This window comes from Aulostomus chinensis, chromosome 14 (assembly GCF_037954235.1).
Source record: "Aulostomus chinensis isolate RoL2024-O1b breed Wild chromosome 14, RoL_Achi_v1.0, whole genome shotgun sequence".
Classification (NCBI taxonomy): domain Eukaryota; kingdom Metazoa; phylum Chordata; class Actinopteri; order Syngnathiformes; family Aulostomidae; genus Aulostomus; species Aulostomus chinensis.
The window spans coordinates 14,396,655-14,468,743 of NC_141333.1; the positions used below are offsets into that span (position 1 = coordinate 14,396,655).

The window sequence follows — 72,089 nt, forward strand, 5'->3', positions numbered from 1 at the left end:
TCAAGGGACATACTGCATTTCTCATATCCTCTCCATCCTTACTGAGCTGGTAGGAATTTAAGCACGCTATGATCAGTATTATAACCACTTCATTACATATCTGGTGTACTCTCATCATTGCTGCTATGAACTGCATGATCTTAATTTAACTGAAGCTCACAATAGCACACAATCTAGGTGCGATGGACGGTGCGGTACGTTGTTATTGATGTTGATTGTCTTTACAAAACGTTTACAGTGCAAATGAGGTTTTTAAAGGTTCTGTAATTCTCTCCTGTTATAGAGCCTCATAAGCCTGAATGGTTGTTTTTTGTTTGTTTTTTTGCTTGAATCCTCTGCATGGCCAACTCTGCCTTGTCAAAGCACATTGAAAATTTAGAAGCAGAATTTCAAAATGTAATGTTTGCCCACGTTTCACATCCAAAACAGAACACTGACCCACACTGTATGCAGCACCTGTACCTGGCTAACTTTGAATGCATCTACCAAACATGTTTTTTTTGTTGATTTTTTTAAAAAAAATTCAGTAATTCTAAGCGTGAGGAATATTTCTGTGTTTTGTCGTGAAACTAGTAACTGTTTCGTTCCTACTTACTTCCAAACTGAAGTAATCTTATAAAAAGTGCTAACTGCGTTGATCTACCCATGTGTCATGCTGTGTGGAGGCTTTGTTGCCGCATTGATATCATTTCATCAAATTTAGACCCTGACAGCAGAGGTTTATTTTTAGGCGTCCACTTTTCCCTCTTGTATTTTTTCAGCTTTTGTCCTTTTAAGGATGCTTGTATCAACTGACAGCTTGTGTGGATTACAGCCTTATTAGACTGTGAGGACACAGCAAGATGTTATGGGGGGTTCAGATCACCCGACACACAGAGAGGGAGAGAGGTAGGAATAGAGGAGCCGCAATACAGAGATGGTCCGAGAGTGTACAAAAGAAGGAAAAGAAAGAGAGAAAGAGGAATCTGAGAGGTGGCAAAAAGAAGGTAGAGTGTGAAATAAACTGAGATGGAAAAAAAAAAACAACAACCTAAAGAGGAGCCTGGCATCTCGCCTGCTTCCCAGCTGATTTCTTCTCCTAAGCCAGCACAATATGGCCAGTGTCTCCCTAGTGTTCACACTCTGTACTGTACCACCGTGCTCAACACCACTCAGGGGCAAAATGGTATTCATTTTCACTGTTTTTTTAATTCAAGTGTGGGTGAGGTTGATTTAGCGTGCCAACTGTGCTGTGGTTAGAGTGGCTTTAGGGAAGCTGGGTATATGCAAAGAGTTTTGCACTAAAACAGAAGCTTTTAGATCTGCTCTGTGTTTGTCCTGTTTTGTCACAACCATCCTAGACAACAGGCCAAAACATGCTGCCGTTGACGGCGTCATTACACAGTAACATATGTGCATGATTATATTGCTCCTTCCTCCAGCTATCCATTTCTTTGCTTTTTGCATCTGTTGGAAAAGGGAATTTAGTTTTTGTGTCCTCATGGTAGAAAGAACCTACCTCATTAAGTAGGTATTGGAATTGGTCAGATTTGACTGAAGGGGGACTGCACAGTGGGTTTATAAACAGAGGAATCAGTCGCACTCTCTCAAAGCCTGGGAGAGGCTAATCACTAAGCAAAACACTACATTTGATGAAGTGTGTCTGAAGGTGTGTATTGGGGGACTGTTGAGATAGACTCAATCCATCCTTAATGAAAATGCTTTGGGCTGCCGAGCTGAGCTGAGCTGAGCTGAGCTGAACTGAACCCTCTTGGGGATCAGTGGTTAGTCAGAGCGAACTGAGAGATAGGCCACCCATCACTAACCACGATCCTCACTAAATCCCCATCAACGCAGTGGTTAATCACTCTAACCCCGCTCTCGAACGCTCTCCACTTCTCTCTCCTGTCTGCCACACACAAAGACACATCAAAATTCATAGCTTGCTGGAGAGGGGAGTCCAGGGATTTATCACTGCCAAGTATCCGCTTTAAAACCCGGCAATAGCCTTCCAGAGTCAAGAGGAAAGAGCACTGGTGAGCCAGTGTTGAATATAGCATATTGATATCTATCAGAACTGTCACAAGTGACTCTTTCTGCCATGTTTTATTACCTGGACACCAAAAAAAAATCACTGGTTAATCATGTTCATTTTGCACAGTAAAATCAAATTAATTCCCCCCTGTAGTAAAGTGGGAAACCTGTTTCTAAATATTCCACTGTGGAAATTTATTGGATTGATTATCCGAGCTATAGTAGACGATCAGGAGTTTACACATTCTTAAACACTCAGATTGAAGCATGTAATTCAAAGCTGTTAATACATCTGATAAGTTAAGTCCCAGAGATTTCGAGAGATTAAAAGTTGACGATGTTTCTGTTCTAGGATGTGGTGTGTTTTCAGCAGGCTGAGAGCCTCCTGTGTGGCTGGTCATCGATTTAAATGTGTTTTCTCACCGTGTCTGCAAGGTCATTAGATCAGTCATTTGATCTCTTCATTTTGAAGTGTTTGCTTTTCCAGACTGAGCTGCCATCTGTACAACAATCACTATCTGGATTTCTCTGTCATTCTCCACTCTGGGCCTTCACTCTGGTTTGTGTGTCTTTGTTTTACTCACTGCCTCTATAAAACGTGCACAACTGAAGATTTAAAGCCACTCGACTGCTTTACTGCATCACACAAAGATTAGATCATACGATGAAAGAAGTCACGTGTTGTCACTTTCATGGATCGGAAATTAAGTGGAGCTCAAACTGAACGAAGGAACAGCAACAGAGTGGAAATGACGGCTGCAAAAAAGAGTGAAAAGTCTCTGCAACTTAAAAAGTCTGTCTGAAAATACTGTGGAGTTTAGGCAGTCCATCACTATATAAAAGAGAGAGAGAGAGAGAGAGAGAGCATTTGCTGCATGGTGCGTTTGAGTGTGAACTTTCTTGTATGAATCTGTATGAGGAGAGAGAGACAGAGAGATGTATATAATTAATGGCAGAGTTTGACCGCCTGAGTCGCAACCTAGCAAGTGCAGATTTGTCTGTGCAGAGCGGAGAAAGTGAAAATAAGGTCAAATCTATTCTTTGGTCTTCGCAGTCAGCAAATCTCAACCCAGTTGAACAGCTTTTAGAGATCTGAAGGAACGTGTTCAACAGCGCTCCACACCACCAGCCTCGATATTGGGGACTCCAATACGAAAACATTTGTGACAATTTATAGAAATATTGCGAGCTGGCTATGATGCAGGCAGTACTATGTTTTAAAAGGTTGAGATGTATATGCTTTATCTGTGGCTGTGGTTATACTTCATTGAGGTTGTTAAATTTTTATTTAAAAAAAAAATTAATTATTTTCAACCAAATATTTTGCAAAGTGTGTTTGCTAATGCTGTCAAAGCAACCTGCACCTAGATTTCAACTGTTTTTTGTTGTTGTTGTTGTTTTTTTAGAAAAGTAAACCAAAAAGTGTTGGTGCTTCTATTAACTAGACTTATTACCTGTAGCTGTTGCGCCCTTAACAAGAGTTAGCCATATATCGGCTAGATGGATGGACTCAGGTCATTGGTACAATAAAGCACAGTATTTAGAGTAATGCAGTACAAATACTTATCTTTCTTACAAGATGCTCAGTTCAACCAGATAGGGTTGTACTTAACTGCCAAAGTATTTTAGAAGTGATATCATTTTGTTATAAATGTAGGGATTACCTTGTCTCCACCTACCTCTGGTGAAAGTGAAGCATTGATTACACAGTAAAGTCAGAGTTAACACAGCGTGTGTGAGATCTTTGTGACGTGCTCTCTCTCTCTCTATCTCTCTCTCTCTCTCTGTCTCTCTCTCTCTCTGTCTCACACACACACACACACACACACACACACACACACACACACACACACACACACAGGGCAAGATTAAATTTAGGTGAGCAGGTGTGAGGAAAGGCTCCGGGGTCACTATCTCGCTCAGGTTGGACCTAGTAATTTAGCTGAACAGGGATTTGCTCCTCCCTGCTAAGACGGGTAATACAAAAGATCTGACTTGAAAGCAGGGAGAGCGAGAGAGAACAGAGGGTATGGACAGTTTAACTAAGATGAAGGAGTTCAGTTTGCCAAAATACCCACTTTGATTAGTCTTTACACTTGCTCTAATTGAGCATGCATGTGTGTCTGTCCCTCACTTGTGGGTACAACAGAGTTAAGTTTGTGCATCTGTGCATATGTGTGTTGGGACGTCGGCGTTTGAGCGTGTATCAGCTTTTTTTCCCCCTTTTTTCATGTTGTAAAACTCTCCCTCCTTCACACTCATTCCTCTCTCAAGACTGAATTTGCTTGTCTTCTCAGCATGAGTGTTTAATCTTTTCAGGCCGTTGAATCAGCCCAATGAATGAGGCCCCAGCTCCTTCTCTCTAGGAGCCCTGGAGATTATTCTAAAGCACTAATCGTTGAGCAAACACAGCAGTGCTCTCCCATTCCTATTCTGCACAGGCCACAGTATAGCACAACTTCTTTCACTTTCCCTCACGTTTTACTCCCTGTGTACATTTTTTGCTTTTGGTTGTACGTAGCCTAGATTACTGCTCCTGAGAAACGGGCCTCTTGACTCCCCCTTCGTAGTTGTGGTTAAATATGAACTAAATGGAGACTGAGAGAGTTTTTCTATTTGTGCTTTTATAGTAAGAGGAGTGACATGTAATTTAGAGAGCATTATTTCCAACATTGTCCTTTGGAACCTTTTATGTTTGTGGGTGTGTTTGTTTTTTAATTAGATTGTCAGAAGGGAGAATCTGCCAGGCTTATACGATGGTGTCAATATCCTTGGATTTGGAGCTTCGTCAATATTGTCTGGCCCTGCCGCTACTAACCTGAACAGGCTGCTGGCATTTGGTGTAAAATAAAGAGTGATTTGTCTGTTTTGTTTTCTCGATATCTTCGACGCCTCCAAGAGAAGTTTTATTTACACCGCTCTCCATTTGATTGTACGTGGTATTTGCCAGTTGCGGCATCGCTTTTGTCTGTAGGAGTCGCGCAGGCTCTGCACCCTTTGGTCCCATGTGTCATTTGTTGGTCACGTCTCACGAGTGATAAGACACGCACGCATGGCCAGATTTCTCACTCCATATCAGATGAGAAAACCCTTTTTGAGTTTTGTGTAAAGAGTGCAATTTTTTACAATTTTGATGTTGGGGTAGGAATTTTTTTTTTTTTTTTTTTTTGGTACAAACTTGATATTTTTTATAATTATTTTTCCCCAACCAATGAATCAGTTCCCGGTGAAAAAATATTCTTAACTTTTCCTCTTTTTCATTCTGCTTGTCTCCACAGAGAAAGCTGTTGGCCATCTACCTCCACAATGATGACAGCGTCCTCAGCAATGTCTTCTGTTCCCAGATGATGTGTGCAGACTCTATTGTCTCCTACTTGAGCCAGAACTTCATCACATGGGCCTGGGACATCACTAAAGAAGCTAACAAAGCCAGGTAAGGCAATGCGAAGGCTGTTTTCAGATATTAATTTAACTGAATGTTGCCGTTATGATGTGAATAAAAAAAATGGCTCATTTCGATACTTTCAAATCTTTTTGCAATAAAAAAAAAAAAAATCTGGTTGAATTTACAGTTGGATTGAAAAAAAAAAAGGTGACATTTTATCTTATTCAACTGAATCCATGCCAGTTTTATTTGGTATTCCTACATAGGATTGACACAATAATGGATAATGTACTTTAATCAAGTACAACAGTCCAACTAAAATACTTCTGTTAGAATTATAATGTTCAATTTCTGTGCCATACATATATTAATTCAGTTCTGCGTTTGAATCTTAAAGGCAACAGCCCCTCCTGACATCCTGCCACCTATTAGAATCATACTTTTTTTTTTTTTTAAATATTGCATTTAGCCTATTGTAAATATTAGGAGAGCAATAACTGAACCTCCCAGCTAAGACTGGAGGTTTAATCCTGATGTTTTATTTATGTGCAGCGAACCATCTGAAGGAGTGCGCTGCTTGCATTAATACTGATGTGTATTTATAAGAGGATATTGTATGTATTTGAGTAGATCAGCAGTTTGACTGTATGCAGAGGTGTTGCACACTAATGGAATATCCTGCCTGGAGCGTCTGGAGCTTCTTGTCCCAGTTTCACTGCGTTTGTAAATCTTCCAGTAAAGGTCAATGTAATTATCATTAGCGCCCTGCCCATCGTTGCTTACTTTTTGTTTTGTTTTGTTTTCAGTTGAAATCTACCAAATGTCCCACTTCACAGTGTTTGGCCATAATTGTGTGTGATGGCGTATTTTGAGACAGTAGACTAAAAATGCTCATGTGGGAGGGTACCACGGCTGACACACAAACAATGTTTTCGAGTCTTTTGGCATTTGTGTGGACTTGTCCGTAATTGCTAGCGTTCACCTCTCGCTCCATTGCTCACACGCTGTATCTCTGTCTTCTGTCTCTTCAACTTCATTCTCTTTTTGAAGCTTGGAGGTTGCATGCTAACAAAAGGCGTGGTGTGTTTGCATGGTGAGGCCCCTGATTGGGCAATCTTGACTAAGCTGTCTGAATAGCGGGTCAGTGGGAGATGAAGGACTCCCTTGAAGTCCAAACATCTCTATCTCAGCATTTATGCTTGTGTGGCTCCAGCAATCTGTGTTCGTAATGGACGGGTCTGTGCAGCACCTGTTAATCACGCAGGATGGATATTCTTCACTGGAGAGCTACGCTGACTTCCATCTCTCAGTTTTTATTCCGGGACTACACTGCAGAAGCTTTGCACGATTCACAAAATCCTCATTTATCTTCTTATTGACGTGATGCAGTCCATCAGTTCATGCTATGTCTGAAACAAGCCACTGAAGTCACTTTTCCTCTGATCGGCCAACTGCCAGTCAGCAGCATCCCTGTTCCTGTGATGGTTGTCCTGTTGGCCGAAGTAGAAAACCGCATATAGAAATCTGTGACGAGCTCACAGGGCTAAATTGTTAGATATTCATCTCATTAAAATCTTTTTGAAAATTCGCCCTATTTACTCTGAATATCTGCCAATACAGCATTACACATAACAGCAAATATCAAAAAACACATACTGGGCAACCTTTAATTACTTTTTCAACTAGATTTTATCTTCATCTTCAGTTGTTTGTCAGCATGATAATGCAAAAACAACTACTTATCCTGAATGCGGAAAAAACCCTTTCAGTTTTGGCTCAGAAACTTCTTAATGGCATAAAACTTGAGTCACTCAGCGGAGGCCTCTTTATATGAATCATTTTAATACAAATGTAGTCCGCAGTGTGTGACACACATGGATACGTAGGGAGCTTTGGGGAGGTGGAGGTGCTCTGGGTTTTCTCTTGACCTCTACACCTGAAGAGAGCCTCAGTTCTCTCCCATTCCCCCTCATCTTTCCGCTACATCTTTTCCTCCTTCCCTCATTTCCCTGCTGAGCTTTCCATATTTTTTTATTTCTATTTTGTCTGTTTTACTACCTCAGGTCTTTCCCTCTCCCCAGATCATCCAGAGTTAAGCCTGCCCTCTGGTAGGAGCCATTTAAGAAAGACTCGCACCCTGACCTCACCCCTCCATTATTTCTTTTAAGGAAATTCCCTCCTTTCTTCGTTTTACCCTCCTTTCTCTCACATTGGCCTCCCTTGCTTTTTGCCCCAACTGAGCCTTATTATTGCGCATTAAAAGGCAGGCAACATCTGGAGCTTTTCATCGCACACAGCTAGTCCCAGCTTTACTGCTAACGCATGCATGCACATGTGCACACTTGCTCACTCACACATACACTGCTTTTCTGCATTCTCACGCTCTCTAGTTGATCCAGAGTGACTGCTGATTGGCATCAATCACCCGGGCTGTTAAAATGGTATCCTGTGTGTGTGTGTGTGTTTGTGTGTGTGTGTATGTGATGAACCTGCTGATATTGGAATGTGCATTTTTCTTAGTTCTCTCTTGCCTGTATTCTCACAGGCCTCGCAGTTAAATGATTAATTATGCATAAATGCATGCCGGTGTAATTGTCACTCATGGGAAATGAATCTGATATATTGTACAAGGGCTGCACTGTCATGGCACATGGCAAATGTTGAAACTAGATCAGTAGATAAACACTGAAATTCAGGGACCATATTATGAGTTCGTGTTACACATTTAGTCCCCGCAACCATTTCTGGACAATGTTTTCATGCTAATTCTAACAGTTGGGAGACAATAAAGGACACTGGATAACAACAGGGAAACTTTTGTAATCTGGTAAATAGTGAAGCTTTCATGCAACTAGTAGCCAATTGCAGATTGCAAAATGTATGCAACATAAGTTCCAAGCAACTTGATAGTTACACAAAGTGAGTAAAAATGATTAGTCTCATGTAACCGATTCAAATTATGTAGCTAGATGGTCATTTCTGATATTTTAGAATAATTAGTATTTTTGTGTCATTACATTGTAGCCTACTATCAATTTAGAAGAGTCATTGTAACTATTGCATCTTTTCTGATTTCAGATTCTCTTCTTTCTAGATAGCTAATATCAATCCTGAGGCGTTATATGATTTTTTTTTCCCTCCTGAACTACCCGGCTACTGTTCCACCGTGTCAGTCCTGGAGAACAGGGCGAGCACTACCTGTGCATTAATGCCATCTGCCCTATGTTGAAGGGGAAGAACAAAACGTGACTTAAAAGGCTAAATATTGGTGGGTAAAGGACTATTTAAGGAGCTTCGTCCAATTCACTTAGTTGAGAACTTTGCAGCAGTTGGTTTTACAGGTTTCATACCAGGAAGCTCATCTACAACCTAGTTTCATCTCGGTTTGAACCAGTTTAGGTTGCATGAATGTTGCGCCATGTAGAGCCAGCCCAACTATAATTACATGTTTGTGTCTCAACCAGTACAACCTTGGACAAAACACATGTTTTGTACACTTGACTTGTCCTCTTGACATCTTCCTCCCTGAAAGCATAACTGGTTCAGACGAAGAGCAAAATGTAATTTTCAAATCAAAACATGTCCAAGTTCACTCTGAAACACAGTGTGTATGACACAGTGAGCGATCATCGCATCCGGTTCTCATACTCGCTCCCGTACAGGTGGCTGTCAGAAACATTCCCTGCAGTGCTACTGTGCTAGCCTGACTCATCAGCTGCTCAGTGAAGCAAATGTCATGTCTAACCAGTCGACTCAAATCTTCACGCACTGCTCTGATGTGAACACATGCAAGGTGACAATCCAGGGAAACATTAACTATTTTAGCTGTCTGGGTGTGCAGTGAGAGCTGGAGATGGGATTCGTGACAAATTGGAAGCTGTCAATCACATTAGTAATCAGAGCAGAGCCTTGAACTCACATTAGTTGCGAGCACCATGCAGGTGTTTCCTCTGCATTTGTTAACCCCTGAAGGTTTTAAAATGCCACAGGTCTGGTAAAGTCTAAGCTACATTCTTTAGCATGTTATGTTATGGCTGGATGTTCTTGAACTATTCACCTCAGCTCCTGGAACAGCTTCACCCCCTCTTGTCCTCGCTAAAGTGTCTAGAATTAGTTGGGGTGCATCAAATATTCTTATTCCAACAGTGGATCATTCAGCACAAGTGTTTCCACATCAGGCCAGTTTTAAGTGTGGATGATTTTTAGTGTTCTGGATAGGTTTATTTTCTGGAAGAAGGAAACCAAGCAGGTTGGCTTGTGCTTCATGGGAGATGTAAGATCGAGTTACCTGCAAGTTAGTGACCATTGTTCTCTGGCCTTTCATTACAGGTTAGAGTTTCCCTCTGAGCTATTCTTATAATCTGCCTGGGTCAAGGTCTGAACAGGCATAAGTGTCAGGATAAAATGATCAGTAGGATTCAGGGTACCCAACTTCTTCATTGCAAAGTGTGGGTCACTCAGAGTTCAGCATCTGCAGAAGTTTTGTTTGCTCCATATTCCCAAAACATCTTTCTGCTGTAGTATTTCCCTTTTCCACTGATCTCTCACTCTGTCATCATTATTTTAGAATGTAGTGGTGTGATTATTGAGCTTCGTTGCACAGTTTTAGAAGTCTGCGAGTAACTCCCTCAGCTTTGTCTTCATGTGCTACACCCCCTCGCTCCTATTCATAGTCTTCCTCTGACCTGCTGTCCCTCCATCCGCTCCATTACTTCTCTCTATTTTACCTGCCAGTTATTAAAGTAGATCTTATTAAAAGGCAGGAGGAAAAAAAAAAAAGCTAATCTATATTTGCATTCGGTCTATAGCAATTCATTAATATTATGACATTTACAGGGAGCTTGGAGGGCCCCGGCTGCCTGCTACCCTTTTCCCTCCTGGAAATGTTAATTTAAAAAGTTCTGTCTTTGTAATGGAATAAGAAATCCTCTTCTGCCCTATCAATTCTGGGTGTCTGGTGAGGAATACTAATTCATCTTCAGTTCCAATTGAGATAGCATGTCATTCTGATGGAATAAGAAAAGGAAGAATTGGTTTTAAAGTCCTTAATACCACCAGTTGTGTGTATTTCTCTTTTCGGCGGCAGTCTGAAAGCTGATGTACACATCTCCTTTTCCATTTGATGTGAATGCGTGCGTGTTTGTGTGTGTCTGTCCATGTGTTGCCAAGGAAATGTGTTTTCAAATTTCGTAGCATAAAAAAGCTAAATTGGAATTTGGTTTGTTCTTGTGTCTTTCAGATTACTCACCATGTGTACGAGACACTTCGGCAGTGTGGTGACACAAACTATACGGACGTACAAGACAGACCAGTTCCCCCTGCTCCTCATAGTCATGGGAAAACGCACTTCCAACGAAGTTCTAAACGTTATTCAAGGTAATAGTAATTTATTGTTATTATTAACCGTAATGCGCATAGATGAATTTATCTGTAACACGTGTCCAAAAAAAAAAAAAAAGTAAAAAGATCTTGTATTTGCTGATTGTAAGTGACTGTCTTGATGTGTAGGCAATACTACAGTGGACGAACTGATGATGAGGTTAATGGGAGCCATGGAAATCTTCACAGCACAACAGCAAGAGGACATCAAAGATGAGGTAACACTGGAACAAGCAACCAGGAAGCCTGCTCCTCCTCTCGAAGATGTTCAGAATGCTGTTGATTTCCATAAACTTGCTCATGCAGGGTTGACCTTTTTCTCCTTTCATATGAAAGAATCTGCCTCGTACCGCTGAGTTCAGTTGCAGGAGCAAATGCTGTATGTTCACATCAAGTAGAGTAATGCTGCTTTTTCCACTTTGTGGAAATTTGCTCAACTCTGCACAATTTTGGTGTCAAGATTTTGGTGTCGAGACGTTAACCCTGGAGCGATCTGATGTACAAGTGGACATTTCTCCCGCAGGTGCCCTGGTCAAAGGACCACCTGCTCACCTGCTTACATACACATTTGCATGAAAACAATGTTGTTTTATTATTATGATTTCTGGAGGTTTTAAAAAGCCCATTTAGCGTCATACGTGACGATAACATACGTACGGTGAATATAGTAGGGCCATTTCAAGACAGTACCATGCAGTGGAAGAAGTGGCCCATGCTGAAGAAGCAGCACACCTGCTCCCATTTACAGAAGTAGCGCCTCTCTTACTTCTTGTGTTGACTGTATAGCCGTTCCTTTATTATTGTTTCATTTGTGCCTTCATTCAAGCTTGTCCCTTTATGGTTGGCCCAGTCCTCTTCTGTCGGTTTCCCTGTTTAAGGGATAAATAGCAACCTGCTTGGGCAGATCAGAGGGCATTGTTAAGCCGGCTTACTTCAGCTGAATAACACATAGACAATACTCAACCATTCACCTTGTTCCCATGAAGTTCTAGTTTACTGCTACAGTCTTTGGTCGTACACACAGGAATTTGTCCCCAATTCATTCCAGTATGTGGATCACACTGTGCTGCAGCGTGTCTGTCAACGGCTTCTTTTACTCCAGTAGAACAAAAACATGGAGGGAAACACTTGATCGAAGACAGTGAGGGAAGAGTGGCTTCCCTTTCATGTTGGAGACTACAGAGCCCGGGACAGTGTCTTTCACTTGACCTCTCACGTCTTTGTCCCCGCTATCAGAGTTGACTGTCTTTCATGTGCATGTTTATGCAGATAATGAATGACACATTATGTGTTTTTCCCCTGGCAAGTTCCCACACTTTTTTGCGAGCCTCTTCAACATAGCTTTGCTTCTATTTTGACTACTGTATCTATAGATGACAGATGTCACACCACATTTGGAGTGACACAACTGGAGTCTGACTGTGAGCCAAATTGCAAAGTTCTCTAACAGTGCTAATTTGAAAGCCATTCAATCATTTCAGTTATGGGAACCGCAGATAAAGAGCGTTGACACACACATGCATGCGCGCGCACGCACACACACACACACACACACACTCACTTCAGTGACAGCTATTCTTTTAATGTGATCATTATTGCTACAATGCATGGCTTCATTTTAGATTTGTCACTCTTGTCACACTCAAATAATCATTAAAGATGAGCAGTGACAGGAGGAATTCAGAGTATTCACATGTAGCATATTACATTCCATGGATCATAAATTGTTCTACTTGTTCTGCTCACACTCAAAGGATCACAGTTTTCAGACTCTGTGATTGTGGGCCTCCCCTTACACAAACACTTTAAATAAGGTGCCCCAGCCAAGCCAACCTAGCTTAATATTACTGATTTACATAACATACATTTGTGTAAGAACATCTTATACATGACAACAATTTGTCCTGACTCATTTATTAGTTTCTGACCTCTGTGAAAGTAGGAAAAACAGTAAAATCACATACATGAAGGCTGTTTTGCGCGATGTCCTTTCATAACTAATATTCTTTCACCTCCACTCACTGAACCTCCCCTGAAATTGTCTGGAGCCCCCCTGGGGAGGCCCACCTCACACTTTGAAAAACCTCTGGCTTCGAGTGAACAGTGTTAATTTAAAGGAGAAGAGTGAAAGAGAATTGGTTGCAACCTTCTATGACCTGGCAGCTGTGCTACCAAAATATTATCTAGCAAGATTTATGACTGATTTTAACTTGTCCTGTGTGTCGCATTTGTGGGAGCAAACACTGCCATCATCTTTCTTTGTGAATATGTATCGATCTGCAAATGAAATAGTTCTTATTATCCTTGGTTCTTATCACTTTTATAACAGTCATGTTCTCTTTTGGACAGATAAGAAATCCTATTTGCTGTGGTAAAAGTTTAGAGTGAAGTTGTTGTGAAAAGGGTATTAATGTGTGATGATTATCCAGGTGTGTCCTGCCAGAAGGGAATGGCTTGTGAAATTGTCTCATCAGCACAGCGTGGAGTGATTTTGGAAGTGTACTGTTCTAGTTTGATTCTCCATTATTACCAGCAGTAACCACAGGAATTGAGTGGATCCTCTATGTGACAGGACCTATCCCATCTCTGGGGTAAAGAGGGTGAGGGTGATGCTGCTCTGGTCTGACCTTCGCTGTATCGGTTCTCTGTCATCACTAAGCTTCTCTTCTTCCTTCTCCCTATGTTTTTTTTCAGTTTTTCTCCCTTTTTTTCCACCTCGCCAATCGAAGGGCAGACTCAGACACGAACACAGACATCCACTCAGCCCAGACATATCACTCTGACAGTGACTTTATGTCTGTCTGGAAACGGAGCAGCTGGACAGCCACATTGTGACTTTAACCGTCCTGACTGACTTGCCAGTCATACCAAGGCTTGTCTGTGTTTTAGCTTAGTGGTTAATGATCAACTGACTACTCACTGACGGACTGGTGGTCACCATCAGAGGTCACTGTGAGGTCATTTCACTTAAAAACACCACCAAAACTAAGCGGTGTACAGTTTTTGGAGTATACAGATGTGCTGAATAAAATACCGCTTGAAGAACAGCAGTTGTGGAGTTTGAGGTCAGCGTCTTGGTCAAAGGCAATATTAATGGCTGGACTGTTGTTATATAACAAAAGGACATATCCTTTAGTGTGGGAGGGAACTGGATTACCTGGGGAAATGCTCATAAATGTCAAGGGAGCATCTTAGGCTCCTCAACAGACCCACAGCTTGAGGATCAAATCCAAGAGTCTTTTAGATGTGAAGTGACTGTGAGCCACAGTGACATCATTCTCCCCCAAAAACAAATCACAGTGTGTAAAAGTTCCCAGTAAAAGTACTTTGAGGAGAGAGTTGGAATGAACCGATGGCTTATTGTGGTTTTGCTAGGCACATTCGGGTATGCCGGCAGTGCGGCAAGGAAAAAGAAACCCAACTTGAAACACATGAATAAAGTCAGATTTAATTGGTGAATAAAAATGAATACGATCTTTAAAACAAAAAACAATCGCCACATTAGAAAAAGAACAGGAGTACATTTGTTTTACTTGTTTATAGGGCTGTTGAGATTTGCTGCCTCAAACGTGGATGAGACGTAACTGTAACAAGTCTTGTTGGCTTTTATGAGTTTGAAATCTCAACCACCGAGTATGATGGAATATATGCTGCTGTTAAAACATTTGTGAAATTTGTTATTGCTTTTTGTTAGCCACAGGCTGTTTAGATACCACGAAGCATTCCTTCTTTCTCCTTGTACCAGTGATGTTCACATTCACATATGGGTGAGACAGTTTGATGTGCTGCCAGCGACGTTACAGCTCTAACTTAAAGAATGCCGGCAACTGACTTTCATCTTATTTAAACTTTTTCCATCTTAGTTTAAGATACCAGAGATACTTTAATGTTCCCAAAGAGCTGGAGCATCTTCATGTTCTAGTTTATGTCTGTTGATGCTTCAAGGGATTGCTGAGGAGCAACCAGCCCTTTGCGATATTTCGAAATTTCACACACCCACAAATTCCAAGTGTGATAATTAAAACAGCTCTACATCAATGCGGTGTTTGTTCTTGGTGTACCGAAAGACCACGTCACAGATTGTCTTTGCAAACTTGAACTTTTACATTTTTAGTCTAGGCTACATTTCTCTTAAGAAGAAGAGGCCAATGAAAATTACTTGATAGGGATCTATGTATTTTCTCTCAAATATTATGCCCAATAATCTAACCTTGTAACCTTCTAACTGTACCAAACAGCAAGGGGAGATTAGTATCTAGAAGTATAGTAGAGTACTAGAAGATAAGTCAGTTCTAAAAAGGTGTTTGTCCTAGATGTTACTCTGTAAAATAACATCGTCTTTGGGCAGACACATGACAGTGTCATTTTCACGTCGTGTCCTTCAAGCATGTTGTGTCATTCAAATAATCAGTTGCATTTTCAAACATTTCCTGGTTTCCTCTGTAGGAAATGAATGTAGACCATGCTGCACTGTGTGATTTGTTTGCACGATTCAAAGCCAGTCCTTCAGTAGTGGCCATCTTTGATGCTTTTGTCCCTCTCAACCATTCTTTTACAGTTTCTTTTCAATGTCTGTCTATTATGCGGGCCAAAAGCACAAATGTATCCTTTGCATTTTCAGACTGGGTACAACAATACACACTGTCCTTTTGCTTGCCCACTGCTTAGCTGCACAGTGGCCTTTAGATCATCACAATAAGCTTACTTTGCCATATCCGGACTGGCACACAGCGTGGGCCTTCAGAAAAGAAGAACTAATGGCTGTGCGCTGTTCACACAATGGACTCTCGTATTTAGTCCCAGTTTGTGTAAAGCACTTTGTAGCCACAGCAGGTAAAAAGAGAAAAGCGGCCTGTCCCCTTCCCTCTGTACAAACAGGAAGAGAGAAGAGGAGTGAATACAAGAGAAAGGGATGGTGAAACTGAGATGAGGAAAGATAAAAGAGGCCAGGGGTCTGGTAAATGACAGCCTGGTCACAATGAATTCCCCGCCGCTGCTACTCTTTCATACCTGGTGTTTGTACGTTACCACACTTGACATGCAGCATTTTCTTTTGCTTGGTTCTTTCTGGCTTCCCCACCCAGCAATGACTTCAGTGTTTTGTACTTGTGTATCCTTTATGATGATGTCACTTAATGGGCCCCCATGTTCATTCTCCCTCTCTCTACTCAGGATGAGCGTGAGGCGAGAGAGATGGTGAAGAGAGAACAGGACGAGGCCTACCGTCTGTCTCTAGAGGCTGACCGCAAGAAGGTACTTCAAAATAAACTTAATTAACTCACCAGTCTACTTGTACCCCAGGTATGACTACCATTTTTGTCATATTTAATAGTATAGTTATAGTACATGGTTGCATATACGACATTTAGGCCTCCAGCTGTTGAAGGTGCTCATTTGGATTATGAGACCTAAGCAACACGGGAAAAAGTTACCTTTCTTACTAATGAAGCATTGCAAAGTGATAAAATACAGAAAACAAAATTACCATTTAGTACATCATGGGACTTAGTATTCAAATCTGATGCTGCTGTTTAATCAAGTGTGTTTTTCTAGAGAGAAGCCCAGGAGAGAGAAGAGGCTGAGCTGGTTCGCCTGGAACAGATGAGAAAGGAGCAGGAGGAGGAGAAGGAGGTGAGAGAGCAGTCGTAGCCGCCTCATCCTCACATTATGCAAAATACTTGTGTTAATATTCCATCTTAATCAGTTCTGGGCCCGAGCAGTGCTATGTTGTGGTGCCATTGTGCTGTTTTTTTGTTTGTTTTTTTAATCTGTCTTGCTCTCAATTTCATTATCACTCAATGAGATGATGACGCCTGCCAGTCCGTGAAGCGTACGTGCGTGTGTGCGCGCGCGCGTGTGTGAGAGAGAGGGTGAGGCCGAGGATGATCAGGCTAACAGACATTTTTAGAAGAATGAAATATCCTAATTACAGCGAGGCCCATCCCTGTAAATGTCACCTTTCATACACTCAGTTATTGTTCTATTTAGGTGCTATAGCACACAACCTCACATTGAAACCAAAGTGAACAAAGACTCAGAAAGACTCAGGTGATTCATGTACACACTCTTTTGCACAAACACACATAACCTAAGCAAACACACATATTCACTTGAAAACCATTGCTGTGTGTGAAGAGGGGGCTAACACGCAGCAGGCAGACACACTGTCACGCATACAGGGAAAATAATAATTGTGAGGACCAATGTTGTAATACACTCTAGTAATACAGTGTAGTACTGGCTGATTGTTGTTGACTCAGCAGCAGAAAGCCTCGGGGCCCAGAGAGGTATTGGGTGACCCGACTCGCCCAGGTGATTTGTCACTTAAGTTAAACAGAAAACAACAAAAGAGCCCTGGGCTGGCCCGCTTAATTATATCACTGTTGTTCACCTACCAAACTGTGTGCGCACACTAGTGTGTTTTAAACAATAGCCACTATGGCCTCGCTAATATCACCTTTCTTTACCCACGTTTCATGGTTTTCATGGTGCCCCCCATGCTAACATGCTGGCAAACTTCTCCACATCTTTTTAGCGGATAACCTCCCATTAAAAAAAAAAAAAAAAAAAAAAAGGGAAAATCATAGCACACTGTCAATGTAAATGCACTAAGAGCGCGTGTCATGAAAACTTTGCTGATGTGTAAAGTCTGAGACGTTCTTATATTGTATTATTATATTGTTGCTGTCGCCAGTTTTCCTGTTGGCAGCCTTATTGTTCTATGAATTTCTACAGAATCTTACATATCTGATGTCAACCCCTGAATGACGTTAATTTGCTCACATAAAGAAGCAGGAGATCAAGACTTTGTTGTTTGTTGGAGACTGACGCCTTTGCAGACCTACTTATTTTATTTATTATGTATATTCTGATGTATTTTAATTACTACTGCATTGTAATTAGTCTTTATCTTAAAAGTTTTTTTTTCCCTTACTCTATTCTTTTGAGACTTCTGAGGCAGTACTTGTGTTTATTACAGAAACTGCAGGCAAAACAAAAACATCAGTAACCACCAGAGAGCCAACATTGCTAGTGGGAGCGCTTTCTCTGTGATTTTATGCCTTTGTGCAAAGAATAGGGAGATTAAAGTAGGAGCTGATGTACAGAGGGTCTTAGCATATAGTTGTGTGGCTGTCAGCTGCAACCCTCCATCCCACCCCACCCTCCATTTGTTTGCTTTCTGTGGTTAGCAGAGTGAAGCTGGAGAGCCAGATAAACGGATGGATAGATGCTTCTGAATATTTGTATGGAGCAGCCGCGTGTTCTGTGGTTTCTTTAGTGACGCTACCACATTTTATGCTTGTGTCTGTGGTCTACATTTGGATGTCCACAAGTGTGTGTGTGTGTGTGTGTGTGTGTGTGTGTGTGTGTGTGTGTGTGTGCGTGCTAGTGCGTCCCTTGGGGGCCCTTTAACTCAGTCAGCATCAGCTCTTATACCTGAGGGAGCTGACGGCGGAGCGGCACGCGCTCTACCCTGCCCACCCAACACCAGAAGCTGCTAATGAGCTACTGTTGTACACTCTTATGAAATATAATTGCATTATGGTGTGTAAATAAAGCCGGGGCGTGTTGTCACAGCATATGCTCCCTGGCTGGCCAAACAGGAACAACAAGCTAGGGGGGAGGAGGAGAGGGGCAGAAGTAGAAAGAGGAGGGAGGCTCCAGGGAGCAGTTGAAACACCATCTTTAGAACACAGGCGAGCTGATTAGCTTTACTGTGAAATATGACAGTTGAAGAGGGTCTTTTGTGCAAGTAAAGCCACTCTTTTCCTATCTTACTTAACATGAATAAATATCTTAAAAATAGCTTCCCCTTGGCTCTTACGGAAAAGATGCTGAACTGTCTTTGTTGGACTGGTACTATAATTGACAGGCTCAATCCCAGACTTTCTTTCCAGGGCAAGAAAACTCTCATCAAGAAACTTTTTCACAGGCTGAACTGTTACTTTACTGCCTTTTGAGATCCACCAGACTTCAGGGAACAGGGTGAGACACAGGGCAACTAATTTAATCACATTCTCAGGACAAGAAGTTCCGATTAATTACTGTGAGGCAACAGTGCTGCAATCAGACTCTGGGAGCAACTTCTTGGGTTGTCTGTCATACATGTTTGGATAGTGCGATAGTGTGTGTGTCGTCATCTTCATAACAGCCTGTGTTACTGTTGAATCTTTGGTTTAAGTTTACTAGACACACAAAGAGAAAGTGCAGCATTTTTATCATAACCTGACTGGACAACTTATTGTTTATCTTTCACTGGGAAGGACTATGTACTATGATCTTTTAATTGCATAAAAAAACAGGATAAATTAGAAAAATATTCATCAGGAAAGACTTTTATTATTAGGTGTCTGTTAGAATATTTTTCAACCTGACTGTCCTCACACATGACTGTATAATGGGAGAAGGTTTTTGTTGCAGCACCGGGAATGACAGCTGCAACTCAGCAACACCTGTATGTAAACATTCCTGCCTTCAGTCACGTGAATCACTACTGTTTATACTCCACGTTAGCCTGTCATCTGTCCCTCATGAACCAGTTTTCACAGATTTGTGTATATTGAAGAGTACACAAGGGTGTGCAGAAAGCTTTGATGAAGTTGCTAACTTGTACTGTCAGCCTCCTCGCAGTGCAGAACATGTGACAGTGATTTGATCTCCAAGCTTGTGAATAGGAACGTTGCACTGACCGCACAACTGGATTTCTTTCAGGCAATCCGCTTGTCATTGGAGCAAGCCCTACCGCCGGAACCTGACGAGGAGTCAGGACAACAAATCAGCAAACTCCGAATCCGTACACCAAGTGGTGAATTTCTGGAAAGGCGTTTCCTGGGCAGCTGTAAACTGCAAGTCCTCTTTGACTTCGTGGCCTCCAAGGGATACCCCTCCGATGAGTTCAAGCTCCTCACCACCTTCCCGCGTAGAATTGTGAGTAGTTTACTCGCTCTCTCTAACCCAAAAACATGCACGGGAGGGTAAGTGAACAGAGAGGTTGTGAGCATTACAATCATCATCCAGTCTCTTGTCTCCTGTCCCTAACAACAGGTCCCCCCCCCCCAACCAAACACACACACACACACACACACACACACACACACACACACACACACACACACACACATACACACACACATGCACACACACACACACACACATTCACACAAACAAGTGCTAAATTTGTCCTTTCCACAGTTGCGTAGCAGCAGGTTACCAGGTGTTCATGACCAAAGCTAACATCTCTGCTGGAGAAATCCACAGCTGTAATTGGCTTTTTGTGTGTGTGTGTGTGTGTGTGTGTGTGTGTGTGTGTGCGTGCGTGCGTGCGTGCGTGCGTGCGCGTGCGTGCGCCTTGGTTGAGTCACCGGTCACAGCTGTCAGTGGTGTGGCAGTTAAGACAATCTGTTAAGTTATTTTTTTTTTTGATGATTTTTGTCATTATTTAGTCTCAAAGTGTTTACGGGCTGCAGCAGCACCAGCACGTCCTTTTCTTTGTTTGTTTACGCGTACCTGTGATGGAGCAAGTTAAGCCTACTGCTTATCTGTCCACCTGCGCACACTTAATACTGAGTGAATATTAATTAGTGTCTGCCCGTTGTGAATACAGTACTCTAGGACTGTTAGGATACAGTTGTCAGCACTAACAGTAGTAATCTCAATGGCTGTTCTGCTGACGCCCGGCACCCTCATCCAGCTACAACCATCATTAGAGGGCTTGGTCGCCGCACTCTGATAGCAAGCTAATGAGCGCTGTTTTAACTAGCGGTTTAATTAGCCATGCTGCTGGAAACAAAAATGGGATTTCCATTAATCAAGACAGGAGTGCATGTGGAGGGTGGGTGGTGGTTGTATCGAGGTGTGTGCGTGTGCGTGTGTGTGTAGGCTTGCCCAGGCAGTGTGCCATTGTAGTCCGTAGAGACCACTGGGGCACAAACACCTCAAACTAGCACACACATTATCACATAGCTCACACTCTTCATTTCGTCACAATCACACACTTCAATACATGCACAAATATTTTCAAGCAAACACATGCCCCGCTCACAACTTTGTCACTTAAAGGATTCACAGTTGTCTCTTTATAATCAAGAGTAAACATGTGTTTGAGACAGAGATAAAGATGTGTCTGCATCGCAGATGAAATTCCAGCAAAAACAGGATGGGAGGATTAGAGGGGTAGAGAAGCGAGGAGAGGATGGTAAGTGCCGAACTAGTAGAAGGAGAACGGAGAAGGCAGAAGCTCAAACAAAGAGAAGATTTAATCAGAGAAACAGTCTGAAAGAGAAAAGATAGAGAAGACAAGTTGAGAAGATATTAAAGAGGAAAATGGAAGATAATTCCAGAATCCAGAAAGGCGAGAGATTTGGGGAAAGAGAGGAAGGAAGCAGATGAGTGGCGGTGCCAGTCTGAGGCTGTGAACACAGCCCCCCTGTCTAATCCTGCAGCTCTGTGTTGTAATTAAATGAGAGGGAGCGTAGAAAGCCTCCATCCCGTCCAGACGCTCTCACTGTTGCTCTGCCAGGATCAGAGGATAGAGGATAGACCACTATTGCATTTGTAATACTGCACAACTGTTGAAACCTTCTTTCACTTTTCTAGTTTTCACAGCTTTGTGCAGTGTCACTCTTTCTTTTGCTCTTTCCCTCTCCTGTAGCTGAATTTATTTCTTTTCCAGTTATTGAACTGTGGCGCAAATAAATGTTCTTAGGAAAGGCAATTTTATTTGTGAAGCACATTTCATACTACAGCCGTCTCAGAGTGTTATACAGACAAACAATAGAAGCAGCAGTCAGCATAAAATGACGAAAAAATAAGAAGTCTAAAACAATAAAGCAGACAGGATAAGATAATAAAAACAGGCAAATAAAGTTGACATAGTTTTAGACTGTATTATTTTTGGCTAAATTGAAAACAATGTTGACAAGTAGATAAAATGTGCATCAGTAAATGAAGGAACACAGGTTTTAATCCAGTCTGTAAATCAACTCTTGACTCTGTGAGATAAACCATCAGAGCCAGATCAGATGTATTTGATTTCATGCTTTTGCCACCTTCCTGTAGCGTCGCCAATAAGAGCCTATTAGTCTCCCTTTTTTTGGACCCGGTCTCTTCCTCAGCATTTGGTATCATTGGCTTATCTCTTCAGCACTACAGCAGGCCTTACACTGGCATCATTTGTACTAGGCTTAGCCGTGCTCAGGGAACTAACCCTTTCTCCGTTTATGACTGTCAGCGAGTTTGGGGAAGAGGAGGGGTGTTTAGTGTTTCAGTTTTCATCTTTTCATTCAAGAATTCCCTCCTTTTTTCTTTGATACCTAGTGAGCAGAGAGGCCTGAGGTCTTCTTCCTTCAGTTTGTGGTGAACATGTTTAGACTGCCGGTATAATAATCCCGTCTTCCTCCTCTGCAGTCATCTCTTCCTCCGCTCGTAGACACCCAAACACTGTCAAAGCGGTGTATTATTTTCCTCTCTGTGATACTGTACTCTCTTTCACCTTCTCCTAATCCTTCTTCCAGCTCTGTCAATGACATGGCCCAAATCATTCTTAGACAAAACTCGAGATGCAGAAAAAATAAACAGCGGCACCAAAGACGCTGTGGACTCTTACTGAAATAGATTTTACATCTGTTTTACTGATGTGTTTTGTTTTTCTTTTCCTTCTATCTGAAAGGTACAAGAACAAGTATGACAGTTTATTTTCAAAGTAGTTTCATTCAGAGTTGCTTCCTTGGGTCTGTTCTTCTAATATTCTGTCTGCATTATACAAACTTGAACCTCATCACTTAATGTCAAAAGCTTTTGTCTTCTTCTCCTCCTCCCTGCAGTTTCCCCTCCTTCTGTCTCCCTTTTTCCCTCCTCTTTCTCCTGTACCTCCCTACGCTCCCTTTCTTTTGCAATTATACTTTACTTTTCCTCTTTTAACCCTCTTAAATCATTACTTGTTTTTTTTTAAACAAGCGCCACTCTATTTTATTTGCTCTCATTTCACTTGTCCTCCATTTCTCCTCTTCCACATTCTCTGCCCCCCCACTCCCTCCCACCCCCTCCCACCCTGTCCAGTGTGTGCAATGCTTTCCTCCCTTTGAAGTTCCGTATTCTGCTCCGTTCTTTTTTTGTTCACGCTCAGGCGCTACGTGCTGTCAATGCTCCTGGCAGCAGATAATGATCTCCCACTGCTTTTGTAATTGGCCAAATAAACACTTGACAACACTAGTTTAAAACAGACAAGTTATTTGGTTTTAATTAACATAGTAGGGCCTGTAATGGCTCCTTTAAAAAAAAAAAGGCGTTATTTCAGCTGCACGTTTGATTATGTTGGGGAACGAACATCTTGAGGGCCTGTGTTTATTTTTCCTTTATTTCCTTTCACTGCGGAGCATCGCTGTGCGTTGCCTCCTCTGTTATCAGTGTTTTATTCATTTCAATCCTGCGATGTACAATTGTGGTATTTATTTTGAATTTCATGTGAAGTGCTAGAATTGTGGTTTCAACCGCAGTTAAAAGAAAGCTGCTGATTATTTAATTTCATACAATTTTTTTTTATGAAGGAAAGAATGATAGATTATAGAAGACTGCGGAGAATCACCATCTGTCTTTTTATTTGCTTCCAGTTTTTGAATGAGGCTTTTTCCATGCTGAGCTCCAATTCATTATCGCTTTAGTTTTTGCTTCAGGCAAACAGAGTTCATGCTACATGGTTTGTTTTGTTTTTTTATGAAACCCCATTAATACTTTTTTAGTCAGGTGAAATTATTAACCTCAACTTTGAAATTATTTCTCCTTAGTTCACCTGATAGATTCGAGGCAGATGAAAACTATATTGACTCAAGGTTGAAAACAAACTGAAAACCAGAGAGCAAGATTGTGTCTGTGCGATGTATGAATGTATGTATGCATGCCTGTGTAGGCACAGGAGGAGAGAATATGGCTTAGGCTGAGCAGAGGAAAAACAACAGCTTTGTTTATTGACAGATGCCTCCATGCTTATGGTCTGTTAATTGGATAACAATGTAAACAATCACCGATGGCGCCCGTCTCCTGTGTCAGTGTGGCATCTTGTTTCCCTACTTTCTTTTTCAGAGTCAGATGCTGCTCTTCCCCCTGTCGTCTCTCCCTGGTGTACAACAAACTCGCATCCAAATTCACTCAGAACACACGCTTACACACACACACACACACACACACACACACACACACACACACACACACACACACACACATTCTTATATGTAGACACACATCCATACAAGCACACACACACCTGCTCCACCCCAAAGCCTCATTTACTCTTACCTGATGCTGTGGTGTCATAACAGCTTGTCGGGTTCATTAGCATGGCAGCCATTTGTGACTTGCCGCTCCTGAGGTGGGAAAAGAAACGCAGCATCCCTGTTGGTTGAAACCCCCCACCCCCCAACACCACCACGCTGGGATTGAATATATTTGCAGCAAACACATACACCATTTTACTGCTCTTCGTGGCATCTTGCTCCCCACTGTGTTCTGAGGTCGTTGACTAGGTGAGGGGCATAAGGGTTGATTTGGCAGCCCCGGGCTTCTCAAGATCCCACAGAGAAGTCAAGAGTCTAAATGACACGTTGAAATGAGGACAAGGAGAGGAACGACATGGAGTCAAAGAGCGCTGGTGTGCACACGGTGTGACATTTTCAGACTCCCTCTGGAGATGCAAAGGTTGTCTGATGCTGATGTTTCCTCCTCACCTTCCCCTAATTTACCTCACTTCTTCCTTGTTTTTTCGTTCCACGTCTCTCTCTTAGTGTAGTTTTGCTGATGTTGGCACAAATTTAAATGTGGAGTTAGTTTTGATTCTTAACTTAGGCTAAAACCTCTAGAAATATCAATGAGAGACGATCTCAGGATTTTTTTTAATCCTTGAAAACATAAACTGTAATTCTACAAACACACAAAAATATATATTTCACACACATAAACATTCCATTCCTGAAATATGTATGCACGCATGCATAGAGGATTTGACCTTTGACCTTGATCGTCACCTCACTTGTCATGTATCCCATCGAGGGTGAGCGCAGGTGAAGATGTGACTCAGTTCACGGTCATGTTTCATTCCCTACAATAGTCTGCCTCAGACCCATCGCTGGTCTTGTTGTGAGGTCAACCTTTACTGCGCTCTGCTTGCCCTTCGACCCCCTAGAGCAGGTACAGGGAACTGCTTAATTATCCCACTGTGAGGCCCCTAATCAGAGGGCTGACGCAGCAGTCATCAGATAAGCCCTGGACACATCTCATTGTCACACCACCTCGCTGTCACACAGCCTTTTCAGCCCAGGTGTTAGATTGGCCTGATGTAACACAACCCCACCAGTGATTAGCTCACATAAGCTAAGAGGCCCACAGGACCGGTGGGTGTCAGAGAGAGTCAGATTGTCCTGTTTTAAAACATAGGTCAGAGCCCCTTCGCGTCAGCTAACTCGATCAGCTCCGTTGTGGGTGGTACTGTGTTGGTCTTCTGCTGCTAGACAATAGCTGTTGCACCACTATTCAACACACAAAAATGTTTCTCTCCACCATCGGCTACGTTGCTTGACCTCTTTTGTGCTGAAATTAGCAATTTTTAGCCATCCAAAACACACAGAGATCTGCTTTTAATCCCTGCTACTTTCGCTGTCATCTCTTTCAGATGTGCATACACACCAGAGAGCTTTTACAGAACACACACTCTCCTCTTCTCTCTTATAACCTTCATCAGTTTGTTCTGGATTGGAGCCTTTCAAAGAAAACAAACCTGATGGTCCTCTTAGGGACACAAAGCTCTCACTGCTCCGATTACTGCCTAGACTGTTTTTTAAACACAAAGTTAAAATAACACACCACATACACACTCGTATACGTAGTACGAGAGCTGCACTCTTCTCCTGCTTGGATCTCAGGCTGTAAATGACAGGACTGTCACTATGTTGAGCTTCTTTATGTGCCCTGGTTGATGGAAATTGAAACTTAAAGTAGATGGAAGGAAATACACTCACCATTTTTAATCCGAAACATTTAATTTTAGGGATGTACAATGACATCAACACCATTGGTAACGGCAGATATTGGTCATTTCTTAAATGTATCATTATCTGTCCCATCGCCAATATTTATATCAGCACAGCAAATCAAGATTAGTTTCTCCATTTTTACTCATTGTTGTTATTTATAATGAAGCAATTATGAGCGATGGGCTTTTCGGGAAATAAAGACCACCGCTTTTCAGTGTGTATGCAGTATCTTTTAGTGGGACCTGGATTTTTGGACATTTCTAAGTTTAAGAAAAGGTTAAAATCATACAAATCAACAGAGTTTGATGCCATTCTCACATTCTCCCTCTTCCTCCCCCATGCCCCTTCTCGTCTCCCTGCAGATCACCCAGTTGGATCCGGGCTCAACTCTGCTTGAGGCCAAGTTGTTTCCACAGGAGACGCTTTTCCTGGAGGCTAAAGAGTAACAACTTGCCCTCTGAGAGCAGAGTGGACCAAGTTATTGACTGACTGATGAACTGGCTGGACACACACTAGTCACCGAGCATGGGCCCCACTGTTCTGGGCCTGCAAACACACACACACACACACACGCACGCACACGCAAACACACATACACGCACATGACATAAACAAGGACCACCCTCTCAGAATTACATAATCACACTGGCATGCACATCCAGTGACACACAAGTGCAAGTAAGCTTCTCTGCCCTCGGCCTGGTCGTGGTACATGAATGGCAAGTGTACACGTGTTGCACAGAGGAGCATAGACAGTATCACAAGCACAGAGCCAAACACTAACTCACCCCCACCCACCCACACACCCCACCCGCACCCCTGACCCAAACCTATCTTTGGCTCTCCTTCCAACCTCTCACACACACACAAACACACACACACACACACACACACACACACACACACACACACACACACACACACACGCATACACACTTCACAACTTCCGACTGCTGTGTCATGGTTTTCCCTTCACAACACAAACACAACACGGTGATATGACAGCATCGAAAGATTGACTAGACAAACCTTTGTCACAGGGAAAAAAAAAAAACAACAAAATATGGTGTTCTCCCCGTTTCCACATTCAGATCACTGAGGCTGCTTTTTTAGAACATGTTTTTTGTGTTTGGAAAAAAATATATATGCTGAAAAATAAAAGACAGCAAGAAGAGAAGCAGCCCTGCTGATGTCTGGGCTGCCTCATGTCCACATGTACCCCCCCCCCCCCCCCAATCAAATCTACCCTTCCCTTTGCCCCCTCCTCTACCCCTTCACCCCTCCGTCCGCTGTCCACCATGGGGATGGGACAGGATCTATTCTTTTCTTCCCCTGGTTTTAAAATCCACTGCTCCACAAGCCAACGAATTGCTCAGTTTCCTTTTTTTTTTTCTTTTCTCTTGATCCTTTTTAAGTTTGATGCTGTATTAGTTTTAGTTTGATATACATTATATAAAATATATGAATATGAACATCATTTTGTCTCGCCCAAGAATCTGTTGGCGCATGTGTGTTTCTTTTTCAAATGGTTTAAGCGTGTCATGGAAAATGTTGTCACTGGAAAAGGGAAGCAAAAATTTTTGAAGCATCTAAATGGAATCGCTGCCGTGGGAGATGGCGATCGCCAGCGCAGGAGGCGGTCTTATCGACGTTCAACTTCTTATTAAGTTTCTCAATTGGATGGGCGGATGAAACAAGAGGGTCATACATCTCAGATCGATCGCAATCAAGGTAACTTGACCATGGGCCAAATGTGTAGATGCGCATCGTGAAAACTCACTGGTGAAATAGCTGTACAAGTAGAAAGAAGGTGAATTCCATCCTGTGCTGGATCAGAAAGATAAAGATAAAGATGGCTCAAATCTTTATGAACTGGATTAGATTAATCACGAGAATTGAGAACTTTTTGAAACCAACTCTGTTTAAGCTGTTTTGAGTTCGTCTAATCTCATGTGATTTCTACAAGCTTCACCTTAATCCTTGCGGGTGAAATAGACAATTATCTCCTGAGTCTCACTGTCATCCCAACCTGCTGTGTCTCAAAATGTTTTATAAGGTCAACCCCAATCAGGCAGTCTGTCGTTTTAACTGCTCTGATAACCTGTGTTGTCCTTTTGTGATTCTGACTGCGTGTGTGTGTGTGTGTTTGTTTGTGAGTCAGTTTTTCTGCAGCTGTCTTGTTTCTCACGCGAGGAATGAGTCGACCTAATGTGTTCAGCCAGCCACACTTCCCCAGGTTTGGCCAGACAAGACACACACACTGCTGAAGGTTCTGGCAGGGAGGTTGAGGAGGAAACACTGCAGGGCAAGTCCTCTGACTATCCGTCTCTGCTGATCAGAAACAATCACATGTATTTCCTAACCATTTCTGAATAAGAATGCATCACCAGAAGTGTTATGATGCCACCTGCCCTTATTTAAAATTCTAAAAATGCTGTACTTGTTAAATATTCTGTTCAATAAAACCCCAAAACTATTCTCCAGATCAGATTCAGTGGGCCTCTGCAAAGAAGTGAGCCACCACAAGTAAGCCAGATTCCTGTTTTGAATCATCCTTGCAGTTGATTGGTTGATGAAGTCACTGTGTTGTGGCACATTGCAGCCTTTTCAAGGATGATCTCGTCCTGGGAGCCTTGGCTGCGTCAAGGCTGCTGTAAGGAGGTGAAGTGACTAGTATTGCAATGGCAGGAAGGAATCCTACCAGGTAAGATAGTTCAACTGGTTGTAGCTCAGCTATGAACACCATGGGATGGACAAACCTTGATTTTAGAACTGATTTAATGCTCAGGTGACATAAACTGGCCTGAAAAAGTTAGTGAGGAGTCCTTGAATCCAACCAGAACCCCATTTTAGTCTTGAATATTCTACCCAAGGGAAACACTGAACTTTGTGGAAGCGCTGAGGGCAAATCTTTAATGTCTTCTGAGTATTTGTAATACTTGGACACAGGGTACACAGATTTTTGAGCGGTGCATGTGTGAGTGTTGGTGGTACAGACACATGCTGCTCAGGGCGAGGGCGAGGAGCTCAGCGAGCACGAGTTTGTTTACGCAACAGACAGGTGCATCTCTGCTCGTCTGTCAGAGTGTGTCTTCCTCGGGGGAACAGAGTGTACATAGTGCAGCTCCTCTCAAGTGTGAGATTACAGTTTCTATCACGCAGCTTTATGAATTTAATGTGCACGGGCATGTTCCTTCGTAGCGCCGCAGGTGATAATGGCAGTAGATTCGGAAATGCCGATGAGACTTAATGATATTCCTCACATATACCTGACCATACTTGCCACAGGACAGGGGTAAAGAAACATTTGGACGATTCCTCTCTATTTCACAAAACTAGAAGAGCTCAAGTAACGCGTAGACGGTCTTAAAGTCTCTCCGTGCAAAAGCTGCTGTAAGATTTGCCTCCCCAGGCAAAACTGTGGTTTTAAATGCAAGCGATGAAAAGCGTTTATCAACCCCTGAACCGTGACCTTTATGGTCTAAATACACGTTGACATGTGAAGGGACATAAAGGACACATGCTCATGTGTCAACAACAAACCGCCTCCATGGTTGTCGTCTCTCACGGTGATGAGGGGGACTCAAGCGACCGGTGCTGTGGCAAAAAAAGGGTGGTATTCATGACCTCACAGTGACTTCAGCTGGCCATGGGGGAGCTAGCATCTATTCTCTGTCGCATTGCCCCCTTCTCTTCTTCTTTGCCCCCTCAGAGCAGGGTCAAGGTCTTGATTTTTCATAACTGATTGTCACTCAGACTGAAAATCCTTTAAATCCATTCACCCCCCCCCCCCCCCCCCCCATACTGCATGTTTGTTGTGGTCATTTTCTGACTTTTGTCTTCTTCATCCTCCATGTTTGAGTCCTGCTTCAAGGGTAATAGCAGCTCCTCTTTGACACATCAGTCCATTTTTGGCCGGATGTCATAATTAGCGTGTTCCTCTGAGCAGGACCCTTATAAATGGGACACAGCGGGATGAGAGTGTCTGTGTGGTAATGAGCTTACTCGGCTGGCTTTTCCTCACTCAGATTCACTGGTGGCAACATCAGGTTGCTGTCTTGATTCTGTGACGACAAAAGAGGAGCGCGGCCGTGATGTTTAACCAGCTCCACCGGGGTCAAGAATGGAGCTCGCTGGTGAGGGAACAAAATTCCTGACACAAGTGATCTCTCCTCCCTCCTTCTTTTGAAGTGGGACCCGCCGGGATCTCGGAGCACGGCAGCTCCCTGAATCACAGGATCTCTGCTAGTATCCCAGACTGGCCTAACCTGGAGGGTCACCCCGAGTTTACTTTCTCAGAGACGGCGGCCCTGCCCAAAGAAACAGAATCTATGAGGCTTAAACTGTTGGATGGGCACAAAAGGAAGGTCTTTCTCTCTTTCTCTATCTATTTCTATCTCTCTGTCTCTCTCTCTCTCTCTCCATCCCCCCTGTCTGTTCACTGCTGTTTGTCAATGACACAATAGACATGTAAAGACTTCGGTTTTTATGTTAACTCATTGTTTTGTAGCCATGTAACCAATCTGGTTAAAAAATCTGCTTTGAAATAAGTCTTCTTATTTTATACAGGAGTTTAACATGTAGAGTTCCATCACTCTTCACTCATTTATTTGTTCCAATAACTCTGATTCGGCCTATCCAGTGAATGTGAGAGAGCTGGCAAAAAAATAAATAAATAAATAAAATGTGCCACATCAAAAAAACATCCAAAAAGAACACAAAGACAATCATTTGAATAATTGTATTATTCTTTTCAGTAATTAAACATTTCAAGTACATTTTCACCTGGTTTGCTGAGAGATTTTCCATTTTAATTAAGGGAAAATTATATTATAGAAATGTGCAACAACAAATACAACCCTTAACATACCAATGGAAAAAAACAACAACAGCAAAAATATCATATATTTTGAATATTTTAAATGTCTTGTGAAGTTACTGATTATTATAAACACATAGATAGATATATTGATATTTAGATATCTACACATATCGACACATATAACTATCTACATATATTCATCATTAATATACATATATATATATATACATATATATATCGTGTAATTTGATTCCAAATAACGTGACATTTCACTTTCAAATACGAATTTCACTTTTTAATAAAGGATTCAAATGGAAAAAACGTGTTTTTGTTACGTGGAAGTGTTGAGTTAAACGCTGATGAAACGTTTCAGTTCACTAAATCACATGTTATTGCCTTCTCATCAAGTATTCCGCAGACAGACTCGCTAAAAATGAAATGCTGCTAAACGGTTTAATTAGTTTGAGTTTTAATCCGTTTACTGATAACTAATTTACCTCATGACAGAAAACACTATGGTGTTTGTCCTGGAGGTGTCTGGTCTGCTCCCTGTAGTTCCACAGTTAAACATGCGCTCGCTTTTCTTCCAGAATGTTATTCGGTTTCTGATATTTTATTCAAATAATAGAATGAAAATGAAGGAGGCGGAATGACTCAGAGGTAGAGTGGCCGTGTAGCAACCGAAGGGTCGCTGGTTCGATCCCCACTTCCCCTGGTGATCATGTCGAAGTGTCCTTGAGCAAGACACTGAACCCCTAATTTCTCCTGATGGCCCTGCGATGGACTGGTGACCCGTCCAGGGTGAACCCGCCTCTCGACCAATGTCAGCTGGGATAGACTGCAGCCTCCCGCGACCCTTAACAGATAATCGGTTTAGAAAATATGGATAAAATTAATCGAAATATAACGCAGTTGTTATTATTTGAAATATGATGTAGGCCGAAATGTATCTCAAACTGCGGCGCATTAGCAAACCCCCCTTTGAAAATATTGAAACATTTTGTTTAAAGATCCTGATGTCCTGTGGATTTTTAGGTTCCCTCCGGCATGAGGATCCGGGTTCGAACAGGCCGGTGTAAAGTTGTTCATAACTTCTGCTTCATCCGAACCGAACCAATAAACCATCCGAGTGGAGGTTGACATTCCTGGAAATTATATATATAAAAAAGCTAGATCCAAATTTGTCTTCCTACTCTTTACGCATTATTTACATTTATTGAACAAAATCCAGTAATTAAAGATGTGCGAATTTGTTACAGTCGCCTGGGAGATTGATTTCTGTGGTTTGCCCGAATGCAAAGAAAATCACTATTAATATAGAATTATTTTATTCAGATGCATCAACTATTTGCGGTTCTAACAGGTAAGCCAGGAGGTCACATTATAGTTAATAGTTCTCCATTTTAGGCCTCTCTCAAACGAACGTTGTGGTCCTCTTGATGAAATAACCGTGATTACTTCTGCTTATGGATTCATAATAGCGGTCGTCCTCGCAGCTCCACGTCCGATCTGTCTCCTAGAGGCCTAATAAAACCTGAGGTATTCGGATTATCAGCCGGATGGAATAAAGCAATAAATGGGCCAGTGGGGTCCTGAATGGGTGCAGTGGCGTGAATGGGAGTAATAACAGCTTCATATTAATTGTAGGTTTTTTTTCCCTCTCTCTCTCTCTCTCTCTCTCTCTCTCTTTCTCTCTCTCTCTCTCTCTCTCTCTCTCTACATACACACACACACACACACACACACACACACACACACACACACACACACACTGGAACGAAGCGGTGGTGACATCTAGCAGGGCCAAGTCTTTGTACCGAACACTTCAAGTTTCAAAAACAAGGCCAATTGAAGCGGCGGCGCTCAAAGCCGGCGCCATTGTAGGCGAACACATTGAGTTTTGATTGGGGACAATGGTGTTTCTCAAATTTCTAGCAAAAAGAAAGCCATACTCCATCTGTGATCTCAATGAGCGCCTATTCATGAGCTTCCTTCTTTTCTGCGCCATTCGACGGTGGAGAAAAGGAGGCAGATGTGGAGGGATAGAGCAGGAGAGAGTGCATTTTAATTGGCTGCAGTGTGTGTGTGTTTGAGACAGAGAAAGAACACACACACACACACACACACACACACACACACACACACACACACACACTGCAGTTATATGCCACTATAGGCCCTGCAGAAGGGAGAGCCCAATAATCTCGCCGTGTTGATGAATACTTGTAGCCCATTCATTAAACAAAGATAATCCCTGCCAACCTTCCTCGGGGGCACAAAAACGGTTTTATTTCTGTGAGTGTGCGTGTGTGAGAGAGCGAGAGCGAGAGAGAGTGTGTTAGAGCGAGAGAGAGAGAGAGAGGGAGGGAGGGAGATGGCCAACAGCTTTGGCAATGAGCAGCCCTTCAAATCTTTGAAATATTCATAGCCATGGCGGGTTATCCCCCATTTACAAATAAGTGTTATTCTAGCGGCTGAAGAGTCTCTTGCTGCCTCTTCAGCTGGAGTGTTTGCAGCGGGCGGCCTCCTCCAGCCAACCCCGCTGACATTTACCGTCCATGGACGCAAACAAAACTATCACACATTTCCACACCGCAGCTTCTCCTCCTCCACCGAGTCAAGAATCTTTTACTCTTCATTTCATTTCATTTGGAAATAAATACCTGTTTTTTTCTTCTTGATTTGTCAGGCAGCTGTGATGTAATAAGACATGAAGACTTGTTCTAGATTTTGAGGTTTGTTTGTTTTTTAAATCCCCCCCTCAAAAAAAAAAACGTCAAAATTCTGCTTAAACACGTGACGGCATCGGTCGTGATCATTTTGATACACCACCAGACCTCAAATTAGCACCAGCTAATAGCCCAAATATAAAATGTTCAATTGGTTTGGTGGATTAACTTCAGTTACCAAACCAAAGTAAATCAAAATTAAGCCTGGAATCTAATATTCCAACATTGGCCTGGTAAAATTGGAACGTTCCGTTTGTGCCTCAAAAAGTTGATTTTTTTTTTAACCTTGAACGTGACCTGACATTTGAAGACAATAAAAAAAAATCAAGAACAATAAATTAGATTAAAAAGGTGCATACTTTCGATATGAGGCGCCTCATATTTGACACGACAGTAAAAGAGCAAACGTGTAGTAATTAGGCTTTGATTTCAAATCCACGTGTCCTACACGCATTCACGCTTTAATGCCCGTGTGACCTGCACTTATTGGAGCTGCGTTATGAAAAACAACCAAACATCATCTTTCATGTGGCTGATAAATTGAAACCATCTTTTCTAGACATACCAGCTGTCTACATTCCAGCCAACAGTGTGTGTTGTGTCCGGGCCTCGCTGCCTCCGACTCGGCCTTCATAGGAATGCGTCTGTCCTGATCCTGATCCACGTCCCGGCGCTGGTGTGAAGTGGCAGGTTAACAGCCTCTTGTTCCTGAGCCCGGGCCTGCTCGGTGTGCCCGTCAAGCGTGTAAATACCTCTGTGAAAACCCCCGTGCCTTTCTTTTCTCCGCGGCCCCTTGTGTAAGTGCTACTCTAACCTCTGCTGTGTGTGACGGGGCCGGCTGCAGCAGCGGGAGAGCACGGGAGGGGATCCGGGCCCTGCCGGGCTGCAGGCGGGGCAGCGGCGGTGCTAGAGGCCGCTAGAAAGCCGCGCCGGGGGTGCAGGGCAGCGGAAACATGCTGCTACATATGTTGGGTCAAGCATGGCCTTTGTTGTCATCTTAAAAGGGTGTTAAAACCCACTGGTCTGTAGCCTTCCTGAAAGAAATGAAAGCATAGCATCGGGTTTTTTCTTTTCTTTTTTCTTTTTTTTGATGCATAGGCCTAATGAAGTGGTTCAAAGAATGTTGGATCCAAGTGCTCACAGTCACTTTTAATTGCGCGGGGGGCATTTTAATTGGGCTGGAGGAATAATAGTCAACTTAATCCCTATCATGAAGCATATTTCTATTTAAAAAACAACCAAAAAAAAAACACGGACTTAATTCAACAGATCGACTCTGGAAAATTAATGCCGCATGAGACTAAATACCGCGCCACCCTACAATAACACAGCGCTCCTCTGCACGCCGATGTTTTATTTTGAAATCCTCCCTCCAAGCAGCCCGATCAACTCTTCCATCTTCTCCGCAACTATCGCATTACGGGGCGGCCAGTTTTCATCCCACTCATCCATGCGGATAATTACTTTGAATGTCAAAAAGATGTAGTTTTAATATCGTCTCTATTAGCCTGTTGGCTAGGTAATTACGGTGCAGATGACAGCGGCGAGGGAAACAGATGGCAGTTTGCTTACAGTGATTGAGAAAGTAAACAATGAGGCGGGGAGGAGAGAGAGAGAGAGAGAGAGAGAGAGAGAGAGGCACACACAGCAGCCATTCCACCCTCCGTCAGCTTCTTCTTGTTGTTCACTTCTTATCCTCCAAGGATCTGACAATGGTTGACTTAAAAGGAGAGAGAGAGAGAGAGAGAGAGAGAGAGAGAGAGAGAGAGAGAAAACTTCCACATTTGAAAAAAATGACTAAAAAGGAAAAAGCTGCATCAAGTGAACAGGTGAGGCAGCAGGTGGTTCACGCTCGGCGCCCTTCAGGAGCATCTTGGGCTTCTGAGGTGTCTGGAAGCGTCGGTGGTGGTGATGTTGGTCAGGTGATGAGGAGGCAGCCGGGGGCCGCGGCCGAGCCACGACCTCCCTTTGGAAAAATGATTTAGAAAGATAAAAATAAATCCTGCGTGTAAAGTTGTAAATCAGTGACTGGAAAAAAAAAGAGAAAAGGTCCAGGAAAAAAAAAAGTTTATAATTAAACCCTGAAAATAGACATTATTAATATTATTATTATTATTATTATTATTGCTGTTGTTGTTGTTAACGGAACAAAAAAAAACGACAAAGTAAAAGCAGGACACCTTGATTATTTATTTAGATTTTACGTACACGTCCGAAGATATTTCTTGGTAATAACAATTTATGTTTTTTTAATGTATTTTTTTTTTTAAAAAACGGTAGAAATTGTATTTTCTATTTAATCGAGGAAACCATACAGAGCTATCTAGGCAACGATAAACTAAACAGCTGTAAATGAACACAGCCGACAGCGCTATGAACGCAGCACTCACAGTAACAGACTGTTAGGTGGGTTTAAAAATAAATGATACAATGATGAACGTTTCAAAACGGTCCGTGTTTCCTGTGTATTTATTACGCCTCAGACACTAAAAGGGAGCCCCAATAAAATACAGTTTGAGTGTCGGGTCAGAAGAAAAATGAAAAATTATCGTAGAAGTTAGAAACCTAAATCTTCGTCATAGTAGTTCTGTTATTTTTCCAACGCGTTTTATTTTATTTATTTTTTTTGCAGGCAATTCTGACGATGAATAAATGAACGGAGTCAAATGAAAGACGAACAACACGGTGCTGATTCAAGTCCGCGTGACACACAACGAATAAACTCGTTAACAGAAGAAAAAAAAATCTCTTTATAAAAGATGTAGACTGCTGGAGCTGGAGCTGCTTTCCCCCTGGAACATCCCTGAAACAAATATCGCCTGTTCGACAGGATGAAACCATCACTTTCAGGTTGCTCGATCGACTGAATGGATCGTCGGTCTCAGTCGATCAGCTGCTCCTCGCTTTCTCCGTACACAGTAACGTAGTTCAAACTTACCTCGCGTGTTGAGGAGGTTACGCTCGCGCCTCATCTTAATTTTTTTTTTTTTTTTTGGGGGGGGGGGGATTTCAGATCTTAATCTGAGGAATGATCATAAGGAGGCGCGGGTGTCCAAGCCAGACTGATATTCATGTTGCCAAATGTTTGATGTGATTCCTGCTAGAGATCCGACTTCCCCTCCACCGTGCAGCTATAAATAGATCCCCGTCTGGTTGCTACCATAGTGCCAACTCTTTTACCTTCAGGATGGGGCTAAAAATATTCTTTCAAGTATAAAATTAATTTTGCAAATACACGACATCGATTCGAGCTTTCTGGGAACTCCCTTCAGATTCTTAACACTTGATGTTTTTTGTGGGGGGGGGGGGGACTCAGGTGGACACAGTTGAAAAAAAGAAGCAAGCCAATCAGATCGCTCCTTCTCCCTTTGGCCAATGACAGACGCCACATTGTTGTCAAATTTGTCTAATGAAAACGTAGGAGCAACAATAGAGAGGGGAGAGAGGGATCTGTATCTACTGACGATCTCTGGAGGAAGTTAGTGTCTCAGGCTGCAGCGAGTAGCAACCTCGGCTCCTCCTGGACAACCCTCTCTTCATGTCGGGGAGGAATGCTCGCTCCTCTCGGTTCCTGCACTTTTTGGATTTAAATTCGTCTCTGTTTTTGATATATTTCTGATTCTTTTCAGCAGATTCGTCCAACAGATTTTGAAGTTGGGTTGTGTTTTTGTTTTAAGCGTGATAACCTCGTCTGCAGCTTTTTCACCTGTTGCCCTGAGATGGTGAGAAGCGCTGAGCAGATGTGAGCGACTGAACATTAAGATTCACTACAACACATCGTCCACGACTGCGCGGTAATCTTGTTACTAGGTTAGTATCACCAGAGAGGACCACCGGCATGGATCTGAGACCGGAGCTCCCCACAGCTTCCTCTGCCTCCCAGGTCCATCCAGGCGCGGCGGCGGCAGCAGCAGCAGCAGCAGCAGCCTCCATTCCTGTGTCCATGGCCGGTAACCTGCTGCGCGGCCCTCCGCTCCTCTTACGCGCCGCGGATAAGTACCCGCGCACCCCGAAGTGTGCTCGCTGCAGGAACCACGGCGTGGTGTCCGCTCTTAAGGGCCACAAGCGCTACTGCCGCTGGAAGGACTGCATGTGCGCCAAGTGCACCTTGATCGCTGAGAGGCAGCGTGTCATGGCGGCGCAGGTGGCGCTGCGGCGGCAGCAGGCGCAGGAAGAGAACGAAGCCCGGGAACTGCAACTCCTCTACGGCACTGCGGAGGGACTCGCCCTGGCGGCCGCTAACGGCATCATCCCCCCGCGTCCCAACTACGAGGTGTTCGGCTCCGTCAGCAGCGAGAGCAACTCAGGTGAGTGGAGCAGGTAGATGATGCTGCATCAGCTGCTGGATAGAATCACAACTCACCGCTACACAGCCAGGAATTCTAAGTTTTAAACTCGACTTTAAACGATCAGCCACGATGTGCTGTTGGTTTGTTTTCCTCGTAATGTTCAACTACTGTCAGGCACGTGTGACATTGATTGATTGACTGACGTGTCAGTGTGACCTCTCCGTGCTGCTTGAACAGTATTTGACAACTCTAACACGGTTCGTCTCTGCTTGTGTCAACAGACTCCAGCATCCAAAAGTTCGAGTTGTTTCCAAAGAGCCAGCTGTCCGGCTCTGCCACCCCTCAGCAGACTGCAGGGAAACCGGCCTCCACTGAGAGTGACTCGGCTCCGGGAATCTCGTCTCCAGACGGCCGGCATGGAGGCTCGGGCTCAGAGAATGGAGACAGCGAGTCCTTCATTAACTCACCAGTTTCTAAGCCTTTAAAAGACGGCGAGGAGACCCCCGGCTCCGTCAGCTCCCTCGGTTCGGATTCCGGTTCTGAGACCGATAAAGACGAACCGGAGCCTTCTCCTTCTTCTGCGGCCTCCAGGCACATGAACGCCATCGACATATTGACCCGAGTGTTCCCCAGCCACAAGCGCAGCGTCTTGGAGCTCGTCCTGCAGGGCTGCGGTAAGGACGTGGTGCAGGCCATCGAGCAGATCCTCAACAACAGCGGCGCCCAGGGCCCCAACAAGACCGGGCCGGAGGAGACGTGGACGGCCGAGAGGATGCTGCAGAGCACACAGCAGCCTCCGCCGTCCTCCACATCCACAACCGCCCCGACGAGGCCTATGCTGACCGGGGCCATGACTCTCAGTAACCGCTCCGCCTTCTCACCCCTGCAGCCTAATGCCCCGCACTTCGGCACCGACCCCAGCACCTACCCTCTCGGCACCCACCTGGGACTGAACCCGCTTCGCCTGGCCTACTCAGCACACAGCCGGGGACTGGCTTTCATGACCCCCTACTCCACCACCGGGTTGATGCCCACCCTGGGCTTCAGACCCCCGATGGACTACGCCTTCAGCGACCTGATAAGGGACAGGACGATGTTACACAAAGAGCAAGGCTACGCCAGCGGCCTGTACGGGCCTCTGGTCAACAACACGCCGGACAAACAGTGAAGCTTCCAGGCCAAGCTCTCAGAGACACATTCCATTGTATTTGTAGCAGCAAGTGTTGAATGTTCTGGCAAAAAATCTGTGACGTGTTTTGGCTACAGGCGGCTGTAAATAATAGGTTTATCTGGCTTGTAGTCAACTGGTCTGAGAGGGAAAAACTTGTGTAATTTTCAGAAAATATTTTATATGTTACTACAAACGTTCGATGACAAGTAGGCCAGGTATGAACCATCAACGTATCAAGAAAATTATTATTACGGATCCCAAATTAATTCGTAATTAAAATACTACTCAAGGAAAAGAAAAAAAACTCCACAGGCTTTCATTACTAATTTTCTTGTGAATTCTACAGGATATAAAATTTTCTAATTTAATTTTTTTTTAACAACACACAAATTAGGAGCTTTCTGGATTTGATCCGAGTTGTTACTATTTAAAGCCACTCAAATTTTCAAGCTGGTTAAATGAACGTATCATTGTCCAAATCAAACCTTATATGCATTTGTTGCACTCCTGTGTGTCCAGATCTGGAATATTAAACAGGGCAAAATTAAGTTATTATTACATGTAACTTACAGATGTTAACCCTTTGAAGATTTTCCTGTTGTAAAAAGTTGAACTAATGATGTGTAAATGCCATCCATTTTTATGTATTATTTCACTTATCTCACCTTTATATTTTAGTTTCTTTCCACCTGCCTGTATTATATATTGCATTTAGTAATATGAAATATTATGCTATATTTGATTTTTTTCATTTATCCCTTAGTCAGCTAAAATAGCCTATTTTGTGACAAAGTGCTAAATAAAGTCAGTTCCTCTTCAAATGTTTCAAGCTGTGCTGTCACATTGTATGAATATGCTGAAATAAATGTTATTTTAATGACAAAAATGAGTATTATTATTTTATATTGTGTGTATATATATTCGTATATTTATTGCATCATTTGGGATAATAAAACGCAAATTTAGAATAAACTGATGGAAATCTAAAATAATGGGATATATCATTTACACTAATAAAATCTCATTAAGTGCAACAGTACAGTCTTATTTTCGAGTGATGGTCAGATAGGGGCTTCTTATAAAAAATGTGTCAGGTATCATTGAACACACACACACACACACACACACACACACGCACACGCATTTCATAAAGTGTGTTTGTTGTGACACTGAAACCTCTCATAAAAGGACAGACCTCCTGGGATTCAGCACCTCAGTGGAGTCTATAAAAATCTTTATAAGACTGCAGGGAAACATTTTATGTTATTATTATTTTTTAAATAAACGGGCTGGTCTCGGCAAAGTGTGGTTGCCATAGAGATTATATTATTTTTTTCATGAGCTTGACCTGCGGCAGGAACAGTTTCTGCCACTATCCGAAGGCGTTTTCTGCATTTGTTTTTCCTTCAATCTGGTTATTGACCGGAAGTGATGAGTGTTCTACTTGATTATGATCAAGTACCCACCCCCCATAACACAAACGCAGTGTTGACTGTGTATCAACACAAAGTGAAACATATTCTTTACATTAAGTTCAAGTTTGAGTTCATAACACGCAGCAAATGTCCTCCTGAATCTACCGCGAACATCAGGGTCCCGTGAACGTCTCATCGGTAAAAGAATGAATGAATGTTAGTATGAGAGTGAGCTCGGAATTTTTAATTCAAAATGCATCACACCAACACCAAGCAATTCAATTCATTTAAGTTTCACGGCGCTAATGAATCAACTCAAAACATTGTGTGTGTGTGTGTGTGTGGGGGGGGGGGGGTATTTATTAAAACTTATTTGAAAAAAGAGAGCCATAATTAACACTGACGCTTGACTGGACGCCAGTACTGGCTGGACCGGCGTACACACAGATCATCCACTGGGTTGAGAAGTATCTTGTCCTCCCGCCAGGTCGAAGATTTCACAGCCTCCGGAAGCAGTTGAGCGTTTCTGAAGAGCAATGGCGCCACCTGCAGGCCCAGTTTGCTAATGACAGCATCGTGTGGTTCAACTCTCAGCTCAAGTACGTCATCATATATCAAAGAATATAACATTATTATCAGGAACCCCATTTCTTTCATCTCCTCGGTCCGTGATGTCTCGATCAGCTGCTGCTACAGCGTCTCATCCCCAACAGGCGCAGCAGCTCCAAGCTCATATACACAACTTTATTCTGCCACATTTGCAGGTGTAGGTTTGTTGGCAGAGATGCAGAAGAAGAAATCCACTGATGTTTGCAGGCTGTACAGCAAGAACCATCCATCCATCCATTCATTTTCTTCTGCTTATCCTGCTAAGGGTCGGGGGCTGGAGCCTATCCCAGCGGCTTTTAGGTGTGAGGCAGGGTTCACCCTGGACAGGTATCCAGTCCATCACAGGGCCAACACATAGAGACAGACAACCATTCACACTCACAGTCACACCTAGCACTGTCACCTCACAGCAAGAAGGTTCCAGGTTCGTGCTCCAGCACAGGATCTTTCTGTGTGGAGTCTCCATGTTCTCCCTGTTCCTGTTTGGGTTCTCTCTGGTACTCCAGCTTCCTCCCACAGTCCAAAGACATCAAGAGGGGACGAGGCTGATTGATACTCTAAACTGACCGTAGGTGTGACTGTGAGTGTGAATGGTTGTCTGTCTCTATGTGTTGGCCCTGATGGACTGGTGACCTGACCAGGGTGAACCCCGCCTCTCACCTGAAGGCTGCAGGGATAGGCTCCAGCCCCCACCCCCCTTTTTTATTAAGGGGGACCTGTTTTACTTGCCTCCTCTCTAGCTCAATCTGCCTCTGTCTCACTTTTGTAATCCTTTATCCAACGGAGATGATTGATCTCATATATTAATTATTGATTATTAATCTTTGTGTAAACAACCCCTCTGTTGTAGGCTTAAAGTTCAAACTCACCTATGCATGGCTGCTTTGTGATTGACAGCTACCAGATGACCTGTCTTTCAGATCAGCTCCTATCTTCTGTCCAGCTCCACCCATTTTATCCAAATATGGTCAAAATAAAAGATGACAAATGCTGGAGCATCTTAATCTAAAACCTGAAACTACCAGCTTCTCTCTTCTCTCCTGCTACGACAGCAGCCAGGGCAGTAAAATCATTCATCATCAGGAGGGCTCAGACGAGAAGGGAAAAATGTGAACGTGACCTTTGAACGTTTTGGATTTTGCCCTCATCCGCAGATTTTGGAGTGGAGGGGAGGGGGTGCAGCATGGGTCAGGAGGTCGACCCAGAGAGTAGCTCCTGATGAGCCGGTTGGAGTGTGAATGGGTGAATGGGGCGACACTTAAAAGTTCTTTGAATGTGGTTAAGATGGAAAACTATATAATTTAAGTGCATTTACCGTTTAATAGACTGTCAACATGACAACCTGCCCAGTCAAATCAAACTCCCCTGCTGAATGGCGAAATGCTGTGTGACTCACAGACAACGCCACTAGATGACAGTCTTGTCTAACAAATGAGACGTGCGGGTTTGATTTATGACATCAGACAGACATCAATAGTACCCAGTCTATTGCTCAGAAGAGACATCGAGCTGCAGACAATCATGGGCTGCAACGTGTGGAGCTTCCACAAGCTGAACTCTTATTTTAACAACGATCATTAGTTTGTTGTGTCATTTAGTTTTGAATTACATTTGAGTTTGAGACTTTTTCCCCCTCTACTTTGGTTAAAGAAATTTTGACAGACATCAGAACTTCATGAACGTATTAACAGTGAACACATTAGGCCTTGGTTTAGGATTTCAGTGTGCATGCTGCAGCACCTAGGCTGCCCCCTGCTGGCCAGTTGTGTTCAAAGCACTGAGTGAGAGCCTTTCAAAACTTAAAACTGTAAAAATTACAACATGTTTTGGGCTTATTGAACTGATTTAAGACTCTGAATTCTGCCTAATTTCATCTTGTTGTTTGATTAAAGAACCATTTCAACAGAAGACTCACTGAAAAACAAGTGAACCCAAGCATTTTTTCTCTAAAAATTTGGACCTTCAGTTTGTGTTGAGGCCCTATTGATGCTTACACGACTAATCTGATGATAATTTATGTTTAAAGTGCAGCAGAACTATTAGAAATGATACATCTTCCACTTCTACCGCAGCAGTTTGAAAAGAACCAAATACAACCCCGGTGTCAGAAAGTGAGAAAACATGGAAAATAGAAAAGGAGACATCAGTTTGTAGAGAAATGCTGCTCTGCTACGGTGAATGCACAACTACGTTTACCACGCTGCTTTCTCTGTGTCCACTGATGAATAATTAGACGCAGGCAGATAAATAGCCACAGGCTGCCAGAGTAGTGCAGAGAGAGCGAGAGAAATCCATTTAGGTTATTACTCCATACATAAAACCCATTTTCTTTTCCAGAGCCACAGTTTGGGTTACTGTCAGAATAACAAATAGATAACAGCAAAACAAAACGCCACTGTGGAGAAAACAATCACGCACATTCTGAACTGAATTTAGAGTCTTGAATCTTACAGCTCAGTTAACTGACAGAAAAATGGAGTGAAATGAAAATAAATGGACAAAGTCTTGTTGGGCCATGCCCTTACACGTTTGTTTGGGGTCAGCAGGCTTTAAAAAAAACTCTTATTATGAACGGGACTTGTTAAAATCCTCTGGTGCACACAGAGGGAAATCATGAATACATTAGTGGAAGTCTTCAGGAGTAGAAGCTTCGGTTATGGTCATGAATGCAAGTCAGTGTCCTCTGGACTGATGGAAGCACAACGCTGTGTGTTTGTGTGTGTGTGTGTGTGTGTGTGTGTGTGTGTGTGTGTGTGTGTGTGTGTGTGTGTGTGTGTGTGTGTGTGTGCGCATGTTGGGTGTGAGCTCCTCTCTGTATACGTTAATAACAAAACACCCTTGGATGGTATTGATTCGGGAATCTCATTCCCATCTGTCCTTCGAAGGGTCCCTTCATCATCCTGCCCTGGGAGCGCCCTTCAACCCCCCCCCCCCCCCCCACGACCCTCTCCACCAGCACCTTAGCCCCTATCCATCAGTCTCTCAGCCTTCCCTCCATCCAGGAGATCTCTTCACAGTGAGGCAAATACATGAGAAAATATATAGTTTTCTCTTTGTTGTTGGTGTTAATGGATCGTCATGGATTATCTGACCTGGCGTCACAACACACAAGATTAGAAAGTTCTCTTGGTTTTGAGGAAGCCACTCGTGAAATGTTAATTTCTTTTGTGCGTTTTACATAATCTCAGAGAAAATACAAGAAACACAGCGCAGAGTCAGTTACTCACGCATAGTTTTATGTTTTGACTTGAGTCTGGTGTTGCTGATCAGAGGTGGTTTGGTATCTCAGAGGCAGCACAGAGAGCGAAGGACCTGATAGATGACACGCCACGACCTGGAGTGTTAGGGGCCGGAGCCTCACTGAAGGATCTGTCCTGAAGACGGATTCTTCTTTTTTGAGTCATTCTGCTATCAGACGGACAAACAAACCAACAGACCCGGTAGAAAACACCACTTCTTGGGCAGAAGTAATTGGAGCAAGAAAAAAAAAAAAAGAAAAAAGAAAAGAAAAGAAGTTGTTTTATACATAAACAAAATTTGACCTTTACTTGCTGCTATTGTCTCCAAGGGCTCTTGTTGTAACTCAGTGTGGTTCTATCATTAGCTCAGCAGACTGTAAAATATTACAAATTAATAATACACTAATGTGAACAGGCATAAGGAGCAACCAGCAGCAGTTGCCAGTGAGTTATCAGTACCCTGCAAATACCCAGATGGCCTGTGTGTATTTTTGTGTGTTGGTTAAATCTGCTGTTGTTGGAACCACAAACGCCACAGGCTGCTTCTCTCGCTATGTGGCAATTACACAACATAAAGCTGATGCTGGACAGAACGCACATACTTACAAAATATCTCACAGGAGAAAAGGAGAATCTTCTCTCTCTCTCTCTCTCTCTCTCTCTCTCTCTCTCTCTCTCTTTTAACATTCCACTGCCTTCCAAAAATCAGCTCAACACACAAATGACCACAAGTGATTCAAGTTAGCCTACAGCCACTGGTGCTGTTTTGTCCAATGACAGTGTTGATAATGGAGTGGCAGGTGTGTGTAGTGAAACAGAGGAATGTGCATGTGGTGGGTGGTGTGTGTATGTGTGTGTTTGGCACAGAGCTCGGAGACGCTTCATATGAGTTTTAAGGATAAATGGACGTCAAGCTGTGCCGACACAGCATGAGCACACTTAATCTCCTCAAGTGGAGAGTGTCAGTCATCACTGCTGGGGCAGATAAGGTGTGCTGGAATGTGAACGTGTATATGTGTGTGTATTTGTGTGCATGAGTGTCTGTGCAATGGGGAGTCTGTGGTTTCTATGTATTGTGTACATGTTTGTGTGCATCTGTTCATGTGTGGGTATATGCATAACATCCTGAAGCAGATGTAGCACATCTTTATGTCAATCATCACGAGAGCCCAACCTTTCTCTGTCTCACACACACACACACACACACACACGCACACACACACACACACACACACACACACACACACACACACACACACACACACACTGTCTTCCTGTTAAAGCTAAAATTATCTAAAATTAGACTTAATCGAGGAATTGTTTGATCTCTACTCCTACACACAAAGTGCACCATTTTAATTTTTTTCTCTCTTTTTCTATTTGTTGTGGTTTGCCAAGTATTAGTGGATCAGCTCTTGACTAAAACTTTTACTGACTGACAGAAGTAGGTCTGCTCCTTCCTCTCTGGCTCTCTGCCTGGTATGATCTCCTCCTCAACAGTCTTCGTCACAACCATGGAGACTCATCTTCCTCTTCATCCATCTCACTATGTGTCTCACAATATGTTCTCTGTTGTTCTCACTCTTTTCCCATTAAGCCGTCTCCTTTCCTTCTTCTTTCCTTCTGCCATTATTTCGCTCTGTCTTTTTTTTGTCTTCTTTACAGCGCTTTCAGCCTCCCTGCGCAGAGTGAGAGTCATCAAACGAAGATTAAAGAGCCTTCACTGACAAGCGCACATGCACGCACGCACGCACGCACACACACACACACACACACGGCTAGAATGGGATTCATTCTCCAGACTTCAACAACTCATTAACTGCATATTGCAAATTGTATGTTTCAGCAGAAAGCATTGATGAGGAACAGCAAGAACAGTGGATATGGAAGCAGCCAGCATCATTTTAATATGTTGAGGCTCTATTAGCATATCACATATAGGATACTGTATGCACATTTTATATGACGGGAATGGGGGGGGGGTGACAAAGCTTAGTTAACCATCATAATTACAGGTCAAATATGTGCAAATGTTCAGCTTTTTTTTTTAATCTGCATGAAAATTCCCTGGTAGCCAGGCAGTTTGTCATATTTCTGTAAGCCAGTCAAGATAAGAATTTAAATGCTACAGCAAATAATAATTATACATATAAGTATGGAATATGTTATTTAATGCTGTCGGTGATACTTTCTGGCTCTGATTTGCCTCATAAAATCCCAGACGTAAGTAGGTTAATTCAAACCAGAAAAAAAAATACTTCTGCATACCGAGTTTTTATATGTTGACAATTTAAATGAAGTCATTCAAGTGTCCTTGGCTTTGCACCACAAATAATAGATCTCTGGAGAAGTGTTAAGAAGACAAGGGCAGAACCTGAAATCCTCATTTTTGGGGTGTGTTTCTCTCAAAGGTTTTTGTGTGAGAGATTTCTTGAGAGTTTCCCTTTCTCTTTGATGGGGAGACACGCTTTGAGAGTGTGGCAGAGAGAGTGTTGCAGCGTGACCAACTCATTAAAGTTTCATTGACTCTTTGTCTCCCCTTTGGTTTACTCTTCACAGACCTGCTAGTTTCACTTACAGGAGTTCAGTCAGTGCCCACACATCTGTGTTTGTGCGTGCGCCAGGATGTGAGAAGATGTGTCTGATTCTTAAAACACACACACTGTGGTTGAGCTGCGACAAAGAGCAGAAATAATGTCTCCCAAGGGTCCGCTGGATGGCTTGCTCATATATTAACAAATCATAACATTCCAAAGGGGGAAACACACACATATGCATACACACTCTCACTAGCACGCACATAGACCTACATTTAATTCCTGGATATTTACCCTTGCCTAACCACAACCACTGAGCCTCAATTAGGCCTTTTAGTCAGCCTGCTCATGCTGATCCCCAATTAGCTGGTGTTGCGTGAGCCCATTTGTATCCTGGAAAGTGGCTTGAAGTGATACTTCACCCAAAAGAGTATTTTGGCTTTCAAGTACTCACAAAATGCTGTCTTGAGTCCATTCATGTGTTCTTTTCCCCCCACAGTTGCTTCATGTCTTTGTGAATCCAGAGTACAGAGAGAACCAGCCACATATATTTAGCTTGAAGGTAATGGCGCATCATCCCCACCGACTACAACAAAACGCCTCAAGACGAATGCTAAGGAATCCACAAAAACTTTGATTTGCGCAAAAAACAACAACATCTGGTTTAGAACCAATATCGATCATCCAACGTGGAACCAGAGGTGTTATAATTTTGTGTTTTTTTGCTCGTATCAAATTATTTGTGCTTTGGATTTGTGCATTACTGATCATATGGTTAGACAAAGATGTGGATTATATCAGATGATGAACTTGTGAGTTTGTAAACTGACATTTTTGGACAGTTTTGTCGTTGTAATTTGTTGTTAGCATCAGTTGTCATTAGCTTCAAGCTAAATGTTCTGGAATCATAAAGAAGTGATATAGCTGAAAAGCAAAAAACATTTTTTGGTGGGAAACATCACTAAAAATCTCTCTCTCTCTCTCTCTCTCTCTCTCTCTCACACACACACACAATGCAGGATGAGTCACTGAGTCTGAAATTAGCACATCCTTTCTTACTGCCATTTTAATTGAAGATGGGAAATAGGATGGTTAACAACATCATTAGCACAGCTGGAGGGAGCGTGTGTGTGTGTGTGTGTGTGTGTGTGTGTGTGTGTGTGTGTGTGTGTGTGAAAGAGAGAGAGAGCGTTTGCCTGCATGTTGGGGGTTACTTTCCACCAGGTCAAAGAATGAGTGTTGTACAACTCATACGGGACTGAGAAATTATTGCAAGATCTACTTTTACCTGCAACACATATTCAGACCTGTACGTTCTCGCCACTCCTGAAGGTTGTACAGAGACCTACAATGTTTTATGATGGAGACCAAAGCTTTAACCTCGGTTAGGGGCCCTAAACAGTGTATATAGATCACCAAAAGCTTCGTGCACTAGTTCATTATTTATTTGTGCTTGTCACTCAGTAGTTAATTCACTTTGAAGGAGTAGTCTTCAGCTTTCATCTCAATGTAAAGAAAATAAGTTCTGACATGAAACAAACATGTTGAGCACGCTGCTGGGATGCTCCTTTCACAGCTGCTGTCACGTGATTTGTACCTGCGTATGAAAAGTGTGATCAAATTCGGACATGAGGGAAAAATGTCTTCAGGGTCGTAAGAAGCTCGATGAAACATTTATAAGTGTATTTGACAGCTCAGTTCTTATTCTTCCCAGGTGCTACTAGGTAGATCACTATCAAAGTAGCAACATGACGCATCTACGCTGCACAGATGCTGAGAGGAGGCGTAGTTACTGCTGGTCCTTCGGGATTAGAGCAAAAAACAAACTTCATGCACACCAACACACTGTCGAAGATGAGCCACGAGTGCTGCGTGATGCTGTCCTGGTCTGTGAATGTTTGTAAATTGAACAAACTTGAGAAGAAGACAGAGGGGAGGAGGTGAAAAGAAGGAAACTGGGTCAGGCAGGAGTTTAGGAAGGTGGGGCAGAGGGAAGTACTGGCCTGTAGAAACAGTATTGACACCCCGTCCTCCCCCTCGTAGCATCTTCCCTCGCTCTCTGACCAGCAATTACATCTCTCCAAATTATGATCTATACCTGGAGACTAGACCTGACCACGGATGGATATAGATTGAACTCTGTCTCCCCCCCTTTCTCCCTCTCTCTCAAGCTCCTCTACTCTCTCTGTCTTGTGTTTGCCGATAGAGACAGATGGCACAGGGCCCCTGGCCTCGGCCCCTGCAGATTGATTATTGATCAGGAGGACAGAGATGGATTGAGGGGTGGAGAGGTCTGTGGGTGGAGGTGGAGGTGCAGTAGTGGGAGGATTTCAAGGAATTTATGTTTTAAGAGTGAGCCTAAAGGATTGCGGGATGGGAGGGGAGAGAAGGGGATAGGGAAGTGAGTACGGCAGACGTTTTCTTCAGCTCGACCATCACCTTGAGAGGGAGCTATTGACTAAGCTCCAGATTTATTGCTAAAATCTAAAGTGTTCCAGATTCTACTGGGGATTCTCAAGTTATTGCTCATTCTCTGTCAATAAAATCCCAGCTTGACTTTAAATAGATGTTAATCATCGTGATGGGGGCACACACTGCATATCCTAAAGGCAAACTTATTGTAGAAGGGGAAAAATAACTTAGTTGAGAGTCGGGGTCATGCAGGCTGCATTTAAAGACTCATACAAACTTTCATGTGAGGAAATGACAGCACAAAGCAATTGAAATGTCTTTCATATATTGTCAACTTATCGCCAGCGAGTGTATGTGTGTGTGTGTGTGTGTGTGTGTGCGCGCGCGTGTGTGTGTGCGCGCGCGTGTGTGTTTGGGAGTGTGCTGATGTGTTTGGGAGGTGAAGCGGTTTCTCCTTGCCAGACAGATGGCTATCAGCATGATTCCAGAGAGTGAATGCTGCTTTACAGGGGAGCCAAGAGGTTAAACTGCAATCTCCACTGTCTCGCTCTTATTTTTTCACCCAGTCTCTGTACCTTTCATCTTCGCTGTGTGTATTTGTGTGTGTGCGTCCTCTTTCACTCCCTTTGCACTCCTATGTGTGAATATCAGTGTGCATGATAAAGGAACAGAAGGAGCCCGTTGGCTGGTATGCATGAGTGTGCTGGAAGCAGATACTGGAGGAAATAAATGACATGCAGGAAGCTTCTCAGCTCAGAGTTTACACTGGGCACCATCACTGATGGCAATTCCTGACTGTGTGTCCTCCCAAAGTCATTATTCATCCATAATCATTATATTATTCTTTTCAGTAATTATCAGAAACACATTTATTCCAGGTGCTTCCTTCCCTCCATATGTAACCCGGCCCCGAGGCACAGCGGGTGTATTGTCCCTGGGGGAGCACTACTCAGTGGGCTTGAAGGCGTGGGAGTGTTGGATGGAAACAGAATGAAGTTATGGACGTCTCATTTTGCCTCTGGAGGATTTATTTAGTCACTTACAGCCCAAAAGAAACTGTTACATGGGTCTTGTCTGTTTTTAGTTCAGTGTATTTCATTACAACACTAATATCTACAGGAAGCGTAAAAAAATACGATGTCATGGATTTCCTCAAAAAAAAAATTAATTAAAAAGGACTCAAAAACTTTTACCAATCCAGAAAAATCGCATCATTTCCCCCTGCATGTCATACTGTCGTTGCTCCAATGACATTCCAGATGGAAGAAGAAGCCACTCTTTACTAAGAAGTTCAGCTCTTTTAGTTCACAAGCGATAAAAAGCAAGTTTTGTATGGTTGGATACCAAGCAAGCTGTAGAATAAAGAAAAACGCTGAACTGGCATTATATGAAACAACAACACATTTTTCACTAGGCACCTGCAACCTTTGCCCTCAAACGGCTCAAAGTGTTTTCTCAATGATGAAATATCCTCAATGTTATGGTTTAAAAACAACATGTGTCCTCACAAGGCAACGGTATGGAATTAAAAAAAAAAAAAGGTGTGTCTTGTATTTCCAATCAGTACCATTAAATGGTAGTGATTTGGACTCCCTGGGACAAAAATACCCTACTAAATTATTCACTTGGGGAAAAAAACAACGGAGTTGGGCTTTAAAATATTTATATAAGATATAGGACCCAATAACATAAATAAAACGAGGAGTGTCACATATTTTCCATTTGTTAGTACTGATAGCTTTTAGTGGTTTGGAGTCCTTAGGCCACTTAACATAGAAAATATTGAAAAAAGACATCAAGATAACAATAAATGAACACTTTTTTATCTATCTATCTATCTATCTATCTATCTATCTATCTATCTATCTATCTATCTATCTATCTATCTATCTGTCTATCTATCTATCTATCTATCTATCTATCTATCTATCTATCTGTCTATCTATCTATCTATCTATCTATCTATCTATCTATCTATCTACCTATCTATCTATCTATCTGTCTATCTATCTATCTATCTATCTATCTATCTATCTATCTACCTATCTATCTATCTATCTATCTATCTATCTATCTATCTATCTATCTATCTATCTATCTATCTATCTGTCTATCTATCTGTCTATCTATCTATCTATCTATCTATCTATCTATCTATCTATCTATCTATCTATCTATCTATCTATCTATCTACCTATCTATCTATCTATCTATCTATCTATCTATCTATCTATCTGTCTATCTATCTGTCTATCTATCTATCTATCTATCTATCTAACTGTCCTTCATTTCCTGTCTTGTACTAACGTCTGTCACTCGTACTGATTTGGTTCCTTGGCCACATGCATGGAAGTTGGTGATGGCAGCAGATCTACAACACCTAGTGAACCACAAAATACACCTAAAAGTATACCCTATTCACCTGAAGCCACTGGTTCTGGTACTGAACTCCACCAGTACAAATATTGATTTAAATGTGTAAACACCGGTAGCGTTAGTTTTACTTGTTTTTGAACTGACAACAGCGAGGAGGTGACATCAAGGTCCATGTAGGCTAATGAAAATGTCCAGCTTAACGGCGTATGTCTTTGCTCCACCTCTCCACAAAGTTTAATTAAAAACAGAGCAGCAGTTTTCTCATTGACTGCCAGACAGACAAATGAAAACACAACATTCACAGCGAAGGTAAATATTGCTTTAACTCTCATTCCAGCGCCCTGTTACTGCAGCACTGATAAGAATCGATATGAATTCAAAAAACAAATATTTCATGGGACCGTGTAATGTGTTCTTACTAAATTTACATATCTGTATTCATAAAATATTTAGTACATCATTTTTACCCTTATCCACAGCCCATGAAGCACTAAATGGTTGACCAGCTCTTTACGATTTAGATGGAGTGTGTAATACATCTTGACGTTTAGCAAGTTAGTGTTTACAGCATTAAAAGGCTGCTTTCAGCCACATTACACATGCACATCTCCAGGATTGGCTGTGTGGCAGTGGGGTTAATGAAGTTTCGCTCCGCTACGCCACAGAGGAGAATTATCTAGTGAAGTGGGAGATGGCTGGCTCTTTCTCTGAGTGTCAACAAACAGTGGGTGGCGGTGGTGGTGATGGTGGGTGTTTGGGGCTCCTCCGCAAACAGCAAGACATAGAGAACCATATTTAACTGAATTATACTGCCATCTCACAAGAATTTGGTAAAAAAAAAAAATCTAATCAGTCCATAGAAGAAAATGAGTGTAGAAAACACCAATGCACATGCACCCATGAGCATGCACAAACATATTCATATACGCAAACAAATAACTCCGTCGGTTGGCTTATAAAAAAAGTTCCCCATCCCTCAGATCGCAGTCGGGGGTGTGTAGATTCTCCCTGACTCACTGCAGTCAATGATGGATGGAGGGAAATTGTGCAAATTAGGTGAAGAGAAGAAGCGGATGAGAGAGTGCTTTGCAGAATACAAGTATAAAGTGAGAGTGAAATATCCTCAAGGCCTCCTGATGTATCAAAGAGCACGGCCAGCTGTGTGTTTACCAGCTTACACTATCGAGAGCAACACACACACGCGCACGCACGCACGCACGCACGCACGCACGCACGCATGCACGCACACAGGCCCTGAGATAATCGCTGAGAAAATCTCTCTGCCGTCTTCCATTTACATCAGACTGAATGTCTGTTTCTTTAAACGTATATGGAGAGTGAATAATATTCCAGGAGAGAAAATGTGCAGAGACACCAGAAGATAGACGACAGTACTCTTCCAGGGGTGTGTGTGTGTGTGTGTGTGTGTGTGTGTGTGTGTGTGTGTGTGTGTGTGTGTGCGCGCGCGCGGGCATGACTGTCTATCTTTGTGAGGACACATGTTGTTTTTAAACCATAATATTGAGGATGTTTCATCATTGAGAAAACACTTTGAGCCGTTTGAGGGCAAAGGTTGCAGGTGCGCTCATGAGGTCAACCTATCAGTTTTTTTGCTTCAAGTGGATGGAAGCAATTAGCAAACCTATTTTAAAAGTTCTTACCTGTCTTACCTCCAACACCTGTCAAGCAGCAAAGAGGAGGATGGACCCACACGCAGAGAAAGTCAAGGAGGGACCAAAGATGATTTCATTCCTTAACAAAATGAAATAAGTACAGGAACAAAACACTGTCTAACTAAACCGAGAAAACTAAAGAAAAATACTGCTTAATCTCCAGGGACACAATGCTGGCAGAGGCTAATGCTAAACATAACAAATATAACTATAGTAGTATAGTAAGTGAAGAAGAAACAAAGTACATTCAAAATAAAACAGGAAAGTAGAAATCAGGATTTGGCCTAAACCAAGATAGGCAAATAAAAACTTAAAAAGTCCAAACCAAAACTCAACAGGGTCCAGATGAAACCATGGCACCATATGTGTTAGAGGTCTGCCCGGCCAAAGTCACCGATGTTTTTCATGTTTGTGGCAAAATTTTCAAAAGAACACAATCTTTTATCAGGAAAGATTCAGAAGTGGTTTTCTATGTTACAGCTTGTTTGTTGTCCATGACGAAGTGTAACGACCGTACATTGTTGTGTTCATATATCTCCTGACTTTGGCAGGCGCAGTTTGCCATCATGTGGTATCATGTGACGTGACTCCACGTTCACATCATCAGCAGGCTTTGTGCTTGTAAAATTATGTTTTATCGGCTTTTCCCGTCCCGATGTTGCTTTTTGAGAAACTGTTTTTTTTTCCTCTTTCCTGACAGACAACAAGCCAGACCTGAATGAGAAAGAGGGAGAGAAAGAAGAGCATAAACATCAGAAGTGAGGCCCATAATGGTAGGCAACATGGAGCGGCTGTGTGTGTGTGTGTGTGTGTGTGTGTGTGTGTGTGTGTATTGTGTGTGTGTGTGTGTGTGTGTGTGTGCGTGCGTGTGTATGTTTGTGTGCCTGTAGAAATCTGTTGTTGTGGATCTGAAGTGACACATCCGTTGTAAATCCTTTGTAGGGGGTGAATAGTGCAGGTTCTATGGCTATGTGTGTGTGTGTGCGTGTGTGTGTGTGCGTGTGTGTACATATGTGTGCATCTGCGCAGGCATAGGTGAGACAAATTCCTCACCCGTGTTTGATGAGTGTTGCGGTGCGATGCCTCATATATGACTTGCTGTTGTAACGGCCCTTCTGAAAAAGATAAATGTGCTCCTCTTTTCAGGGAAACTGAGGGAAAACACTCCATCACAAACATCGCACATCAGGCACCACAGGAATACCAACAGAGATTCAAAAATAAACGCTGTACAAGAGTCCTGATGCGAAACTCAGTCCTTCTATTTGTGTGTATGTGAGTGTGTGTGAGTGTGTGTGTGACTGTGTGTGTGTGAGTGGGGGGGATGCCTTTTTCTCTGATGAATATTTGATATTTTCTAATGGGATAAAGAAGTTCATTCTTTAAAGCCAACAAAACACATTGTTCAGGTGTTGCTTCTCATCTGCCCTGATGATGTCACACCAATTGTTTCTTACAACACAGTGACATCAGTTTGAGTGTGTAGCGCAAGGCAGGTGAGGGGGAATTTACGCGATTCAAAACCTTGTTGTAAATTACGCAATTTTTCGTTCTCCCTATTTTTAGATTACCTACTAAACTTGAGAGGAATGTCCTTTGTCTCACACTGTGAGTCACATCGACACTGAAAGTAGGGATGACAAGCACGTGCTCTCAGTCAGGGCCTCTCTCTCTCTTTCTGTTACTCCTTTGTGTTGCTGTGTGAGTGTGTGAGTGTGTGCATGTGTGTGTGTGCGTTTGTGCGTGTTTGTGTATAAATGGGAGATCTAGATGCACCTCTGAATGAAAATTTAGGAGCTCGGTATTGTCTGTGTGCGTGATGAAAGGAAGAGGGAAGAAAGACTGGAGGACTTAAGAAAAGGTGAACAGAATAGAAGAAAAGGGGTAAAAATAAATTGTGAATAATTTATATTGCTGGCCTCCTAATGCTTTGCTGTTTAATACCATCCTAAATCCCTCAACTTCTCGTAAAAACTTCAACAATTTCGCAGTCGAGTAATCTTCCAATTTAATAACCTTAAGCTTCCCTAGCTCCATAAATCTGACGTTCTTACGCCTTCCCTCCCCAACCTCGCCCTCCCCTCCTAGTCCACCCTCCTTCCCTCCCTTATTCCAAGCCTGTGTGCATTTTATCTCCATAATAGCACAAAGCGGCGCTAGCTGCCTCAGTGGGAGAGATAAGGGAAATTCCTGCCCGTATTTTAATAGCTTCGCTCAGCTATCTTTTCCTACCAACTCCTCAGGAGCTGCCAGCCAGCACACTCACCTTGGACGCAGCACCCAGAGGAGAATCCTACAGAAAGGCATGACTGCTGAACGCCACCTGGTGTGTGTGTGTGTGTGCATGTGTGTGTGCATGTGTGTATATGTGTGTATGTGGCCGTGCGCACTTGTGCGTGTGCCAAAGCAAGAGTGTTGGTTGATAGGCATTTGTGTTGCTCAGTTGTGTTTGGTAATGTATTCCTGCAGGTGTGTTTGTGTGTCTGCATTTGTGTAAATAAATGCATATGTATACCTACACAACACCCACGCAAACACATACACGCACACATGCATAATATATGTATCAAGAGTATGTTTATTAAATACATAAATAACATTGAATTTGAATTATTCAAAATCCAATTCATGGCATAAAGATGAGAGAGCCTGATTGTATAACAGCAGGTCAGGGTCTCAGTATATTAAGAACTGGGGACAAGTCAGAGCCCTCGAACATCAGACCTGCAGAGCACAAGCGAACCACATCAGACTTATGTCACCTTCCAACTAGCACCAGCATGTAGCCTGGTCTGCCCCTTTAGGTGATGACTGGAGCTGCCCTCAGGTGCTTGCTATCAGTACTGGGTGGGGAAGTATTCAGGATCTAAATCAAGTATTTGGACGCTGAAATAACATTAGGGGTTTTATGAGAAATATGATCATTTACAGGGGAAATCAAATACTTATGGTGAGTCTAAAATGAAACGTGCAACACATCCGCAGAGATCACACACACATATGAGTTGATCCTGTGTTTGCACTTCAGGTTCAACCCACAGCATCCATTATACACACACACAGTGTGTGTGTGTGTGTGTGTGTGTGTGTGTGTGTGTGTGTGTGTGTGTAATGGATGCTGTGTGTGGATGATATATATATATATATATATATATATATATATATATATATATATATATATGTATATATGTGTGTGTGTGTGTGTGTGTTTGTGTGTGTGTGTGCGTGCGTGCGTGTGTTTGTGTGTGTGTGTTTGTGTAATGTGCATGCAATACCATGGTAGTGTGCTTGTAGTGGCTCCTAGGAATACAAAGACATACACATTGAATAAGGCAAATTTTACGTTACAACCAAATCCTGCATTTCTACCCAAATAAAACATTAAGTTCAATTAAACTGTATCACAGAAGTCCAGAATTCCTATTAAAGTCCTTTGAGTAGACACTGTGAAAGAATGAATTGTAACAATACCAAGAACACAACTAGTAAATAGTTTAATTCCTTCATTTTCTAATTGGTCTATTAAATTTACAGATCTTTTAATATTGTGATATACAACATTGTAACACATTGCTTTAAGAGTTCATTCAAATAACAAAGGAGGATAAGAGCTACAATTTGCATTGTGTTTTTTCATTCGGTTGTAAAAGAGAGCCTCCTTATTTAAGATGATAGCTTCTATGTTCTTATTGCCGTGACGTTGCAGCAAACACACTTCATGGCAGAAAAACACACTCTCTCTCTCTGCAGGACCATGTCCCCCCTATGTACAGCTATTAGCTATGCTAGCTAGCAGACAGGTATTAGTCATTGTACTCATTTGCTTTCAAGCTTGCTGAGGTTCCCAGATATCATAATTAATGTTATGAGCTAATAAATAAATAAATAAATAAATAAATGGAATTCTAAACTCATTGCCCTATTTTTAACTGCTATCAAGGCTCAGCTTCAGTACCAGCAGGAGTCACTCGTGCAGCGACAAGAAGGGGATCCCTGGGTAGCGTCATACCCTCCTGCATGTTTGTCATCTTTGATGGAACACCCAGGAACAATACATTTTCAGAGTCAAGGACAGAGACAGGAGTGTTCCCAGTTTTTTTCTTAGTCTTATGGGCTGAGCCAGGATGGAGGTAAACAGTATTTTGTCCCAGCAGAATCCTCCAGTAATGGCATTAGTACCTTCAGAGACCACTTAAAGTAAAACCAGCACCTGTTTTGAAGTCCAGGAACTTAATTCAATTTAATCTCTTGCACAGAGAAATTAATGAAATCATCAGAGACAAGTTGTGTTTTACATTTTAGGCAGTGCAGCTGATGTTATTATCTAGAGTGCCTTAAAGAAGGTGGGGAGGTGAAAGACATGTTCAAGGAGACTTTGGAGTTGGTACAAAGTGCTGATGCTGAGTAAGACAAGTTGGTTTTATTTATAGAAACATCACAAGTGAAGAAAAACAACCAGCAAAACCATTTAACATTGAAAAAAATAGGAAAACCTTGTTGTGATTCTTGGATGAGCACACATGCAATAGGTGTGTGAACCCAACAGGCCAAGATGGAGAAACTTGAAAACATATGAAGTACAGTAGCATGAGGACGAGTGAACAGGGGAGATCGAGAACTGGCTCCTCATGTTCCAACTCATGTTACTGCGGAAAAAAGGACTTGTTTTATGGCGGAATGATCCGAAGTATGGTTTTATTTCAAGTTGACAGTGCAATTGTTAATGTCATCATCGCATAAGTGTGGAGACATGTGATAAAATGTATTTAATGGATTGAAAAGACTGAACACGTGTGTGAGGAAAATGATGACATGAAGCGTTTCTATGCTGCACTCCTGCCAGCTCTGCAGAGAGCAGCCTCACCCATACTTAGAGGTGGTCTGGCATCCACCCTGGAGCGATGTGTCAATGTATTTGTTGTGCTGATAGAATTGACCCTCCATTTTGCGACATCCATGCATTCATTCATTCATTCTTTTGTATTAAAGGCAGAGAAGGACCAGCGACGAACCTTCACCTTCTTTCTGTCTTCTTTCTCAAGCTCTTCAGAATGACAGAAAAGCTGTGTGTTGCACAGTGAGCGGGAACAGCACGTGACTGAGGTCAACAGCTGTAGGGAAGCTGTTACTGGGAATCTGAAGGGGAAGAAGTGATTCTCTGTTTCTCTCCAATTATATCTCACAGATCACAACACTAAATGTGCAAATATACACGCCCAACTGTCTTCAGCCTCTCTACTTCAGGACACTTCTCTGTGGAATAAAGCCAGTCACACTGATCAGATTACTAGACAGAGGTACAATGGTCATATTTAATTTTATACCACAGCTGTGCAGACATCTAAGGTATTAACTGTGTATGATCATCAGTTTTTATACGCACATAGAGCTGAAAATTATCTGTGAAATGAGAGGAGGGACAAGAACAAAACCTTGAGGAACTCCACATCTCACATCAGAAAATTAAGAAATGCTATTAACTTTAGGGGATGCATTTTGCTCTCTGAGGTTCAGTAAGAAGAAGCAAAAGAGCTAGAATCTAAATTCACAGCGAGCACAAGGTCATTCATGTCTGCAGTAAAAGCAGTTTAAAAAAGAATAGATATGTAGGCTGAGGAATGAGGCAAAACTCTTCTGCTGTAGAGTTGCTTTTGCAGTCCAAACTGCAACTGTGAGTCACACGACAGGTTAAGTACACAAATGTGCAGGGATGGTTGTTGGATGTTACATCAGGGGTGAAATAGTAATGTTACCCCTTAACGTCAAGCTGAGCTCGTGGTTTGTAGCAACAAACACCAGACTTAGAGCAAGAGAAGAGTGTTGAGTATCATACAAGTATTTATATCACAGCCTGATCAACTATGATGCCATGACTGTAAATACGTTTTTTTCTGTGTGTAAAAGTATTGACGGCTCATGGGCCTTTAATTTATTCCTTTAAGATCTGATGGATGAACAGATGCAGTCCCAATCTCCATCTCTGGCCGTTTCATATCGAGCAGCAGAAATGGCACAATATTCCCACCTTGCGTAAAAGGGTTTATAACTCTTAAAGCTTCACTCACTTTAGTTGATATGGATTCTATCTGCCAATGCTAATTAACACTTCAAAGGGAAACAATTTAAAATCTGCATTTCACTGTCAGGAAATCCTATTACAATGTTTTGATGTGTGCCTGCCGGAAATGAGCTCAGCACACAAAAGACCACATGTTCTAATTACTTTTAATCCATCTGAGCCAGTAGCCGCTAAGGTGTTTAGGAATATTTGCATCCTCCGTCAGAAAAATTCCTGACACGACTGTTCCTGACAGCAACCGCTGAATCTTTTTGGAAGACAACAAAAGAAATCAATAAATAATATAAAAAGAGAGAAACAGGCTGAATTCCATCACACCAGGAAGTGTGGGCTGCTGCCGTCTGATAGGCCGGTTGCCAGTGAGGCAGAGTGTGGCGCTCGCACACTGTGATGACACTGAAGCAGCCTGAGATGCTGTGGGATCAGTGACACAGTGGGAGTGTTTGTGTGAGCTCGAACAAGCTATTTGTGTGTGTGCGTGCGTGTGCGTGCGTACGTGCGTGCGTGTGTGTATGTGTGTGTGTAAGCGTGGTATTGAAGGTGTCAATATGAATTTGTGTGCATCTGCATACATCTGTTTGTGTTATCAGACTGGGGTGCGCTTAGGTGTTTTTACTTGACTGTGTTTCACTGGCCTCTGTTTTTCTGTTTGTCACAAAGTGCACGTATTTCCATTAATATTTTTATCCTTGTGAATTCATGTTTTTTTATATTCCAGTAAACCCTCTCCCCGCCCATCTCCTCACACTCACATACAAATATCCAACGCAGCACAAACACAACCTCACACTTAGATGTGACAGTGTTCGCCCGGCACTGATGAAAACTGGAAGGAGATCCAGTGTAACACACAAGATGAAGCAACACATGCAGAGCTGGTAAGTATTCAGAGACCAATCATCTCACAAACACACACACACGCACACACACACACATACACACACACACACACACACACACACACACACACACACACGTAACACACGTATACAAATAAGCGACCTCTGATGACATGTTTACATTCTCAGTGTAAGTAAAAGGAGGAAACAATTCTGACAAGCTGTTTTTCTTCTGGCATTGTGTGAAGACTGAAAGAGGCTGTTTGCTCATATTGCATGAGGATGCACATTCTTGTGTAGTTTAGTGCGTGTGTTTGTGTGTGTGTGTGTGTGTGTGTGTGTGTGTCTCTTGTGTGGTGTGAAAAAGAAATAAATAAAAGGAAAAAAGGGGAGCTGGGGAAGGATTAAATGCAGACATTCTGCAGTTTTCAGAACCCAATATACACCATTTCTCTCTCTCTCTCTCTCTCTCTCTCTTTTACTCACTCTCTCTTTCTCTCACTCACTCACTCACTCACTCACTCACTCTCTCTCCTCCACCCCCTCCTGTGCTTTGGCAGCCTGCTCTGGCAGTTTTTGGGGGAAGAGGGGCTCTGCCTGTAAGTCACTCTGCCTTTTATGTAATAGCCGTTTGCAGTGTTCCAGGGCATCTGTGGCGATGCGACTGAATCGAGATGTGAGCTGGGCTTCTCCGACGGTTGCAGCTGCCGGAGCTTGAGTCAGGAAGAAGGTTCCAGAAAGTGAGAGAAATCTGGAGGAAGAGGCCTGGTGAGAGGAGAGGGAAGAAAAGGCAAAAGACTGTGGAAAGCCAAGTTTTCAAAGAGGACGACTGGCTGGGAGATCATCCTGTGGCTGCGGGCCCAGTCTGTAGCCTTAATGTACATTAGATTGAGGTCTTCTAATCTTTCTTGCCTCCTGTCGAGTCAGCAACGCTGCTGTAAGCTGATGTGGCCGAGGATTTGAAGAGCTGCCTTTGTGTAACCTATTGTAAATGGGATGTAATCCATGGCTAATTTCATGAGAGCATCTTGTAGGCTGGGTGGATTGAAGAAGAAAGAAGCTGTGGTTAAAAGATAAATAAAAAGAACTTACCTGCAAACCTGGCTACTAGTTTTACAGGGTCTTTCTTCCCGCAGGTTGCACACGACTCTTCCCTCTTTAACCGCCACCGGTCCCAACAATTGAAATCGTTTCACATCTAAAATTTATTGCACTTTTCTAACTGATGGCTCCCTCTCAACTATCCAAACATTGACTCCATTATGTCTCTTCCCTTTCTTGATGCTGGTTGTTAATGTCCAGATCTAAGCAAGATTTAAGAGGTCTTTGCTTCCATCTGTACCTGTGAGATTCCTCTGTGAGCTTTTGGAGAAAAATCAATCAAAGGGTAATGAACCCATTTCAGTCCTTTTTTTTGGTATCGATTACTGTAATTTTGGCACAGATTCTTGCCTGCGTCTGGCACGTGAATAATATATATACTTAATAATTCAATAATCCACTTTTCAAAGTAAAATGAAGGATGAGTTTCCTCATCTTCTTTCTTCAGAATGTCCTTCCTTCACCCAGTTCCCTTTTCCTTGTTTTCTTGATAACACGGAAGTCTGATGTTGTTGTGTTCTGATGCACGTTTCGACGTATTTCATGAAAAGAAATGGTGGGAAAAAATGATGGTCATAGAAAAAGACAACGGTGTTTTTTTTCCTCTTTCAAAAAACGTCTGATGTAGTGAATCTTTGACTCGTGTGTGACTCACCAGATATTTCCACTGCCGATTATATATTTCAATGTCACTTTATGGATGTACCCGATTTTTCATCTTTGTCTCCTAACAGCGTGCAACTACAGCTGGGAAGAAAGATGAATTAAAACTTACCACATAATCCTGCACATAATGCACATTTCTATGTTTTCTTTTTTAACCAAGTTTCCACAGTTCGACTAAAATTTTCAGGGCTTTTAAAATGTAAACAAGGCCATGAAGCACAACACTGTTGCACCAGGGAGTTCCTCTGTACACCACAAGAGGATCTTTGCATCGTTTCTGTGTTTTTTTGTGAGTAATTTTAACACATATCATTGCCACCACCATCTAATATGGTGTCATGAGGTGGTGGTCATTTCAGGAGGAGGAACAACAAGGAGCAGTTTGTTCTGTATTTAGTTAAACTCTAGATGTGATAAGAAGTTTCATACGCCAAAGAATTCAGATGAAGTCTGTCGTTCAAATGCTGCCACATGTGTTTAACTGTTGCACTTTTGAACCAGTTGTCTTTAACAGTCACCATGCCAGAGGCCCTATCGGCAGGACTGTGTGTTGTCTGGATGAGCATTACCATTAATTTGACATTACAGTTCTTCATCTGCATTTCATTCAAAAAAAAACAAACACTTGAAGGCATAGGAGAAGACATTTTCTCCCAAAGTGCTTCTAAGCTCTGGCTTCAAAGCCGCCGGTCACACACTGTGCAGCTCAGCTTCGTCAAAGAAGTGCTTCATGTGTCGGCTTTGTTGTGGCACCACTGATGTTTGATGGTCAATTACGGAACATGGCCGGAGAGCTGTTTATCCGCCGTTGTTTGGCAGTAAGTCCAGTAATTAGATAGTAACAGATAATTGTGACGGTGTGGTTACTGCTGATATTTTTATCTGTTCTGTCTTAATCCAAAATCAGACAAGAGGCTGAAAAGAGCGTAGAAAATGAATCTTAAATCTCCTTTCAGTTGGAAAGCTTTGCCATAATTCATGGGCTTTTTTCTTTTTCTTTTTTTTGGTGGAATGGACCTGACCGCTAGCATCAAGGCTACTCGGACGAGCATTTGAAAAGATTTCTTTCATGTCGTCTCTGACAGTAAATGTGACAGAATCCCCCTGGCGTATTTAAACTTCATCTGAACTCAGTCAGTTCAGAGTCTGACTCTGGACCGGGCTAATTACTGGTTAATTACATATTTAGACACAGGTCATAGCCAGAGCCTGAGCCTAATATGAACAATGGCTCATCTTAGCTGACTGAAACTGAACTCAGCCAAGTTATATGGCTACTTGAACTTCGTCAGACTTTGAGCTGATTTCTTCTCAAGTGTGTCAGGAGCAGCATTTTTCACATCCTGAACTATCCTCCCATCATCCCTTCTTTCAACCTACTGACACTCTTCAGCTGAGTATTACACTGAGTGTTGCTTTAAATTGATTCCCCCACTGTGTTTTGATTCCTTCTCTTTTGCTATAAAATCAGAGCTCTACAGAAACAAAATATGTGACATCTTGTGTTAAACTGAGCACTTCCTCTGCCTCCTCTTAAACCAAACAAAACACAGGGAGGCTTTTATTTTGAAGTACCTACAGGAATAGATGTCTAATCAGGACCAAGTGGCTGCGTCGCTGGAAAAATGTTGAACGGTAAAAATCACCCTGAGACTTTGGTTTGGCTCTGATAGTGAATGAGTATGAGTTCTGGCATAAGGAGATTGTATTGGATTTAGGGATCAACATGAAACAATAGGAGAAGTAAACCACCCGGAGGAGAAGCAAATCCTGTGTGATTGCCCGCAAAAAAGGAGAAGACAAAGTATTCTTTTTTCTGTTCTTTTGTTCAGCTCCATTCAAAAGGAGAGGTTACATCTTCAAAACATCAATAAAGGGAGACACACAAGAGTATGCTAATGCTAAGTTCTTTGGCGTGCTCACAAAACTGCACATAGATTTTTACAATATTATTAAATGTAGTTCAGACTTTGTTTGAAACTTCCAGGTGTGGAACCCTTCACATTTATCAGTTCACACACACAGTTCGGAGTACAAATGACGGTGTGACTCTTAACTTAATTCATACTGTCACTTTGTACGGAATTTAAATTTGCACACGATTAAAGAAACCGTTGATGGGAGTTTTCCTGTTTTTCGCCATGGTGTGAGTGACTAATCTGATTCTCCTGGTAATGAACACCTCATCTGGCACCACTGAAGTCCTGAAGAATTCTACCTGTTTATTGAAGAGGAATAACAGATGAGAAATGGAGAAGTGTAAAAATGAAAGTAACCTACGTTTTATCCGGATGTGTTGTTTTGTTTGGTTTTTTTCGAATACCAGAGGCCAGGAGGGCGTCCGTAGACAAGCTCCTAGTAAAGGACTCGATGTTGTATTGTGGTTGCGTTGCAAAGTAGCAGCGAGATTGAAGTGTGTTACTGGCCGGTCAGTGTAATACATTTACTGTATACCTGATATGCTCCAAAATGAACTTAAAAGACGAAGGAAGTCATATAAAACATGTTTTTATCAGCATTACAGAAAACGCTCATCTTTTAATCAAATAATAGCGAGGACAGTCATGGCAGTCACGTTAGCGTGGCCTGCAACCTATCAGTGGAAATGATGGATAGCCTGAGGAAAAGCGTGAAAAGAATACATATGAAAGCGTACTGTGCACATATGCTCCATTAAGCACTTTCCTGCTTGTTTTTATGGCTGGTTTAATCTTTTTTAATCTGTCAGAAAAATCAATTTGTTCACGTCGTGCCAGGTTGCTGAGCCGAGCACTCCATCATGCATCCACAGAGTTTGCCTGCCTGAGTAAGGCATCGTGCTGGATGCTCGCCATGAAAAACTGCTGTACGGGGATAAATGAATGCATTGATGGATCGGATAGAAAAGCGCCAAACTATAGACGCAACAAACAAGTTTAAATGAACGAGAGTGCGAAGATTAGAGGGATAGAATGCCCATAAACAGAGCTGAGCCATGACCTCATTTTACAGTAATATGTATTTAAGGAGATAGGTGTGAGGAGCACTTCACACATATGTACTAATACACAGGTGAAACACGTGAATATGTCAGAAGTAATTATGCTACTTTCAGAAACCAAACTTTTGAGAAAATTCTGTTTCTACAATTGTTTAAGGAAGAACTAGGAAGCTCTCGAGTGGCTGATGCAAGCAGACTTGAACTCCCGTTGACCCTTGAGCTAAGGGAGTCATCCCTCCTGTGACATGACGGTTCACACAATTTTAATCTATGAGTTTGGAGACGTACAAATTATTTTGTAAAAGTCTAAAACTTCAACAAAAGCTGAAGAGAAACTGCACGTTAAAGCTTGAAATGATGGTGATGGAACTTTAGTGGACTTGCTGGTCCCACATCCCTTCACAGCTTCTATCACCGACAGGTAACAGCAACCAATAACACTCTCGGAGTGTTGGTTTATGACAGACTTCAAAAAAATTGTGCCCCCACCCTTTTAGTCCAACAGCTTTATAATCTTCCTTTCCTTCAATCTGTTGGCAGGCAGGCGTCATATACTGCAGTCCAGCAACACTCTCCACTATATAATACAAGGTTGTATATGACAGGCAGCTTCCCCACTAACAGATATAAATATATATATTTGTGAAAAAACAACCCAGTGGATCCATCTAAAAAAGAAGTAGAGCTCAATGAGATCGGCATAGAGGGAGAAGGGGGGTTGGGGGGGGTGGTGGTGGTGGTGGATGGAGCTTCATTTCTAAAACCTCAAGTCTAAAAGCTCACAGTGAACCGGTGATTATCCAGCATTCAGCAAAAACCAAATAAGTCCTGTAATTCCTCCAAAGGGCCGGGATGCTAAAAGAGCTAATTTGACAGAACAAGTATAAGAGAGAAAATGTATTTTCTGTAATAATCTGTGGATTTAGTGGGAGAAAGGGAGGATACCTGGGATAAAGCGGGGGTTTGGCTGAATCCATTACACCAGCGCGATGGGATTATTAATACAGGCAGAAGTCACTGGGGCTGATAAATACTGCTATGAAGACATTGCAGGGGCAGTGAAATGTGTCATTTCCACTCCCGACAGCACGGGAAAGCAAGAAAAACCATTAAAACTTCATGCAATTTATTTGTCAGCTTAGAAGAAAAAAAAAGTCTATCTCGTAAAAGTTTTTTTTTTCCTTTTTTATTCCAAAGCAGGAAGGCTATTTTCTCCTTGAGCTGTTCGGAAAAGGAATATGCCTTATTAGCCTCTGCGACACACAGAGCGTTATTTGGTTATGCAGTGAAGCCTAAAACAGAGTTGGCGTTTAAAGCTGCTTCGTCCCTCCATCTCACTGAGTGATTACCTCTGTCAGTTCTTCAACAGACCACGCAAGGCACACACACACACACACACACACACACATTGGCAGACACATATACACATTCCTCAGGAAACTCGTGCTCGTGCACATGCACTGAACATAAAACACCTGTCCCCTAAAACGCCCGAGAGCTCTCATCCTGCCTCTCTGCTACACCTCAATGTGCTGTAATTCTGGAAAAGGGCCTCTTTAAGATTCGCAGCCATAAAAGCCAGGCGCAGTCATTAAATGGCTGCTGTGGGTGCTGGGATGCATCTGCAGCTCAGAGCAAGGAAACATTCGTAGACACTCAGATCTGTAACAGGAAAAAAAAGACGCAGAAGAAATGGGTTTTATTCCTTGAAATAAATGAAAGGGCGTGGGTGAGAAGCCATATGTGGGATAAGGATGAACTACCAGAGCATTGTTAATGAGTTGTGTTTCCTTGCAGTCCCTCTCTTGCTGGTCTCCTCCTTGCACTCTCCTTGAACACTCAGGAGGAGGAAATGCAAGCCAGCAGCACAGAGTGGATGATGATGTTCTGTTAAATCTCTCTTAATTAAAAACATGAAAAAGACAACAACACACACTCACACACACACTCGCACACAAACAAAAAAAAGGGCAGACGACCCGAGGATATGCTGGTTTTACTGTTCTCCCTGATCCCTTTCCAAGGACTTCCACTAAATGTTTAATTTCACTGCAGACAGTGACATTTATCAGTGGGTTTCCAGGGGGGATGCTCATAAACAGGCTGCTCCCTGGACAGAGGCATCTCGGCCTGAGGGGGAGAGACGGACTGAAACAGTGATGGACAAACAGATATTTGAGGAGGGAAAAACACCGGGCTTTCAACTGTCTTCACATCAATCCATCCTCAGTGTTTACTAAATGACCAAGACACTCAGTAGGAGTCTTTTGTAGAAACCACGAGCAGGGACAAACAACTTCCGATGTCAATTTTTACTACTTTAATTACAAACTAGAAGGGCGCTCGGCGAGCTCGGGCCAACATTCTACTCTGTTATTACATGCAAATATAAAAAGAGGATCCATTTTAATATTTCATAAGACACAAACGAACATTTCCAAAAATGCCCTATCGTAAATGAAGGGAAAATATTCCTGCCTCCCCAGAAAAATATCTTTTTATGCAACCCTGACAGAACCCAGCACATATAAGCAGAAGTAAAAAAAAAAGAAAAAAAAAGCAGAAGATGATTTTATAAGTATGGAAAACAAATAACACCATTGTTGGTCAGAATCTCCGTCAGGTGAGAAGAAGCAGCTGTTGACTGCACAACGGGGGAAGCGTGTGATGCTGTACGACTGTCCCCAGGTCAGCAGGCGAACCTGACTGGATAAAACATGAAACAAATGTCTTTCTCTTTAGTGAATATGAATGGAAAGGACAATGCCACATGCCAAATTATGTCCATTAATGTTTTATATGAAGGTCAAGAAGGAATTAGGGTGGTATCATGTATCCTGTCAAAGTTTCACACTGTTTTTTTTGTGAGTCAGTGGATGAGCAGCTACTTGACCAGGTCTGGTTCATGTTCTCACTGTTCCTGTGTGAAGAAAATAAACATTAATAGACGAATGACAGAAACATTTGAGAGGGAAAATCACTGTTAGTCACACTGACTCTGTGTCAACTGTGGTATATTGTGACTGATTTAGTAGCTTTAATTATTACATTGCATTAATTAAACTGCAACAAAGATAAACCAGATAGAAATGATTGGAATAATTAAAAATCCTGATGTTGGCTAGCTCAGGTGCTATAGGCTCTTTTTAATGCTGTTTTTTTTAATGTTTGGTGGAATTAATGATTACGCCGCTACCTCTTCACCTCTCTCTTGTTGCGGTTTTCAACCCACAATGCATCACTTTCTATAAAAGTCGTGCTCGCACCTGAAGTGACCTGAATAATGCTTCACTTGGAACCCGACCAAGCTCTGGTTTTGTAAGAGAACCCTGGTCTGGTTGTTCTGTCTGGAGGAGGTTCCAAAGGCGGGTGTGACTTTTGTATGATCTGTGGCGGTCTCATCAGTTATCCATCTGGTTTCTAGGAGATGGTGAGTTTGGTGATGGTAATTGTGGGTCATTCATTTATAGTTGGACAGTTAGTTCTCCACCTTTCATGCTGTATTTCATCCGCTTTTGTTGACTTCACACAAAAAGCTAGTTTCCATCGTAGCAAAGCCTGGATGGACGCGAGTACAGGAGGAAACTCTGTTGAAAGCAGCACTATCATTACCTTTAATACAGGCGAGATTGCTCCTTTGAAACAGGGAAGACTGCTCCAAATGACTTATGCTTACTTGCCCCATTATACCCCCTCTCCCCCTCCCTCCCTCCACCACCTCTGTTTCTCCACTCGACTTCCTCAAGGCAGACATTTCCTCTTCTCCATTCACATGTCAGTTCCTCCCTCCGCAATCCTTCGCCTGCAGATTTATTCAGGAATACATAATGATCCTCTTGCACTTTTGACTTGTATTAAACGTCTTTGCTCCAACTATGGCTGGTGAAAATGACTTGCACTGATGAGGTGTCTGCGTATAAACCGTGCACTCGATTTATCCCTCTGTAACACACATGATGTGACCTGACCACTCAGACGTCAGGGTAAACAAAATGAAGGGGGCGAGGAAGGTTACAGACTGAAGAGGCCAATATTAATCCTCAAGGCCTCTTCAAGACGACAAAACGAGTCTGGCAGCAGAGCTGTAAAACAGCTTCTGTGTCTCTTACATTTCTTTAGTATGGGTCACGAGCACCATCTCCACCTCGACTCTCCGCATCAACTTTGAGCAAGTTCTTAGTTTGATAAGTGTTGAGACATTAAAAGGAAATGTCTGCCATTTTCTCCCTACGTGGGGGAATTTGCGTCAGACTGAGTGTCCTTCAGAATAAACCAGGGCCCTCCTTCACAGCCAAATGATATGAAAGTTACAGTGAGCAAATGAGCCTGATGAGCTCCTCATTTGCATATATTTCTGGTTATTTATTGAAACAGAGCTTGTGACATTTGACTGACATTGAATGTAACTCGGTCCTAAGTATGTTGTTTTTTTGTTTTGTTTTTTTAAATGGCTAACTGTGACTTTAAGGCAAGGTGTGTTTGTGAGACTGATGAATCAGCGTTGCATTCAGCTGCCAAACAGATGTTGTTCCCCTCCTGTTAGCAGAGAAATGCCTACAGTGTCCTGCACGGGACATTTGGCACCCTGATGTCTGTCATTATTCATTGTGAGAGGCTTTCCAATAACAAGGGCAGGCAGGGGGCATTTTTTGAGCACATTATCCACAGAGAGATGCGTACATAATGCATGTTGCTGCCATGGGGCATGCGAGACAGAGAGTGGCCCCTGCTCAGGGTGAACCCAGTCTCGAGGGTGGGGGGGGGGGGGGGGTAGTGTGAGGGATTGAGCGAAAGTCATCAAGTGTTGCAATGCTGATACGCAAGTTCAAGCAAGGCCTGTGGACTGTGGGTGTCATGTTGATATACAGAGTTTTTAAAGCTGTGAGGTTTTATATTATTGCTGTGTGTGGCCTCAGAGAAAGATAAAGAAGGATGTAAAAGAAACTTCATTGCACAAACACTTTTTCAGTAAGCTTTTTTAGAGGCTGGTTCACCTGCGTTGTCTCCATAGCTGCACTCTGCAGGGGCAGCAGCAGCAACGGCAGCAGCAGGCACTGACTGCAGAGTGTGCAAGAATAATTTTCCACCTACTTTTTTTCATTAGATATCGAGGCGAGTTGTATTAATGAGGGTAAAATGGAGCAGTGGACAAAAAAGCTGAGATGGAATGAAAGCATCAGCTTTAAGAGAGGAGTCCTCCTGTGGGAATATGTAAATAGTTTCACTTAAGTGCTTGAACTGAAAGAGACAAGAGTGAGTGAGAGTGCTATTAGTAAGGAAGAGTGTGCAGGTAAAAACTGTGCACCTAAGCAAAGATTTTCCTTTGTCATTGAACGACAAAGACATCTGTTATCTAAAATGAATCCAGAAATCATGACTTCATAAAACGCTCCTCATTCAACAATTTATAAAACTATTTTGAATATGTAGATGATGCATTTTAAAGTCATTACTGAGAAAATAACAGCAACGCGAGTTTGGTAGTGCCACTTATAATTAAAACGAAAGACATTTAAAAATATCCAGATATCGAAGATTTAGAGGAAACTCAGGAGGACGTTTGAGTGTCCCTCTTTTGCTTGTGTGACATTGTCACATTCAGAGACACTCGAATGAGACATATCCCAGCACATACATCACACTAAATACATGTAACGTTGCTGTATATTGAACAATGTGCATGTGCATGTGTTTTTCCCTGTGTTACCGTATTACACTGTGCAGTACTGGGGCAACGGGGTATTGCTTTAAGGCGTCTGCCGCCCGTTACCATCATTGCGCACGCCAGTTCATATATATGGGGACGTGGGGTGCGAGGGGGCGGTCCATAGACGGAGACAGCAGGTGCGCATGTCAAAGTTTGAATGGCGGCGCCAGGCCCAATGGTTGCTACTTGGAAGAGCAATCTCCTTGTTTACAATATCAGAAAAAGATCAAATCTGAAAAATGATAACAGACTGTGTGAACGACGACTCTTCTACTCACCAAGCCGCGGACTACTGATCCGGTGAGATCGACTCAGTTGTTTTTGTTTTGGGAACTGTTGGCATGGGATTTTGAATCCAGCAACCGCCGTTTTTGTTGATCTTTTTTTGTTTTTTTTAACGTTTTGCTTTCCGTCGGATTATACCTTTACCTTACCTTTAAGTCCTTTCGTGGTGCGTCTTTCTGCGCGTGTGCGTGTTCAGCGCCGTCTGAATGTGTGTTGCTGTGGCGTTTACACTTCTTTCAGTCCCATAGAAACGCCTTGTGAGCTGTGAGTCAACTATTTAAAAAATCGATTTGTTACACTTGGTTACTATTTTGGTGTCAAAAGTACAATTATTGACCTTTGGTTTAATTGTGCTTACTCAGCGATATTAATCACAGATATTAATTAACCCACTCATCCACTGAGCTCCCTGCATCCAGCCCTCTGACAGGTGCCCACTGGTGAAGGGCTTTTTTTTTTTTTCCCAGCTAAGCTTCAGTTAAGCAAATCAGTGTGTGATAGCAGACGCTTCAGTGGCTTCAATTATCAGCATAACGCAAACATTGTCCATGATGAATACATTTTTTTTTGGATAAATCCATGATATTGATCATTACTCAAATAAACAAACGAGAAAAACAGTTTCTGCGGTGGTAAAGCATCGCCAAATGAAAACAAATCAAACTAAATAAATCGAGGGTATGGTTGAACCTCGTATCTATGTTGAGAGTCAGGAGGCAACTTCTGTCGTGTTTTGGTGCTCTGTATACAGTTGCGTTTGAATTTAACTGCTTTTCCTTGCATGAAGTGTTCTCAGATGGAAGTGAATCCAAACAATCTTTAGGCAGAAACCCTCTCAGTTGCCTGCTGTGATTATACTCCACTTTCCCAAATTCTGAGGATACCTTCTCTTGTCCTTTTGGGAAAGATTCTCTAGGATATTCTACTCTTCCACCTTGAAGCTTCCCTGTTCATAAAAGTGAAATAATACCATTAAAGCAGGATGTAAATCCCACATTTGTGTAACTTATCTATCACACTCACACACCGAATAGCAGTGAGTAGTTTTAAGACTATCTTCTTTTACAGCTCCTCATCCTTTGTGACTGTGGTTCTTCTTGCTTGACGGATGATTTGCTCCCTCTGTGCAGCCTGGTGCTTCACAATGCACATGAATTTAGTTCCTCTGTGGCATGAAAAAACTGACAGAAGAAATTCGGGTTAAACCAAGTTAAAACAAAAACAGACAATACTTGAAGACATTTGTCTATCAACATTAAGTTTTAACTCACAGTGCAGCAGCTTTAACGGTTGGAGATTGCAGTCCGAACAAATCAGAATAGCAGAAAAGATACGAGTTGAAGGCCGATCACTCGGCTGTGGT

At 42.5% G+C, this 72,089-nt stretch overlaps 2 protein-coding genes across 4 annotated transcripts in view; both read left to right on the plus strand.

Moving 5' to 3' along the window:
- faf1 (Fas (TNFRSF6) associated factor 1) overlaps positions 1-27,274 on the plus strand; it is a 58,533-nt gene extending 31,259 nt beyond the window's left edge. For both annotated transcript variants that reach the window (XM_086225001.1, XM_086225000.1), the window contains exons 14-20: positions 5,292-5,446; positions 10,638-10,774; positions 10,907-10,995; positions 15,950-16,030; positions 16,331-16,408; positions 19,490-19,705; positions 26,160-27,274. In XM_086225001.1, the coding sequence (XP_086081127.1) occupies positions 5,292-5,446; positions 10,638-10,774; positions 10,907-10,995; positions 15,950-16,030; positions 16,331-16,408; positions 19,490-19,705; positions 26,160-26,243 (840 nt within the window). In that variant the 3' untranslated portion in view covers positions 26,244-27,274. The remainder of the gene's footprint in view (positions 1-5,291; positions 5,447-10,637; positions 10,775-10,906; positions 10,996-15,949; positions 16,031-16,330; positions 16,409-19,489; positions 19,706-26,159) is intronic.
- A 9,393-nt stretch (positions 27,275-36,667) lies between these two features.
- On the plus strand, positions 36,668-39,496 carry dmrta2 (DMRT-like family A2). Of its 2 annotated transcripts, XM_086223698.1 has the most exons (3): positions 36,668-37,070; positions 37,159-37,655; positions 37,919-39,496. In XM_086223698.1, exons 2-3 carry the CDS (start codon positions 37,187-37,189, stop codon positions 38,803-38,805), a joined length of 1,356 nt encoding a protein of 451 aa, XP_086079824.1. In that variant the 5' UTR covers positions 36,668-37,070; positions 37,159-37,186; the 3' UTR covers positions 38,806-39,496. The 2 variants fall into 2 exon arrangements, with proteins under 2 accessions (XP_086079824.1, XP_086079823.1); XM_086223697.1 differs by having other exon boundaries at positions 36,668-37,655.
- The last annotated feature ends 32,593 nt before the right edge of the window (positions 39,497-72,089 follow it).

Bases quoted from the DNA above. Each gene is read 5' to 3' on its own strand.
- dmrta2 (XM_086223697.1), top strand. From the start codon at position 37,187: ATGGATCTGAGACCGGAGCTCCCCACAGCTTCCTCTGCCTCCCAGGTC. The intron at 37,656-37,918 runs GTGAGTGGAGCA...TTGTGTCAACAG, and splicing joins CAGCAGCGAGAGCAACTCAG to ACTCCAGCATCCAAAAGTTC.